The 65,437-nt window shown below is 41.0% G+C and overlaps 5 protein-coding genes and 1 non-coding gene across 8 annotated transcripts; 4 read left to right on the top strand and 2 right to left on the bottom strand.

The window, feature by feature from the left end:
• Positions 1 to 2,088: 2,088 nt before the first annotated feature.
• col1a1b (collagen, type I, alpha 1b) lies at positions 2,089 to 21,465 on the top strand. Its single transcript, XM_075457604.1, has 51 exons — positions 2,089 to 2,337; positions 4,358 to 4,552; positions 5,135 to 5,157; positions 5,317 to 5,352; positions 6,104 to 6,196; positions 6,678 to 6,746; positions 6,849 to 6,893; positions 7,017 to 7,070; positions 7,350 to 7,403; positions 7,648 to 7,701; positions 7,993 to 8,046; positions 8,131 to 8,184; positions 8,296 to 8,340; positions 8,489 to 8,542; positions 8,709 to 8,753; positions 8,884 to 8,937; positions 9,923 to 10,021; positions 10,120 to 10,164; positions 10,250 to 10,348; positions 10,463 to 10,516; positions 10,611 to 10,718; positions 10,989 to 11,042; positions 11,269 to 11,367; positions 11,484 to 11,537; positions 11,642 to 11,740; positions 11,940 to 11,993; positions 12,129 to 12,182; positions 12,306 to 12,359; positions 12,472 to 12,525; positions 12,731 to 12,775; positions 12,890 to 12,988; positions 14,292 to 14,399; positions 14,543 to 14,650; positions 15,066 to 15,119; positions 15,252 to 15,305; positions 15,411 to 15,518; positions 15,762 to 15,815; positions 16,440 to 16,493; positions 16,617 to 16,778; positions 16,879 to 16,986; positions 17,089 to 17,196; positions 17,300 to 17,353; positions 17,519 to 17,626; positions 17,732 to 17,785; positions 17,886 to 17,993; positions 18,291 to 18,344; positions 18,940 to 19,047; positions 19,135 to 19,414; positions 19,499 to 19,689; positions 19,783 to 20,025; positions 20,145 to 21,465. The coding sequence occupies exons 1-51, from the start codon at positions 2,256 to 2,258 to the stop codon at positions 20,289 to 20,291; spliced, it is 4,347 nt and encodes a 1,448-aa protein (XP_075313719.1). The 5' UTR covers positions 2,089 to 2,255; the 3' UTR covers positions 20,292 to 21,465.
• Positions 21,466 to 22,703: 1,238 nt separating this feature from the next.
• On the bottom strand, positions 22,704 to 27,818 carry sgca (sarcoglycan, alpha). 2 transcript variants are annotated; one of them, XM_075457605.1, is made up of 11 exons: positions 27,741 to 27,818; positions 27,374 to 27,496; positions 27,105 to 27,265; positions 26,173 to 26,239; positions 25,867 to 26,065; positions 25,620 to 25,788; positions 25,018 to 25,226; positions 24,827 to 24,853; positions 23,838 to 24,011; positions 22,991 to 23,017; positions 22,704 to 22,913 (listed from the first exon to the last, which is right to left on the bottom strand). In XM_075457605.1, the coding sequence occupies exons 1-11, from the start codon at positions 27,775 to 27,777 to the stop codon at positions 22,907 to 22,909; spliced, it is 1,200 nt and encodes a 399-aa protein (XP_075313720.1). In that variant the 5' UTR covers positions 27,778 to 27,818; the 3' UTR covers positions 22,704 to 22,906. The 2 variants fall into 2 exon arrangements, with proteins under 2 accessions (XP_075313720.1, XP_075313721.1); XM_075457606.1 differs by having other exon boundaries at positions 27,105 to 27,256; positions 27,741 to 27,817.
• A 2,376-nt stretch (positions 27,819 to 30,194) lies between these two features.
• ppp1r9bb (protein phosphatase 1, regulatory subunit 9Bb) lies at positions 30,195 to 49,568 on the top strand. Of its 2 annotated transcripts, XM_075456972.1 has the most exons (11): positions 30,195 to 30,296; positions 30,548 to 32,045; positions 42,168 to 42,300; positions 43,460 to 43,580; positions 44,128 to 44,232; positions 45,704 to 45,836; positions 47,003 to 47,155; positions 47,270 to 47,323; positions 47,478 to 47,707; positions 47,790 to 47,895; positions 48,151 to 49,568. In XM_075456972.1, the coding sequence occupies exons 2-11, from the start codon at positions 30,663 to 30,665 to the stop codon at positions 48,199 to 48,201; spliced, it is 2,469 nt and encodes an 822-aa protein (XP_075313087.1). In that variant the 5' UTR covers positions 30,195 to 30,296; positions 30,548 to 30,662; the 3' UTR covers positions 48,202 to 49,568. The 2 variants fall into 2 exon arrangements, with proteins under 2 accessions (XP_075313087.1, XP_075313088.1); XM_075456973.1 differs by having other exon boundaries at positions 30,222 to 32,045; positions 47,790 to 47,886.
• A 22-nt stretch (positions 49,569 to 49,590) lies between these two features.
• Positions 49,591 to 55,225, bottom strand: prdm9 (PR domain containing 9). Its single transcript, XM_075456971.1, has 7 exons — positions 55,129 to 55,225; positions 54,652 to 54,756; positions 54,471 to 54,563; positions 52,634 to 52,911; positions 52,456 to 52,523; positions 51,925 to 52,115; positions 49,591 to 51,831 (listed from the first exon to the last, which is right to left on the bottom strand). The coding sequence occupies exons 2-7, from the start codon at positions 54,743 to 54,745 to the stop codon at positions 49,874 to 49,876; spliced, it is 2,682 nt and encodes an 893-aa protein (XP_075313086.1). The 5' UTR covers positions 54,746 to 54,756; positions 55,129 to 55,225; the 3' UTR covers positions 49,591 to 49,873.
• Positions 55,226 to 55,475: 250 nt separating this feature from the next.
• trnag-ccc (transfer RNA glycine (anticodon CCC)) lies at positions 55,476 to 55,546 on the top strand. The gene has a single exon. It is a non-coding gene; the product is annotated as a tRNA-Gly (tRNA).
• Positions 55,547 to 56,152: 606 nt separating this feature from the next.
• On the top strand, positions 56,153 to 63,714 carry fbxw10 (F-box and WD repeat domain containing 10). The gene is made up of 12 exons (XM_075457344.1): positions 56,153 to 56,673; positions 57,003 to 57,152; positions 57,384 to 57,514; positions 57,726 to 57,833; positions 57,926 to 58,032; positions 58,135 to 58,338; positions 58,516 to 58,637; positions 60,364 to 60,518; positions 60,659 to 60,801; positions 60,903 to 61,061; positions 62,530 to 62,789; positions 62,875 to 63,714. The coding sequence occupies exons 1-12, from the start codon at positions 56,169 to 56,171 to the stop codon at positions 63,579 to 63,581; spliced, it is 2,751 nt and encodes a 916-aa protein (XP_075313459.1). The 5' UTR covers positions 56,153 to 56,168; the 3' UTR covers positions 63,582 to 63,714.
• Positions 63,715 to 65,437: the final 1,723 nt, after the last annotated feature.

Genomic DNA, 65,437 nt, shown 5'->3' with positions numbered 1-65,437 from the left:
TTGGGAAACAGGCCATCCAGTAATAGGCAAATGACTTAAAAATCAGAGTGTAGATTGAAAATTGAATGTCAGGATATTGTAAGTTATCATTTGAAGGATAAACACACAATGAATAAATGATTGAACGGGAAATTACAATTCTACGTGTTGATTTGATTTTTTTTCACAATAGCCAATCTGTTATTAACATGTCATGGAGTGTGTAAGTACAATCGTTGTTCTTTTTGTATGATTTTGCTTTTTTGTTTGTTATATTCTGGTAAATAGTCTTGTTTTTAACTTATAACCCCTTTTCCTATTTATTTATATATTCATTTATCCATCTATTTTTATTTCTCACTTATTCAAATCAAAATATATTCATTGTGCATATTTGCAGTGCAGGAGACCATGATATATCATCCCAGGAGCTATGTAATTTTCTAATAAACTCTTAATTTTTGCTTTTTAAAAAATGGTTTTGAGTAAGTACTTTTTTTCCTGCACTAGGAATGCAAAGACATGACCTGCCCTAGCTTTACCTTTTGGGTTAACTGAATATGGCAGAGTACTCTTTCATGTCTCTGTTTATATCAAATCCCTTGCTGGACAGGCTGCTTGAATAAAAATCAGGGCATAAATCACAAATAGGCTAAAAGCCACTTGTCCAAGTGCCACTACACCACTGAATAATCACCTCTAAGAATAAAAATAACAACCCTACATAAAGCTGATACAGAATAACTTGAGCATCATATGATTAGAACATCAGTTGTAGACCATCATAAACACTTTTGGCCAAGAAAATGTTAAAATTTGTTTTCTAAGCAAGATATTCTAATTTACTTTTCTGTTCAGCTAATAAAACATGGAACTGAGATATCTCATAGCATCCTTTATTTTTAGGCACTTGTGAAGACTGGGCAGCTTCTTTGGTTCAGTATCTAAAAAGAAGAAAAAAGACAGGGGCAAGGAGTAAATGAGGTCAGATTGGAGCTGCACTGTAGTTGTAGAAGCTGCAACGTGTCCACAGTGTAACCAGACTGCTTTGTGGATCTGCCAAATTTTCTTCTCTCTCCCTCCCACTCTGTCTCTAACATCACGGGATGGCCATTTCTCTACTGGAAAAGGTGGATTTGAACACAGCTAGCTGTACATGTTCCTAAACTCATTCATGTTGCTTCCTGACCACTGTTTTCTTTTAGTTGACCAGCAAAAATGGAAGCACTGTTACTTGTTGGAGTGACAGCTGCAAATAAAGGTCCAAACAATGAGGGGAACCATGGGCATGCTATGGAGTAGGTTAGCATTGAATGCTTGCTGTTACTTTCCTTAAAGTTGCAACTGGATTGAGTGTATGTGCACAGTTTTATTTCTAAATGAATACATTTGTGTTGTGGATGCAGTCTGCTGGTGCTCATTTTCAGTTCCTTGCAGATAATCGGCGCAAAGAACAGCAACAAAGGGCAATAACATGGCAAGATTTCCTCTTGAGGAGGCAGAATCACTTAATTGACTGATCATAATATAGAATGTTAGTTAGTCTGGAATATTTTAGAGACGACGAATGATCTCCACCAGTTTTTTTCTCTCTGTGCGTAAATTACGCACACTCGACTTCAGCTGAAATATCCGTAGCCAGCTCTTTGAGCAGTTCCATCCTTTTTCCGTCCACAAATTTTTGAGAGATAGATTAAATAAAAACATTTTAATAAAGTAACTTCCCGCACAGCAGGCATAACACAGACCCTAGATCCTCATATGTTTAATTAACAGGGATTTAAGGAAGCTGCCAATCAGTTCTGTTAGTAAAATCCAAATCAGATCAAGTCAGCTCAGGGACGCGACGTCTCGCTTTGGCTGCCGAAAAGACTAAACAACACAGGTCTCAATTAAGAAAATCCACAGAAAGTAAGTTGGTGACAAAAGACGTCTGCGCGGCGGAGAGCCGGTGCGTAAATGGTGACTCTCCTCATCATCCACGTTCGAGCTGAGGCGTGAACTTGTTTGACATGTTTTAAGACGGCCCCTCTCTCTGATGAAGGAGGGACTCTATGCAAAGAACATACACAAGTTATCTGGTGCGCCCAGGACCTCCCCAAAAGTTTTGGCATATAAAAGCCAAGCTAAGTCATTTGTTTAGGCAGTAGGGAGTTTCTGCTAGGGTCTGGATTGGAGATACACACAGACCGGACCCTACCGTGTATGAGTGGAGTCTGAGGAGAAAAACAGGATCCCCCCTTTCTACAAAGAATCTACATGTCTAACATTTAGACATGTTCAGCTTTGTGGATATTCGGTTAGCGCTTTTGCTCAGCGCAACAGTGCTTTTGGCGAGAGGTCAAGGCGAGGATGATAGTAAGTATCACTTTCAAACATTGATTTGAGTTGTTTTTGGGACGGTGGCACTCTCAAGATGAGGAAAGCCCAAAAGGATGCTGAACAGTTTCCTGGAACTGATCGTCCTCTGCGGGATACCTGACTCCAATAGGCAGAGATGGTGAAAGTTGTTGCACTGTGGGGCGTTTTAATGATTTTTTTTATTTTCTTTGGAGATCTGGAGGAGAATAGGAATTTATAGACTGGATTTTTCCATATGGTTTGCTCCTCCACTGACGTGCAGATACATGCTCAGTGTGCGTCCTGTTGCATTGCGAACCTGGAGGGAGCAGCTGCATTATCTCTGATGCGCAGTGGCAGGACATTGGGTTCAAAGGGAGTTGAATCGCAAGCATACAGAGATTTATGAGAGGCATTTAATTCAATTAAATCAAATCTGCTTAGACTGGACTTCGTATTCCGTAGTTTTAGGAAAGTTGGACCCCAAGTAGTCTCAACCGTTTTAACCAAAAATGCATTAATGGAGAGCAGACAGAAGTTTACTGGCTTTAAAAAACATAATGATGGGGAATATTTAAACTTGTTAAACTTTTGCAATGATGCTCTGAAGGATAGTAAGTCTGAATTAAAAGTTTCAAAAGGACTTGGTTTGCTGAAAAAAAACGACAACGGAAAAATTGTTGAAGTCTGACGTCGACAATGAAAAAGGCTCGTCTAGACGTCAATTAATCACCATCCCTGTATAGGGTGCGGGAGGCCTCCTTTTACGGGGCAACAGCGTCACCTTGCGGCAGGTACCGGAGCTGTACATCCATCCTTCAAACCTCGTCCCGTTTTAGGCCCAACCCCACACTCGCCAGCCCGAGATGTGAAGCGCACCGTAATTCCCCATTAATAGATTGTGAATGAAAACGTTTGACTTAGACACGAGCATGAATATTGGACAGAAATTTCAACACCTTTTTTTCTCCCTGTCAGGACTGACATAAAACAGACCCAAGTTACTTGTGGCTCTTGCAGACTTGCACTTATATTAGACTTTATCATAAGCTCATTTTTTTGTGCCAATAAATCAGTCACCAACCACCAGTTTTTGAAACAATAGATCACTGACAACCTTTTTGCTTGACTTGGTCACATCTTGCAGTTGCCCCAATTTTCTCTATAATTAGGTCACTGAACTGTGTCTGTGTAACTAAGCCAAGGGCTGGTCCAGGACTAAAGTCTGTGGTGACCTTTTTTTGAAGTTTTTGCTTTGTGGAACTGAGATTCTCCAGCAGTTGTTCCGATACAAATGTTTATTTAGGACTGCAGCCGCATACAAACCCAAACACAGATTTAGTGTCAATTCAGAGATTTCATATTGATAAAAGATTACAGGCTATAAACTGCATCTGCTTTTAAAACTAAATTGCAAAAAAAAAAAAAAAAAAAAATGCTTCAGATGTATTTCTGTTTTTAAATTGAAGCATTTAGGTTTAGCTGTGGATTTATTTGAAACCCTAACAGACTGTAGAAATGACAAAAAGACTGTCTCACGAGTTTCATCAACTTGGTAACCATTCCAGATTTATTGTGCATCAAACTTTTACATAAACAAGTTTATCATGAGTCCTCAGGATGTATTTTGACATGGCAACCATGCATGCGTACGTAAATGATAAGATTTAGTAACTAAAAACATTAACTATAAGGCCTTTGGCATCTTGATAGGAAGAAAATAAAATGGATGGTAAATTATTTTCAGTGATCTAAGCCTCAGCCTGGTCACGCCTATAATGGCCCGGCTCTACTGCTGCATCCCCCATTGAGGTTCATGAATAGTATGCTTTTCTGCAAGCAGAAGTCCCATCTATTCTAATGTACTATAATACAAACCAATAGTGTGCAGCTGCAGAAAAGGTCAAACAAAGCTGTACATGCTTACTTTACACCTAAACTAATTGTTTATTTAAGTCGGCATTTACATGATGCCCTCACTCTCCTCTTATCTACCCTCAGTTTAACCAAACTCATGATGATTTGTTTTCCTTTCCAGGCACATATGGCAGCTGCAATTTAGACGGACAGTTGTACAACGACAAGGATGTATGGAAACCAGAGCCATGCCAAATGTGCGTGTGCGACAGTGGGAATGTCATTTGCGACGATGTGATGTGTGAGGATACATCCGACTGCGAAGATCCATACATCCCAGATGGAGAGTGCTGCCCTATCTGCCCCGACACCGATGGTATTACCAACTAATTCTGTGGTTTCATTAGCCTTATGGTGCCACCTAGTTTCCTCTCATCCACCTCTGACCATCCCTGGTTCTCTGGCCACAAATGGACGTGATGCCTTCAGCCCTATTGCCTGCCTGCCTGTTTGCTTGCTTGAGGATTTCTTTCAGAAAATAATCACTTTGGATTATATCTTTTTGGTTCAATTTCATGAGAATATAAATTCTTTTAACGGTGGATTATGTTCCCTCTTTGGTGGAATTTGGCAATAAATGTGCAATTTCCCAACATGGCTGCCTGTGCACCATCAATGCAGAGTTAAACATGTCACATGTACCAAAAACATTTTAATCTTTTGATTTTTCTTCTTCTTCCCTATTTGATTATTTGGTAATAAGGCTCCATGTTGCTTTTGATTCAGTGATCCTTTCACATACCGTATTTCCTGCTTGAATCTCCCATCCTGCTGTAGATGACGTTGACTTGTGGCTTTATGCTAGCTTCACCTATCACTTTCAAGTGTAGAATACTTTGAATGTAAATTAATTTGTGTTCAAGAGGTGTTGACATTCCTTTTTTTGTTGATTCTTTAGGAACCCCGTATCCAGACTCTGAGGTATTTTGCCCTTTTCTCTTTGATTCATGTGGAAAACAATATTAGAAGTCCAAACTCTAAACTTCATATACTAGCTTAAATTATAGGGGATAGTCTTGGCTTTACATTGTGGGGAAACATGGCAGCATAGCTTAATTCAGTATTTCTATCTATCTCTAGATACCAAAGGGACCCACTGGGCCCGATGGAGACCAGGTAGGTTCCACTTTCCTTTTTACATTTTTACATTTTCCACACAATTCAAGGGACATTTCTTGAATGCCATCTGTAATTTAATTTTGAAGTTGTATGTGTAAGGATAAGCAGAGAATTTAGATATTTAAAACACCTTCATATTTTTAGAGATTCTTAAATATGATTGTTTTCTGTCAGAGACAAATAATATGAGTTAGTCAAAGCAATGGCTCATTAGTGTGTCTCCTTGTTGAGTGGCTTCCATAGGAAATATTACTGCCTTGTGCAGCCTTTCACATTCAGCGCAAATCACACCGATTAGCATATTTTCTGCTTCACATTTGGTTTCTTCCTGATTGTTTTTAGGATATCGAAACATAATTGTCTTTGCTTTATTGTGCGTGTCACCAGTTAGTGGTTAAAACTGTAATATATACACAGCACCACTGTGTATTTGGAGAGAGAAACGCTAGAAAGTGACGCGCATGGTGATGAAGCTGCTGTGACGTCACAGATACCATTTGGTAAATAGGTCGAAAGGTCAATGAGAGTTCAATAGTCCCAAAGTCAAAAAGTAAAGTGCTATCAAGAAGCTAATTCCATCATTTAAAAAAAAACAAAACTTTGTTTTACAGAACACTTTGCACTTTCTGTATGTTATTCAACTTAGTGAAGTTATTAAAGTTGGGGTTTCATGGAAAGTGATTGACATAATTGAAATATTAATGATGAATATTGTTAACTGACAGTGTCTGAATGACTTTTTCCTCAGGGTCCTCCCGGTGTTCCTGGCAATGATGGATTGCCTGGACAGCCTGGCCTCCCTGGCCCTCCTGGCCCCCCTGGCCCCCCTGGCCTTGGCGGAGTAAGTGCTACCACACCAAGGCATCTATAAAGTCACATGACTCACGTCTGCATAAAAGAGAGTTGTCTTAGAAACTTAAAATTCCCTCTTTATACTGTGATTCAGAATGGAATATCTCTGTAGTTCTTTTCCTGACACAGACAGAAGCTCAGGACGCAGGACTTAAATAAGAAATTTCCTCCATGTGTGTTTCGGCACTGTTACTGGAGACAGCTCCCCTCTACTCGGGTTTAGGTTAGGTTTAGGTTCACTCATAAGAGCAGTTAACATCATAATGTCAAAGTTGAAACGAATTCATTCATGATGAGAAGTTTTGATTATTCTCCTGGAGCCGAGGAATTTATACAGCTGATGGCATCATTACAATATAATTTTGAGGGGAAAAAAAGGCACAGATTTGAGGTTTTTGTGTTGGGGTGGGACTTTAATGTGTTGTTTATCTAAAACTCAGTGACTAATTTCGCATCTTCTCCTTTCACAGAACTTCTCTCCTCAAATGAGCTACGTTGACCACTCCAAATCCAGTGGCCCACCAGTTCCTGGCCCAGTCGTATGAAGGCTTTTCTTTCTTTCTCTCGAAATACTGCCATTTGCAAAATGTTTAAAAGATTTGAAGAGAACTTAATGGCTTTTTTCTCACCTTCATCAATAGGGTCCTTCAGGTCCCCGTGGTCCTCCTGGACCCCCTGGCTACAATGTAAGTATCCCCTTATGAACAACAGTTCAGTTATCCCTTTAATCTATTTTCCTGCATCAGGTATCTAAAACAGATGCCTTGAAGATGACTTTGTGTTAATCTGTTTCTCTTGTTGTCCATTAGGGTCCTGTAGGTAACCCTGGACCCGCAGGAGAGCCTGGTGAGCCTGGAGCTTCTGTAAGTATACATGAACTATAATCTTGTTTTATCTTTGATATAAGCTAGGAGGGAAAACCTCAACTTCATAGACAACGAAGCACAGCTCTTCAACTTCAAAGGCTGTTGTAAACATCATAAGATGCTAATTAAAACTGGATAGAGACCTGCGCTCCACTTCCTGTTTTAATTGTTGACCCACTAACACACATTTGCATGCACACATTTTTTCCTCTCACTCTTTCTTCTTTACCAATGAATATTCAGAGTACCAATCATGTTATCTGTTGCTGTTTTTAGGGTCCCATGGGTTCTCGTGGTGCTTCTGGTCCCCCTGGAAAGAATGGTGACGATGTAAGTGATTTATTGTTGATTTTATTCCTTTTCTCTCTGTGTTTGATGAGGTCAGACTTTAATCCATTAACTAAAAAAAGGGCCTTCGTAGATGTATTAGATGTCAGTTCATCCTTGTGTTGCATTCTTATGTCCTGCTTAAGGAACTTATTGTCTGGCCTCTTTTTAGTTTATACACAGTCCAAATGAAACATACTGCTGTCAGTGATTGTTGAAGTTAATTGTTTTCTCTGTGTTTCAAAAGGGTGAGCCTGGCAAACCTGGACGCCCTGGTGAGCGTGGATCTGCTGGCCCTCAGGTGAGCAATTCCCATTGAGAGCAAAGATCAGGAAGTGCCAGATAGAATAAATCCCATGTCGACATTTATGTAAAGACTGATATACACAAGGCCACACAAGTCGATTTTGATTATCTTTAAAGATGCTCCCCATTTTTAGAATTATAAGACTATATTTATTTTTTAAATCATTCACAGTTTGTTCAGATGTTCTAGTTTTGATCTCCAGTCCCTCCCCATCTGCATCAGGGATTTGCAAGCTTTTAAAACACACGTTGAAAAATGTATATGTGTGTATTTTTTCTCATGCAGGGTGCTCGTGGATTCCCCGGAACTGCTGGACTCCCCGGCATCAAGGGACACAGAGTGAGTTTTAGTGATTGTTTCTCATTGCTCTGGCATTATTAAAGTTGTCGTGATCTGAATGATGCTCACTGATCTTGCCTACAGGGTTTCAGCGGTCTCGATGGAGCCAAGGGAGACGGTGGACCTGCTGGCCCCAAGGTAAGACGACAGGATGAGTTATTGCTCAGGAGAGAGTCTCATCATTAGATTTGGATTCAGCTCAGCTATTACAGAGCTAATCCTTTCCCTTCTCTCTGTTTTCGTCTGCAGGGAGAGCCTGGTGCCTCTGGTGAGAACGGTGTCCCTGGTGCTATGGTACGTTTAGAAATAAACACATATCCTGTCTTATTGATATAGATTGGCTATAACCTTCCATCTGATTTGCATAAACACAAAAAAAGTTTATTTAAAATATCCCAGTGCCATCAAGCTAACATTGTTCTCCTTTCTTTGTTTCTTCTAGGGTGCTCGTGGTCTTCCTGGCGAGAGAGGCCGCCCTGGAGCTCCAGGCCCATCTGTAAGTCCTGACCTCCCTCTCTTTGCAATCTCATCCACTGAAACAACTGCTGGTGGAAGGGATGCACAAAAACTTGCCTCTCATTCTTTATATTTACAATATTATGTCACTTACTGAGGTTTAGAGCTCTATGTGTTTGATGTAATTTCCCCGTCCTCTTCTGCAGGGTGCTCGTGGTAATGATGGCAACACCGGTCCTGCTGGTCCTCCCGTAAGTACTTCAAACTATTAAATCAGCACAAACTGCAATAGTAGGAGATTCTATTCACTGTTGTTTTTAATGCAACTGATGTTATGCTGTAAATTAAATGTCTGATAACATTATCTGTCTTGATATTTAGGGACCTACTGGACCTGCTGGTGCCCCTGGATTCCCTGGTGGTGCTGGTGCTAAGGTAAACCACACAATATTCTGGAAATTTAATGCCAAAACGGGCCGTTGGGTTTTTCTAGATCCAGTTTAGGTGCTGCACCTCTGCTGCGCCTTCCTGTCTCATGTCTAACTTCGAATAAGAGTTGCTTTTGTAACCAGGGACAACATAGGAGGGACGTTATTTGAACTTGTTAGCCATACTCCGAACATTCAGTCTCATAATCTCTTATTAGTAGAAAAACTATCTGTACAGATTAAGCCGTGTTCTGGGACGCCTTAGAATTTGCAGGATAAGCCCTGATTTCTATAAATTAATTAGCCATTAAGGACCGTGCTATGAAACTAAAAACTGTCAATTTGGCATGATACTGTACAGTCCAGATTAACCCTCAAGCCACTAGATGGCATCATTGGACCTCTGATGGCACCTTTCTTCTGCTGCCCCCCCCCCTCCCCGATCTGATCTGCATCATTGAGACTTTTCTCTGCTTCAGTACACCTGGCTCAAACTTTCTGCCAAACTTGATTACAAGCGGTGGCCAGTTCATTTGAATGAGGTACATTTGAGCACGGAAGCATCTTAAAAATGAAAGGCAGTTGGTCCAGATCATCAGAACTGGGAAACACCGCTTAAGTAAATCTATTTTAACGCCTGCAGTCACACAGATCTGTGGTTTTTGTGGGATCCAGAGAAGAGGGGAGGAGAAGAAGCTGACATCATTCAGTTGCTGTTGACAGAAAAATTAAAATCCACACTTTTAAAAACAATTTTAGGCCATTACCAGGACTATTTATCCTTTTTACACTTAGAATGTATTTTATTTTTCACAAGTGTAAAAAACTTACGTAGTTTTTTTATAGGTTTTTAACCCCTCTTTTAATTTCTTTATGCATACTTTATAAGCTATCATTCTGCCTTACAGACAATGAGCTTTTGATTTGTCACCTCACTCAATATGGTATTAAAAATGCAGATTTTCAGAGCTATGGTTTATATTGCTCCACAGGGTGAGACTGGTCCTCAGGGAGGCCGTGGAAATGAGGGAGCTCAGGGAGCCCGTGGTGAGCCCGGTAACCCAGGAGCCGTTGGACCTGCTGGAGCTGCTGTGAGTAGATCTTGATTTTTATCATACTGTTACATCTTTTTCACATGTTTTACAGAGTAGAACGTTTTTTGAAAACTGCCTTGTTACTCTTCTGGCAGGGTGCTCCTGGATCTGATGGTTCCGCTGGTGCTAAGGGTGCTACTGTAAGTATTCTTCACATAGATCATGTTTACCCCACTCGGATCCTGCACATGAATTGTTCTTACACCTCAGCTCTCTTTCACCTAGGGTTCTGCTGGTATCGCTGGTGCTCCTGGTTTCCCTGGTTCTCGTGGTCCCGCTGGAGCTCAGGGAGCTATTGGTGCTCCTGGTCCCAAGGGTAACAACGTGAGTGGGCTACTTATTGTGTGAATTTTGAGTTTTGGTGTCAAGTTTGACAGTGTTACAGAGATTCTGGATCACCTGACAGCCTCAATAAGATATGTCTGGATCTGCCAACAGGGTGACCCTGGTCCCTCTGGTCCTAAGGGAGAGCCTGGTGCCAAGGGTGAATCTGTAAGTCTCACATTGCATTGTTTGTATTTTGCGATTCTTTTATCACTTTTTGGGATATAAGGAAATAAGATGGTTGCTTTCCTTTCTTTTATAGGGCCCCGCTGGAATTCAGGGACTTGCTGGCCCCTCTGGTGAGGAGGGAAAGAGAGGAGGACGTGGAGAGCCCGGCGGTGCTGGAGCCCGTGGACCCCCTGGCGAGCGTGTATGTTATTGTCCTTCTTCTTTTACTTTATCAGCTTTATCAGATTTCTCTCAGCTACTTGTGCTCTCATTCTACGTGCTTGCGATATAGCAAAAGATATCATCATTTCTTATGTGTTAAGGGTTCTAGGTCAAAGCCATCTAAAGCATGTTTGTGCAATTTTGCTTTTCATTTGCAGTATGTTAAATTCCCAGGGGGATTCACCCCTGCATTGTGAGTTATTCAGCTGTAAAATCCAGTTAGTGACATGGCTGGTGTCTCTGTTTTTAGGGTTCCCCTGGCGCTCGTGGTTTCCCTGGTGCTGATGGACCTGCTGGTGGAAAGGTGAGTTAGTTAATTCCTCAGTCAGATCAGGATCACATTTGAAAAACATTGGTTCCAGCTCATCAGCTGTCCTACCGTATTCAAACCTATCAGATGGTCATTGTGACCACTGAAGAGCAACAGAAAGCCATAACTGCATCTCTCAGATATATGAGAGTTGTCAAACCACTCTCCACTATCATAGCCTGTGGAGATTTATCCCGACTCTTTTTCACCTGCGTTTCAGGGTGCCCCTGGTGAGCGTGGTGCCCCCGGAGCAATGGGAGTTCAAGGAGCCACCGGTGAGTCTGGAAGCTCTGGTGCTCCTGGCGCTCCCGGATCCAAGGTAAATTATAGCTGCTGCAACAATTCTTAAGAAAGACACAAAGCAGACAAACCTGAAACCAAAACATGTTGGCAAAGGTCTTTGAGTGAATCTCAAATGTGACATTTTCCCTTTAGGGTGTGACTGGTAGCCCTGGAAGCCCTGGCCCTGATGGCAAAGCTGGACCTGCTGTAAGTTCTGTTTCTGATATGACTTGATATGGCAAAGAACAGGAGCTGGAATGAGTTAACTAAAACTTGACACATTTTCATTCTCTTCTGCCTGTAATCTTTAGGGTGCTCCTGGACAAGATGGCCGTGGTGGAGCTTCTGGCCCCGCTGGAGCCAGAGGACAGCCCGGTGTTATGGGTTTCCCAGGACCCAAGGGAGTAGCTGTGAGTCGACAGAAATTCTCCTCTCATTTTCTTTATGAATTTAAAAATAGAACTCTTGAAAGATCAAGAATGGGGTCATTATTTAAATTAAATTACATTTACTCTTGTAGACCAGAGCATTCGATAATAAAAGATACTGATTATGGTACAAAATCCCTTCAACAGTGGCTGTAAGTGTGGACTTCTGTCTATTTAACAGGGTGAAGGTGGTAAGCCTGGTGAGCGAGGTCCCGCTGGTGCTCTTGGCGCTGTTGTAAGTACTGTAATAATGTTAAAACTATACATAACAGGCTTTATTACCTTTAGTGCTCCAATATATCAAAATAAAAGACAAAAAAAGGACCAGAGAACCTTTTGGTGATATATCAAATATTATTTGTGTTCTCAGGGTGCTCCTGGCAAAGATGGTGATGTTGGTGCTCCTGGACCTTCTGGCCCTGCTGTATGTATCTCACCTCATTTATCTAAAATAACTAATGTAACTAACGTAACATCAGAGGAGATTAGTTCTATATTTCATAGGGAGACTTGTTTTTCATTGTTTACTTCTCTTGTCTCTGTTCAGGGACCTGCTGGAGAGAAGGGAGAGCAAGGATCAGCTGGTGCTCCCGGATTCCAGGTGAGTTTTAGAGTATCCCGACGGCCTTAAAGCCGTCGTAAGTTCTCTAACATATTTCTATGTTGCAGTACGACTCTGCTTGTTAAACTTGCCACCTTTTGTCTTTGTACAGGGTCTCCCTGGACCCCAAGGTGCTACTGGTGAGACTGGCAAGCCTGGTGATCAGGTATGATTCACAAGAAATTGTTAACACACAAATCTATTACATCCTAAATTTGACTCGTCTCTAAGTTAGGATTTAGTGTGTAGTGTTAAATGTAGTCGTTATTGAGATATTTCAAACACAGACAGATTTAGAGCAAAAGACAACTGATGTAAATGTAAATGCTGTAATGCGGACATAAGGATGATCTTCTTCCTTCTTTGTTCAGGGTGCTCCTGGTGAGACTGGACCCGGTGGCGCAACTGGACCCAGAGTGAGTATCTCCTGCGTTTAAGAAACAAACCTTTTTCAGAGCATGTGATACACCCTGCTCCTCCAATCACTGGAGAAAAAAAGCTGTGACTGATGCGTTCCTTCTTTCCTTCAGGGGGACAGAGGCTTCCCTGGTGAGCGCGGTGGTAACGGCATTTCTGGTCCAACTGGACCACGTGGGGCTCCCGGCCCTGCTGGTAACGATGGAGCTAAGGTGTGTTTGAAAAAAGACGAGGAGCTTCTGAAAGACCGAGGCTGCGGTTGAGATGGGTTTTTGTTGAATATCAAACTCGACATGTCAGTCCAGTCTTTGAAATGACACAGAACGAAAGAAAAACCGCTCTCTGATGTCAACAAATAGCATAAAAAGCATTTACCACTGCACATGTTTTACCCATTCCAAAAAGAGGCAGCTTTCTTGTAAAATGGGAAAAAGGGAGCGAAGGTCAGGAAAGTAAAATAATCTGCAATTTGTTCCTTTATAGTATTGAATATACACACAAAAACCCACTATGTAGTTTGAAGAAATGAAAATGTTTCAGGAAAGCCAGTATAAACAAGTGTTTATTCCAAGTTCAATATAATCTTAAGATTGCTTTGATTAGATAACACTTTCCCCTATGTGTGAATTGGCTTCATCCTGTATTCTGTGTATGCTGCATGTATCACCTTGCAAAGCATATATGCCTTTAGGAATCACACTGTGTACACTTCTGATATTCATTTAGAATCGAGGTGGTCAGAATACATTCTGAACCAAAAAGGAGCAAATTCATCAAAAAACATGACAGCAGTTGCAGTGATTTGCTCAATGTTCTTTTCACTGATGTTTGTCATCTGCATCCACGCTTCTCATTCTGTGCTTGTTTGTGTTTAAAATATCAGTATTTACTGCCTTGTGTTTGTTTGTGAGGCTCATAAGCCCATTCAAACCATGATGAAACTTTAAAACTCTCTAAAAACAAGACAAACAATCCCTCATTTCACTTTCTACTATGGCTGTTGATAAGAAAGCGAAGAAATAGCTATAACGATGCAGAATATACATTTGAGTAGCCTAAAAAACCACTCGTGAAAAAATGTGCAAGCACATCTGTCAGTTGTTTCTCCTGAACTTGGGTCCCTGTGTGCAAATATGCTGCCACACATATCTGGGTGAAAAGGCCCCCCCCCCCCCCCGGTTACTCATGTGTGACAAGCATTATTTACACTGAAACAAGCTTTATTATCTTTATAATAACAAAGTTTCCAGTATCACACCCCATATGCACAATGTTACCATGGTAAAGTTTAAATCGGCTTCATTTTGTGCTTTTATGTGACACCTTTAGAGAGCAACATTTTTACAAAGCTCCTCAGAGTGCTTCTCATTCACCTGCTGCCGTGTAAATTTGTGGTTTCATTGTCTTTGACGATGATAGACACCGTTAGCTCCACTACTTGATCCTCACTTTTCCCAGTGCATCCCATCAGCTCATAATAATGTGAATATTTGTTTCTTTTGTGTGTGTGCTCAGGGAGAGCCTGGTTTAGGTGGTGCCCCCGGTGGTGTTGGAGGCCCCGGTATGCAGGGAATGCCTGGTGAGCGAGGAGCTGGCGGTCTCCCCGGTGCTAAGGGCGAGAGAGTAAGTATAACAACGGAACAGCTCAGTAAGGAGCAATTTGGAAGTTCTCCTAATAGATCATCCAAATTTAAAGTAGCAACATGGCTCTACTCTTTTTACAACACCATCAAAAGTGGCTTTTTACAGCATTTCTCTCTGTTTAGGGTGACGGTGGTGCTAAGGGAGCTGATGGTGCCGCTGGCAAAGATGGCGGGCGCGGTATGACAGGTGCTATTGGAGTCCCTGGACCTCCTGGTGCTCAGGGTGAGAAGGTGAGTGTCAAGAACATATTTGCTTTAACCCACAGCTATCATCCATCCAGATTCAAGATTTAGCTGTAAATCTCTGCTGTATCCTGCTAATTTTACTGCTTTACTTATTTACTCGTATCGTAAAATAGCTAATATTCTCTTTTCTTTTAAAGTGTCTTTGAGCAATCATGTGACTTTTTTCTTTTTAGATGATTGAAGATGAATAAGAAAATGTGTGCAAATGTTACATATTGTTAATATAGATATGTAGTATTTTAATATGGACTTCAGCTTCATTAAAATAGATGTTCAATGCTTGGCTCAATGCATTTCTTCTGCACTTAGGTGATGTGTGAGGCTGATTTATCGGTTGATCAGGTTATTGTGATGAACAACCAGCTTGTCGGCTGACCTTTTGGTTTTTCTCTGGTTTTAGGGTGAGGGTGGTCCCGCTGGAGTCTCCGGACCCACTGGTCCTCGTGGTTCCCCTGTAAGTTCCTCCACAAACTCTGTTTAAAGCTCTGAAAACTAACAAGAAATGAAAATTCTAGCGAGCTGGCAGCTGATGCCATACGCAGAATGTCAGGATGTGTTGTAATGGCCTTATTTATGACTCTGACAGGGTGAGCGTGGAGAGACTGGACCTTCTGGACCTGCTGGATTTGCTGGACCTCCTGTGAGTTGATATTTTTTCTAAAAACACTGTGTAAGCATGCTGACCTAAGATCAGAGCTTGGACAAGAAATATTCATCAATGTTTCCTCATGTACTCTTACCTCAGGGTGCTGATGGTCAGCCTGGTGCCAAGGGAGAGACTGGTGACTCTGGAACCAAGGGAGATGCTGGTGCTCCTGGACCTGCTGGAGTTGTTGGAGCTGCTGGTCCTCAGGTGGGTTAGCCAAAAATGTAACATAAACAACCTTTGATAGGCTATATTGTGTAGCATAATCATGGAAAAACAGAATCACAGCTTGTGTAAGGAGGAAAGTGTATGATTTTTATACATGAATAAGTCATTTTGTTTTTATCATCGACACCAGAGAGTTTTAACATTGAGTTTTAGCAAATGGAAATCCTTTGACAGGATGATATTTACCTGACTTTATTTTTTTTTAATTGTTTCTGTCAACAGGGACCCGCTGGCCCATCTGGACCTAAAGGTGCTCGCGGTGGTGCTGGACCCCCTGTAAGTACTCATTAACAATCTGAGATTTTCTAGCATGAGATGACGCTCTTAAAGCAAGGTCATATCAGATGAAATATCATCGTTCAGACGAGTGGGGAAAAAATATCGAACTTTTAAAATACATGTTGTGTTTGATAGATGTTATCTACTGGACAATTGTACATGTTTGATTAGATACAGCCTATGTAAACATAACACTAGAGATTTTTATTTTCTACCTTTTTTGAGTGGTTTTCCATAAGAATATATATACAATTTGGCAAATTGAAATTTCTAATTTAGCACTTGCATAACCAAACTTTCCCGTTTTATTCCTACCTATATTCTGAGGGTTTTTAAAAAAGGTTTAACTTATACGTTAAGCATACTCATACATGATTCATGCCCCTAAACATTGCTGAAGTTGAGTTTTTTTTGCCTTAAAATGTTTTTTTTTATTTATGGAGTGAAATAACAAAAAATTTTAACCTGGCTGTATCCAGTGGTCACATTGATGGCTACTTTTTTATTACCTTCAAGTGACATTAACTCATGTAGATTTTAAAATATACTACTTCAGAATACTCAAATAATGTAAGAAATCAACTTCTTTTTGTCATTTCATTTGTGTGCATTTGTGTGTAGGGTCCTACTGGTTTCCCTGGACCCGCAGGCAGAGTTGGACCCCCTGGCCCCTCTGTGAGTTTCATCATGAACACAAAATCCTCTGAAATGTGCTCTTTGAGGTGACAGCCGTGATCACCAATGGACAATCTTGTCCTCAGAGATCTTTGGCTTACCATGACTTTTAAATGTCTTTAGGGAGCTGCCGGACCACCTGGACCTGTCGGACCCCTTGGAAAAGATGGTCCAAGAGGAGCTCGTGGTGAGACTGGCCCAGCTGGTCGCCCTGGTGAGGCTGGTGCTGTTGGAGCTTCAGGACCTGGTGGAGAGAGGGGATCTCCTGGTGCTGATGGAGCTCCTGTGAGTGCTTTATGTTCTTTTGAAAGCCAAAAAAAAGCATTACAGGTCTTGATTTTAAATCGTGCGCTCACTAAATGACTGCTGTGTACTTTTGTGACAGGGTGCTTCTGGTATCTCTGGACCTCAAGGTATTTCTGGACCCCGTGGTATTGTAGGTCTCCCTGGACAGCGTGGAGAACGTGGTTTCTCTGGTCTGCCTGGACCATCTGTGAGTATTCTTTGAGTGCATTCTTTGTGGCAAAATTGTTTTTTAACCCTTCTCTGAGTATCCTTCTGCCTCCAGAGAACTGACCTCCTCTGTTTTCCTCAGGGTGAGCCTGGAAAGCAGGGACCCTCTGGACCTGTTGGTGAGCGAGGACTCCCCGGACCTTCTGGACCCGCTGGACTGTCTGGTGCTCCTGGAGAGGCTGGTCGTGAGGTATGAAGCTTTGATTTGCTGTATATCTTGTTTACTTTTTTAGTAGAATAGTCTCACACACATCAGTACTTACTGGCAAACATTGATAATTGTTATTCCACAGGGATCCACTGGTCACGATGGTGCTCCTGGTCGTGATGGAGCTCCTGGCCCCAAGGTAATCCTGTTCTACTGGTCTAATCTTATTGTCATTAGGGCCCAAATTCATGTCTTCGAATTAAAACTTCTTTTTGGTTGCAAAATAAATATTTTGGCCTTTATATCTCTGTAAAATTAGCCTTTAGCAGCCTAGTATTGTCTCACTGGAAATGTGCTCTCATAGGGAGACCGTGGAGAGGGTGGCATGGCTGGACCCCCTGGACCTCCTGGTGGTCCTGGAGCCCCCGGTGGTGTTGGCCCCTCTGGCAAGACTGGTGATCGTGGAGAGTCTGTAAGCCCCCATTGCTACTTTTTCTGATTACCTTTGGAGCAAGAAACAGATCTGTGCATCTTGTGTGCATTCTAACCAAATTCTCACACCCTCCCTGTCCTTTAGGGTCCCGCTGGTCCTGCCGGTCCTTCTGGCCCTGCTGGTGCCCGTGGTGCTGCTGTATGTTCTTTATTACATTGTATAAATCAATAATTTATACACAAGTTTTTAAGAATTTCCTTATATCTCAACATGTGGTGGTATCTTTGTGTTTATTCAGGGCCCCGCTGGTGGTAAGGGAGACAGAGGAGAGGCTGGTGAGGCTGGAGACAGAGGCCACAAGGGACACAGAGGATTGACTGGCATGCACGGCCCACCTGGACCTGGTGTGAGTAACTTTTTCCACTTTAAAACTTTGGAAGGCATCAAACTTGTTCCCTGACAAAACTATTTGGTGTATCCATCACTTTACTCATGGCTGACTATGCACTTAAATTTTTAATAAGAAATATATACATTTCTTTTAGATAGATCCTACTTCCATGCAAAAGTAGATATATTCATTGCTTGTAGAACACATAATTACACGATCAAAACTTACTTGACTTTGTGGAAGGAAATTTTTTTGTTTTTCTCATGTGAATAATATTCTATCTGTAATCTTTGCACCTTCACTTGCTTTTAGGGATCTGCTGGAGAGAGAGGACCTGCTGGTGCCTCTGGACCTGCTGGACCCCGCGTAAGTAAATTGTTTTTCTACATTAAGTTACATCACATAGTTATTTAAACACACACATAGGCACTCAACATTTCTACAAATGAAGAGTTTGTAGTTTTTTCCTTGGAATTTCTCCATTGTGTCCAGATGAAAAGCTTAAATTCAGTTGCCTTGTAATAACACAAGAAGACAGAAAAATAAACTGATAAAATCGTTGCACTTTACTAGCATGACTTTACATACCTTCCACCAATTGGGCCAGACACGAGCCAGGCTTCGGGTTGGCAGTGGTTGTATGTGCCAGATGTGGCCCAAATGTTATAAGCTGGCTTTCACATGGGTTACGGCAAGTGTTGTGAGGACCAGACTTGGACCAAAGACCCATAGAAAATTATCCTTATCTGTTGGATATGTAGCTGAGTTTAGGCACCCACACTTAATCTGAGTCAACCCTACAGTCTTGGATTATTTTTTAGATTGGGGAAAAAAGAGTCAACAGAGTGTTGGGGCTCAATTCACTAAAATAGCACCATTCTTACTCTCAATCACACCGTATCACCAGAAGAACCATCTGAGCTAATGTTTCTCACCGGTGATCATTTGGTTTTGTTTACAGGGACCCTCTGGAAGCAGCGGCTCCCCTGGTAAGGATGGCATGAACGGTATGCCTGGACCCATCGGACCCCCTGGACCTCGCGGTCGCAATGGAGAGATGGGACCTGCTGTAAGTTTCTCAACTATCTTTATTTTGCTCATAATCCGCCTCTTCGTGTGTGTAAGCAGTTTGTAAAATCCTGGTGTTTAACAACAGGGTGCTGCTGGACCTCCTGGACCCCCTGGACCTCCTGGGCCTCCCGGCAGTGGAATTGAGTTTATCAGCCAACCTATTCAGGAGAAGGCCCCCGATCCCATGCGTGGTGGGTACCGTGCTGATGATCCCAACATGATGCGCGATCGCGATAACGAGGTCGACACCACCCTCAAGACCCTCAGTCAGAGAGTCGAGAAGATCCGCAGCCCTGATGGTACCCAGAAGAGCCCCGCACGTATGTGCCGTGATCTGAGGATGTGCCACCCCGAGTGGAAGAGCGGTGAGTGCTGATCGGTGCTGCTACAGAAAAAGGTGAACATAAATATGAGCTCAAGTTTAATTTCTTTTATGTCCCACATTACAGGCATGTACTGGGTTGATCCCAACCAGGGCTCTTCCCTTGATGCCATCAAGGTCCACTGCAACATGGAGACTGGAGAGACTTGCATCTACCCCAGCGAGTCCAGCATCCCCATGAAGAACTGGTACCGCAGCAAGAACATCAGAGAGAAGAAGCACGTCTGGTTCAGCGAGTCCATGACTGGTGGATTCCAGGTGAGAAGGCATTCCAAAAAGCAATAGACTGTATTCAGACTGTACTATCAAACCAATGACACCATTCATGGTTTGCTTCCCTTCATCTTGCAGTTCCAGTATGGCAGCAGTGAAGCTGATTCTGAGGATGTCAGCATCCAGATTGCCTTCATGCGCCTGATGTCCAACCAGGCCTCTCAGAACATCACATACCACTGCAAGAACAGCATTGCTTACATGGATTCTGCCACCGGCAACCTGAAGAAGGCCCTGCTTCTCCAGGGCTCCAACGACGTCGAGGTCAGAGCCGAGGGCAACAGCCGCTTCACATACAGCGTCAGCGAGGATGGCTGCACGGTGAGTTTTCTTTCTGTTTGTCATAGTTTGTGTTTACAGACTTACATTTAAGGACGTGTAAATTTTTTTTTACTCTGGGGCAGTTTTTAATGTATTCTCCTTTGTGTTTCTCCCCACAGTCACACACTGGCACATGGGGCAAGACAGTCATTGACTACAAGACATCAAAAACATCCCGCCTGCCCATCATTGACATTGCTCCTATGGATGTTGGTGCACCTGATCAGGAATTTGGCGTCGAAGTTGGCCCCGTTTGCTTCTTGTAAAAATGAAAGAAACATGGACATGACGTTGTTGTTTTTTTTCTAGCGGTCATCTCTAAATCCTTTTTTCTATGCAATCAAAACTCATTCGGCTGCCATTGGTCCACATGCTTTAAAACCACTCTGCTGAAGACGGTGTTTGTGTTTTTCCAATCATGAGAAATTTTTGGGACTGCTACTTCAACTGAAACCAACCACGAGGACACTTTAAAAAGAATCTTTTGTTTCCACTGGCAACAAGAAAATAATATATACTTGTGTAAAATTTCCCCATGGAAATTGAGAAAAACAAAGGTTGACACACACAATGAAACACAGGTGACTTTTGCCATTTTCTACCACTGCAGAAGGACATTGAAAACAACAAATGATATGTACCATTTTTCTGGTGTTAAATAAATTGTAAAAAGTGTGATGTGTCTCCTTGATCTCAAATCATGAAAGAAAAAACACCTGAACCTTGGTAAAAAATTAAGCAAAATGCAAAAAAAAAGCAAGACAGAGAAACTTACCATCATTGCAATATGTAGTTGGCTACCTCATAACAAGAAGTACCCCCCGATTTTTCTTAAATGAAAATTGTATAGAATATTGACAACAAGTCTTTGGGGGAAAATTAAACATTTAATGGTGCTATTACCACTTCAATGAGGTCCAGTTATTGGTATTTGATGGTGAAACTCTCACTATCATACTGTAATCATTGCCACTAATGCCTGCAGAACTTTGGTGCTACTAAATTGAGTCATTGTCTTGTTGTCGATGTAGTGCAATTTTTTCTTCTCAAGTGTTGGTTTGATAACAGAGACCCTCTGAAAAAGGTCATCATTGCAGATGTAATGCATGCAATCATGTATTTGTAGATAAAAGCAAGTGACTTCTGGTTCAATAACATTGCCCTGCCCATGTGTACAGTGTACATCCTTCTGTTTGTTTGCCCCTGTGGAAAACTCCTCTTCATTATAAACAAAAAAAAACAGCACACATCTCCCACCCTGTTGTTTATGTTGTTTGTTGATGTCTTTTTCGCGAAGGGTTTCTTAAAAAAAAATTGAAGCAGACCCACTTTCATGGTTTAAAAGAGAGATTCTGTACTTATTTTGTACATGTATAATAAATCAAGATGTTTTTAATTATTTTGGGTGCTGAAATAAAGCATGTGAAGTGGTCTACTCAGTGCCAGAGTTTTCACTGTTCTGTTTGGCAACTGTTGTGAAACTGACATTTAGGAACTCAGGAAATACAAGCTGTGTGTCATATTTTTACAAAGCAAGGCCTTTGGCGAAAAGATAATTGAACACTTATGTATATGTTTGGAAAACAACTGTTCCACAACAGTTGCACTGAATACAGATTTGTTAAGCAGCAGTGAAAACAAGGCCAATATTCCAGCCTGACTTTTAGATTCATTGTCTGGCCACACAAGATTGACTCAACAGTCTCCCAGTTGAGTCCCTTTAGAAATTAGACCTAAAACATGAAGTTTATCTCTTATAGCCGTCACATTCAAAAAGAAGCAACTGGATTTGCATGAGAAGACAGTTCATCCTCCAATCTTTAAAGATAAAACTCCGTAAAATGATTAAGGCACAGAAGCGACTCCTTGTGGATATCGAGTGCAACAACAGCTGCTTCCAAGAAGGCACAACTGAACGAATGAATCCTTCATATTTCAGAGTCGACTTTATGGCAGCGATTAATACAGAGTATTGGAAATTCAAAGTGGGTAAAATAATATTTCTGTGGGAGTAAACTGTTCTCCTTGTTAAGAAGCACCACAATCCCAAATTCATGTGATTATAAATATGATTAATTACATACAGTTAATGAATAACACAATCTTTCTGGATTTTGGTTCCACATTTTGCAAAGATACAGTGAGAGTGGCTACTTTTAAAGTTTTCCTCATGCTGAAGAAGTGCACTTGCTGATACTCTGCAGCAAACTTTAGTTGATATGGTTAAAAATTCTGGACTTTCTAGGCTGAGCAGATTTGACTAAAGCAAACCTTCGCTTTAATGTCTAATGTCTTTAATGACTTATAAAACACGCTCAAACAAATGGGACACTCTATAGAAGTGAAAGTGTTAATGCTTCTTATTTACTTCAATTAGCACTTTGAAATGTCTGTGAAAAGGTTCAAAGAAAAGGTTTACAATTTATCCAAGTCTGACTTAACAGTTCATCGTACATACAAAGTAATTTTTCTCCTTTTTATTTAGCAAAAACAGGGTTGTGGTGTAAGATATGCATTTGATCTGACTAGTTCGGACAGTTGTACACTGTAAGGGCATTAAGGGAGGATATTTTGACAACTAGCATGAAAATGAGAAATGTGTCTAGAAAGCAAAACCCTGCCTCAGTTTTCATAAAGGTGAATGATTACAACTTTAAGCCTCGAACTGGACACAACACTGTGTTGCATTATGTTTAATAGTAAAGGATGTTTAAAGGGCAAATTTCAAACTGCAAACAAACAATTTGATAAACAGCACACTATCAATTTATTCTAGTGGAAATAAAAGAAGCAGAAAATATAACATCCCACTGCAAATATAGAACCATGCACAGCTGCAATATGAACAGACTCATCAAAGAGATTTCATCCATCGTTGTAGTCACTTCCTGTAAATATAGACAATATCAGGAGGATTGGGGTCATTTATAATATTGACAAGAGTGATCGCAATGCAGTGGTTTACCTGGGCAGCGTGTCACTGTAGGGATCACTAGAAGAAAGAAAAAAAAAAGGATGAATGTATTTTCCAGAAGTCACATGAAAAAAGATAATATCAGAAACATGAAGAAAGATACAGTATTTGACAGTTTATTTGGTAGTTTTGAGCAAAACTTGAATAAACACACAATAAATCCTACTGTCAGAGATATTATTATTAGAGGAGGAACAGTTAAATGATTTAATTATTTTGTTGACTGGTGAAAATGAAATGGCCACTTAAGCGTAAACAAAATGTGCAAATTAGCAATGAAAGAAGACAGGGGTAATAGATCCTACCTTGACCCTATCAAATAAATTGAAAATAATATGTGGATATTTATCTTTTTCATAAAAAAATTTCATAAGTTAAAAGATAAAATTAGTGGTTCATATAAGATAACAAAGAAATTATTTTGGGGTTATGGACTTGTGTTTTTTTTTTAAAAAACACGTATTAGTGTATATTAACTTCCGTTTTTTAAAATTGTTACAGGCGTTTTCTGAGATTAACACAGTTGTTAACTGGTTGCTAAGTAATCCAGAGATGTGAATATTAAGTCATATATATATATTAACTGCAAACACACTATCAACAATATTATTTTGACAGTATAATTAACAGTATTATGGAATTTCTTAGGGGGATGAGTAATAAAAAAAAGCTGATTAAATAAAATAAGATGACTTATATGATATTCAAAAAGAAATCACAAAGGACTTACTGCAGGGCTGTTACTGTACGTTCTGGAAGTCTTAATTTAGTTCCAGATTGTGAACCTGACAGACTGGCAACTGTACAAAAGTTAAGAATGAGAGGTTAAGGTGCTTACTGCTGGGCCATAATGAGAGGGATGCTGTCAGACGGCAGCGGTGAAGCCCTCTCCCCCGTTCGGCTGTTGAACATGGGCAGTGTTGACAGAGGTGGAGAGACACCTCGGTTTCCAGCCATGATCCTCAGCTCATCGGTGTTCCCGTGAACGGTGTGGTGGTGGTACATTTGAATTCTGCAGTACACAGAGCATCGCGCTTATTGTTTGTCTAAAGCCTCTCCACAAGTTTATAAAGTCATGACAGAAAATCAAACAGTTGAGTGAATGACAGACCTCCTTTAATTAAGCACTATACTGTACATGCCACACCATACTTTTAATGCTTCATATTTCTGAAAAATTTAAATAGTTTCACACTTTTTACACCACAAATGATTTTGATAAATTATATTACTAGCTTATTTTCAGACAAAAGAGACGTTATCAGTAAAACACAATGCAGTGCATTTATAGAGATTATGCTAATGTTAAATTTCTGAACTTGTTATCCCTGAAACAAAATGATTTTGTATGCATTTCCTGGATTGTACAAAAAGAGTTTTAGTCCCTCTTCCTCACTACTCTACTGACAGACTCTTAATATTGTTGTGATCAACTTTTGCATGAGTCAAAACTCACAAACATAATGCACAATCTTTATTAAAACTAGCAGTAGCATTGATATATCCGACCATTTGATAATATGATAAACACAAAGGATACCGTTAATTTCTTACTTTAAGTAAATATAAACTATCTATTAATACCTCTGTAGTAAGACTAAACTTCAATGGTACTCTGATAGAGTTTGGTAGAAAGTGGTGGTTGCTTGCATCAGATCATAGATTTGTTTCTAAATACACTGAAAACACTGAAAATAATTCATTTTTACTTGTGTAATTCCCATAAATAAACGAATGGGGGTTGTACTTAGATACACTCCATCACTGATTATGTTAAATCTGGTAACAGCATCAGTTAGAAAATAGTGAACACCACAGTTAACTTACTGGTTTGTTCTCGCATTCCTTTTCGCACTAAAAGAAATAAAATAAAACAGTTTAATGTCAGAAATTACTTATAAGAATCAAAAGCCTACAAACCAACTTTCCTCCTCTGGGTAAGTAAGACAACTGGCCTGTATATGACAGCTCTGTTGTGGATAATTTTTTCATTTAGGAGACTCAAAATAGATACATACACTCCCTCTCGCCTGCCAAACATGATGTAGGCCAGCAGCAGACACAGGATGATGGCGAGGACCAGGGGCACAATCACTGTCACAATGTAGTCTGGGAAATAGTCTCTGCTCGGGGGAGATTCTGGAGGGTTGAACTCACCTCCAGACTCCAAAATCCCTGAGCCCATTGTGGGAGCAGGTGGCTCCGGCTCCGCCTTGGTCAAGTCAAACTGCAGGGAGAGACAGCAGAGACATCGACTGTGAGGCACAGATATGAACAGATGGCAGGATTGTTCTTAAAGTCAATTTAAATACACAGTTTGCCATCTCAAATACACTTACAGCTAATGCTTACTTAGAAAATACTTTGATCTTCTGTTCATTATTATTTTAAGTCTTTTATCAAATAAATTACAGACAAAAACAAGTATAGGCCAATACAACACCAAAAGAAAGTAAAACATCAGCGTCTTCACATAGCTTGCTTTAACCTATAAACCAATAAAACAAAGCAATAAAAATAATAAACTTAGTTTATAAGAAGACAGAGCGGAGAAACAAGGATATCTGCTGAAAGAATTAGTTGATGAAGGATCGAGATTTTTGTTTTTCTCAGGTCTCACCAGCGCCGTCTTGCACCAGGTGATGCAATTACTGGGAATGCTGCAGAAGTTGCATCCTCCAGGTACCTTAACTCTGGCCCCTGCTGTGCACTGCCTTTGGTGCTCCGATGTCAGCACCCTTTGGAGACACTTTGAGAAATACCTCTCCGACCCCACCTTCACATACACGCTGACACAAATCAGATTTTAATAAACACTAATAGACACTTACTGCACTGCAAAGTTTAGAACAAATGGCTCTGTTTACCCTTCAAAGTGTCCTGCAATAGGGAGGGGAACTCTGCCTCCACGGTCGAGGGCATTCGTAATGTTGACAATTTCCAAGGCCTCTGTGTTCCACAACTTCTGCAAATCCTGTTTAATCTCATTCTGAACAGAAGAGGGCAGCACCTTTTCAATCTCCCTCAGCTTGATGAAGAACTCAGCTTGATAGGGCAGCATCTTCTCTGCGAGTGACATCAGTGATATCTGACACACCATTTCTTCACTTCTTCTTCCAACTATCAGCCTCATTTGTTATTACCATTACTGTACAGTTAAAAAAACGACTTACCTGGAATCACTCTGATTACGAGAGTATGTCTGAAAGTGTCGTAGCTTTGTTTGTTGATTACATTGATCTGAAAGAGAAAGACAGCCAGTTTATCACCATCAAATTTGCATTTATAACCACTTTATAATATTACATTATAGTTTCTGATGCTCAGTGCATTCAACAATTTATTAGGCCTTTGGTGAGGAGTAACTCCTCGTCTACCTTTGCTTTAATTGGTTATTTCCTACATCTCCAAGGATGCCTTAACTCTCTGGAGTCTGTTATGTTTCAACATTGGCTTTTAAAGAAAACAGTTGAAAACAGTTGAAAAATAATTTATTTATTCCATTCTTTGCAGCATTTCTGTGTAATACTATTTATATACTATATTTTGAGCAATAATTCCAAAGATTAGAAAATGTTTATGGGCTTTGGGTGTCAGCTTTATATTCAAGAAATAACCAAAGTAAGGTATGTTTGTCCTGAAATTGGCAATAATGTACCAATTGTACCTAGTTGATCATTTTTATGTACAAGAAAATTGGGCATAGTTTGTTAAAATGGAGATTGTTTTAGAGAGAAGATTTGGCTTTAATCATTGGTTTCACTCAAAATGTAAAAATTTTCACCACACATCATAACATTCAGTTTGATTGAATCTTCAGTGATGCTCCAGAAATTAAACTTATCATCTTCATAGGTATTTTACTCGCTGAATCTTTAATGCTGGATCAAAATAGCTCCAGTGATCTGAGATCAGGTTCCCACATTTACCTCCCACAATGTTTCTGACGCTGGCAAATTTTTCAGATTTGTCTCCACTGCAGCTGTGCTGGAATGTCATCTATGTTTGACCCACAAAATAAACCCAGTGACTCAGTGTGCAGCATACAGAGAGTAGGAAGCGTTTTCAGCTCGTGTCATTGTTGGTAGAAGTAAAAACCTCAAACCTCAATTATACTTTTTCCTGGTGAAGTTGGTGTGCCATAAAGGAAGCCGTTATCGAAAGGGTGCCGTTGGGTGAAGCGCAGCCACTCTGGGAGGTCTGGGAAATTCTGCATGTTGCACTTAAAAATGATGGGGACATCGTACCAGCGCCCCGCTGTATACCATACAAAACACAAGTAGGGGGGAGAACTCAATAAGAAAATGTGGATTTCTGATTTTTTTTATCTTTACCCTATCATTTTTTGGGGGAGAAATATTACTTAAACCTTACTGTAAAGTCTTGTCGAAGATTCAAAGTCATTCCGGAAAGTCTCTCTCATTAGCTCATGAGTAAATACCTTCCCCACAGGAATGATTATCTCTGCATTGGCCCCAAACAGGCTGACAGCAAAGACTGTGTGGAAGTGTAAAACAAAAAGCAAGGAATTTACCTGAAACGCAAAACTGTTTCACAAGTCCTTGAAAAACTGACATCAGAGTTTGACAACACACAGCCCTTCATGTTGTAATCTTGTCTATCTAAGACGATATCATGGACATGTATTTGGTCTAAATAACTCAGGCCTGAAACTAAAACAGAAAGGCCGACTGGGGTTTTCAAATCAACTGAAGCTTAATCATTTCAGGGATAAACTTGCCTGTTAAAAAGAAGAGCCAACTCCCGCAGCCTGCCATCTTGTTTTGGCCTTTGATTGACAGAGCCAAGTGGAGAGGGGGCTTGGTCCCAGCAGAACACATGTCAGAGCTATTTTTGCCTCACTCACCTAATAACATCCGGAGGGGTGTCAGTCTGTCTGGCCGTAAACTGAGAGCCTTATTATTCCCTCTTTTTATATGAAATCATATACTTAAGAGTATGAATTTTTTTCATGTGCCTTAAGCGAATTAGCACACCTATTCAAGTTTTAAATAACACATTTGAGCTCTTTACTTGTGCATTTCCTTTTCTGCTGCATTTTTCTTTTACAACTTCAGTTGGGTTGGTTTTACCTTGGACCTCAGTCGGAAAACTACTAATATCCCATTGGGTCCAAGAAAAGAATGATCATTAAATATATATACATATAAATATATATTTTTAAACTCACCATATTGCTGTGTAAGTGGCCATTCTGCCTCTTGAGGTATATGTTAATGAAAATACTTCTGCACTTCTGAGTTTATGTAACTTACACTTACATAAACTCAGCAATATGTGCATTCTGTGCCATGATCATCACCCAATTTTGCAATTTTAATGGAAGTGATCTGGATCAAAATTTAATGGGTTCTTCCTTTGCTCATGTTTAATCTCACCACCGAGTTTCTTACAATTCAGCTGGGAATTTTCCATGCTAAATTGCTTAAAAAGAGAACAGAAAATGCACTTCTACTTTGGCTTCCAAGAGGAGGAAAAAGTGTGTGATTGCCAAAACTGACAGTTATTAACACTTGTACCTTCTTATCAACATGTCTTTTCTCATACATATATAATATATCAAAATAAACTATACAAATATTTCTAAAATAATGTAGAGAAATTAAAACAATATTCTATTCTTATAAAGTCAAATTATAAGGTTTAACGTTGCGGCAAAAAATTGCCTTAAGGGGCCATGTCATGTGTACACTTGCTGTTCTTAGACCTTCAATTCTGATGAGAGAAAAACGCTCAAAGAACTTACAATTCTTGCATTTAAAATAAAAGGCCACAGAAGAGCAACAGAGGACTGACTCACATATGCAGTAGCTGTTGCATGTGCAGAGTAGATCAACAGAATCTCAAGAATCAAGATGATAAAATGCTAAAGATGTACATGTACACAGTGTGGATCCAGCCTGTAAATCTGGAAAGATGAAAGACTCCACTGACGCACCAGAGACGAGTCTCAAGCACACATTCTTCATCATAAGCAAATGACAGATGCAGAGTGTAGTCATTTTTGGTTGAGTGCAGACTTATTTTCAACTTTTAAGCTGTTGTGGATGTATTTTTGCTTTAACTAATTATATTTATATAAAATGTCAAGAACAAAGTGCATTCGGATTCAAGGTAAGTGACAAGCGAAAAGCGCACTTGAGGAAATGTTGGGTGAGGTGTCTTCTGTCTTCACAGAGCACACAGCAGCATAAATATTCATTTTAACTTTGTGTATTGAGGGAATGTTTTTAGACTTCAATAATTTAATAGAAAAAGCTGATAAAAAACTGTTTAAGCTAGTGATTTACTGATTCAAGGCTAGGGCCATTATTTGCTATCTCAAGGCACTTAAATTGTAATACAAGCTCGATGGCACTACTGCCTTCTTGAAAATTGACAGCAGCTTAGTATTTTCAGGTATTTTTCTTTATCTGCGGATGCCCTTCCGAATCTGTTTCCCACTACTTTAAAATACTACAAATTAAAAAAAAAGTAAATGGATAAAGAAGTGGTATTTACACAAAAGCGCAAATAATTTTGTTGCTCCTTTCTATAGGAAACAGCTGTACGAATATGCTGGCCTTGCAATTAACCCGCCCCCCCCCTAAAAACTGAAGAAAACCGAGACAGTGTGGGTAGGATCAGAACCTAAAAATAAGAAGAATTCTTTGTCTACTGTCAGAAACAGTTTTTACAGAGTCTGTCAGCGCAGATGCAGAATGCAGGAAGCAACAATGTGGCCTGCATATACCGGACGTGTTATTGGCCAAGTAGGTTTGACGTGAGTGAAGTTTCGTTGGGTCCTAACGCTGCTCTCTTTATCTCACAGTTCACTCCAGTTTGACTGCCCAGGGGTACCAGCTTTTAAATGTGGACTGGAAATTGAATAGTCATCATTTTTCTGTAACTTATTTTTCTTATTGTTTATTATTTGGTGTGATATAGGTGTGGTGTGGGAAGGCAAAGCAGTAAAACCTCTCTGCTGGACTGTGTGACTGTGATTGACATGAGGAACTTGCACATATTTCTTTCGGTTGTTTGACAAAACTGTTTGAATTTTAATCATTTCTGTCGGATGTAACCCCGACAATCATGATCAGTGATGATTTGTGCATTTTTCTGGGAATCTCTTCCAGCTGACAGTAAATGTCCTTACAGCGCGTGGAGGCGGACACTATGACCCAGGCGCTTTGTGCTCCATGCAGCAGCAGTCTGCCGCTACTAGAGGACCAGAAATCTGCGGCTCACAGAATGAACAGATCAAAATGATGCTGTCTATAAAAAGGGATTAAACGTAAGCAATCTGTCGTCAGTTGCGGTAAATCCGACGCATATCACTGTTCTCTCTTTCTGTGCATTTTTTTCCTCCCAATTACTAATGCAATTATCGAGGAAGGTTGGGTTTGCATTGGTGTGACTGCAAGGGAGCTAATGACAGATGCATCGTGCTCACTTTCTCTGTTGCACTGGAGGAGAATTGCAGTGGATGCAAGCAGGCCTTTAATGCGATCTGTTGTTTTTGTTTCTCACCCTCTGCCGGTCTAGTCGGGGCGCCACCTCCCTTGGATCGGCTGCTGGTGGATAATACAGATTTTGCCAGTGGGAGTTGGGAAAGGGAGACATGCCGTCGTTGAGCATCCGTTGCGACGCTTGACTGACCATGATGAAGACGGAATCCACATCCAAGAGCACCGGCTCTGGCTCCACGCTCAGGAGCCCATCTCCGCACAGAAACGCGTACGAGGCGGGGATGCAGGCCCTGAAGCCAGTCAAAGACAATGCTCCGAATGGGGACATGCAGGACGGTCCCCGAGGGCGCAGGTACGGCTCCAACGTGCACCGTATTAAAAACATGTTCCAGCAGATGCAGACCACATCTCCAGCCGATGCCGAGGGAGAGGACTGCTGCAGGAGCGCGGACAAGTCGGTGCGCCTATCCCTCCCCAGAGCCGGCAGCCTGAACGAGAACGTGGACCACAGCGCGCTGCTGAAGCTCGGATCCACCGTGTCCGAGCGCGTCAGCAAGTTCGACACCAAATCGGAAAATGGGCACCCACGGGCTTCGTCGCCCAGCTACTCCAAGCTGCAGGAGACCCGCCGCATCTTCGAGCAGCAGCAAGAGAAGCAGCAGCAGGAGAAGCTGGCCACCACCAGGGTCCTGCTGAAGACAGATAAGGCCTCGGGTTTCCAGGATGGCAGGTTGGACGTGGTGGCCCGCTTTAATGGTAGCACAGAGTCTCTGGACAGCTTGGACACCAGTGACGCTGTGTCCCCCACAGTCAGCCAGCTCAGTGCTGTGTTTGAGCGGGCAGCCGAGCTCCGAAACAATCTCCACCGCCTCTCTTCTACACCACCGCTACCTTCCCGGGGGGTCAGCACCAAGGTGGGAGTGTTGAACTCAAAGATAATCACAAAGAGGGTCAGTGCCTTTGCATCAGGCAACCAAGAGGAGGAGATACACAATCAGAGGGGCAGAGAGGCATCTCCAAAGGGCCCCAGAGGAAGGGTAACGCCCCCATCTGACAGCATTAATGGGGGCCAGATTGTTGGCCAGTGCATCCCAGCTATTGAACTTTCAACTAATGCAGGGGAGCCAAATGAATACAGAGAAAAGACTGTTTCAAATGCTGGTGTTCAGGCCAAAGCTGAGCTCAAACCTGAGGAGCGCTCTGGGGCCAAGGAGCCTAATAGCACAACACTGCAAGGTGACATTCACATTTCTGTGGAGAATGGAGAAATTTCAAGTGAGAGGCAAAGTTACCCTAAGAGTGGTGAGATCCTCCGGCAGGGAGAGGGGGACAAGGATGCTATGGAGGAGGAAGACAGGACTCTCAGAGATGACCAGTCAGGCCGTGACTCTGTGGATATCAGTACCTACAGTGCGGTGGGGGAAGACTTTGAAGGAAGCCAGAAGGATGAGGAAGAAGACGAGATAGATGACCGCTATGAGCCCGAGTCCAGCTGTGTGGAGATTGCTGGACTGGCTATGGAAGAGGATCCGCCCCCTTCAAGGAAGATTCGCTTCAGCACAGAGCTTATCAAGGTGAGGATGTATGCAGCGGTAAAACACATCAACTTAGTAGAAATAATTGCACATAAAATATGATGATGCTGTCTTTCACATAATAACCCTTGGGGCATATTTAATCAGGCTTATGTACTCATTTCTAAAGTGTTATTATGTCTACAGGATATTTTGTGTGGGATTTGTTTGTTTAGAGGTCTGTTGAATTTGACCTTAGAGCTTATCTGCTGTGCTACAGTCATAGCTAGCGCTTTTGTCAGCTGTTTTAATGAACTCACTCAGCTTCTTTCACTGTCAGACAGATGCTGACATTTTGATTTTACCCTGTTTCAACACAGGGCTTTGCACACTACTAACACCCTCCCTCTACAGTAGCTTGCTGCTAATGGATGGTTCTGCATTCCTACTGTGCAGCTGACATGAGCCCTAAACAAGCTGTGATGTAGATCATTATCTTAAATGCAGGAGCTGCTACAGTAAATAATTTCTGGGGTAGGAATAACAAAATGGCCTGGAGAGTTACCCTTGTATTTAGAGAAGTGGTCACAATGCAGTGGAAGATAAAAGTTCAGTGTATGGGAAGCTTGGTGAAAAATGGAGGGCTTTTGGGTGTGTGAGAAGGACAGGGACAGTGATGGAAAACCAGTGAGATGAGAGAATAGGACAGGACAGAAAAGCAGGAGGAGGAAGAGTTGATTCCTGTGTTTGGCAGTGGTGTAATGACCCAGAGAGGAGCATCAGATTTTCCCCAGCTCAGTCTTGCTGCTCTGCTCTGCCTCGAGCTCTGAGCCATGCAGAGATTGTGCCAGCCAAAGTGGGCCCTGACACTGTACATCACACTCATTTCCTCTTGCAGTAGGCCATTTCTTTTCAGTGACTAAGTGCTCCTGTCCCTTATCATGACCGCTCAAGTCAAGAGTTGGCCTTTGTTATTTTGTCATGGCTGCATGTTGCCCAGTAGCGTTTAGTTACTGATGGCCTTATATTTTCATATGAAACAACAGAGAATGATAAAGTCTGATGTTAGATAAAGACTTTTAGCAATAGCCTTGGGAACATTACACTTTAAAGGGATAGTTTAACATTTTGAGGACTATGATTAAAATTTTTCTATAGAATAATGAAACCCTACTTTCCACAGCTGCCTGTAATGTTGGAACTATTCCATTAATGCTGTGACTATAGTCACTAAGTTGGAAGTAATGTAGCATTTCACCAGTGAAAGGCAAAGGAAAATATAAGTAAATGATATAAATAGGGCTGCACAATATTTGGATAACACGCGATATGCAATATCTTGTTGATATTGTTATCAAGTTCACATTGCCTGACGTTACAGAGCCATGTGCATGACCTCTGATGATGCCATTCATGTAGCATGGTTCGCCACTACAGTACTGTGCACTTGTATTTTAGCCTAGTTCAATACAGCTTCAACAGAGGCGGTGTGAGGTGTCATCTCAATTATCATTTCAAACAGCATACTGGCATCACGAAATATAGGAAATTGAAATTGCACAAGAAAAGAAGACTTTTAAACACATTATTTTATCCCTATGAGATCAACGGTGCATACCAGGAGGCACCATTATATATGGGGTGATAAAAAGGTCCTAGCTTATCAGCTTTGATAGAAAGCTGAAAATGGCTGGGACTGCAGCCGCCTCTGGAGAATAACCTCCTATTGAGTCCTTTCATACTGTATCAGTGTGGCCTTTGTTATGGAGATTGATGCAAGGGCAGATGAGAGTAAAAGGGAGGGTGTGAGGTCAAATGGGAGGGGCCTTATTATGCAGCTCAAATGTCATGCCACTGTATAACTGCCAGCTCTTCAGTCACACTGTCACTCGGTTTCTCCTCAAAACAGGAAGTGCCCGTTTTTAGTGCATATTTCCCGTCTGTGCAATTATTCAGCTTTCGGCCACAGAGCAGTCTTGTGGTGGTGAACGCAGTTTAACGGGTTCACCAATGTCTTTCTTTAATGTCTTTCTTTGTCCCTGTTCGACGCTGAACACTCCTCTGTGTCTGTCTGTCTGCATCTGTCTTCTCAAACTGGCAAAAATAGCAGTTCTGCTTCGGGTAGAGTTCACACTAGGCTCCTCCTGACACTCTTTCTTTCGCTCCTTCGTTTTTTTCCCCCTTTCGCTCTTTGTCACCAGGCTGCTACTGTTTGTAAAAATAGCAGCATTGTTATCGGCAGAGACTCGCCTCGCTTTTGACGGCCGCCTCCTTGTTGAACACAGGAAGCTGCCTCTCATGTCTTATTCATTTTGTTTGCTTGTTTCTTTTGGCTTAATTCTGTATCACTCAACAACAAAATACTTTTTGTTTTGGATGTAATCTTCTGGCAAGTTTGGATTTTTAATTATTTATTCTACTGTGCCGGGAGAGCTTTTTGTTTAAAAAGAAGATAATCTCTATTGGATTTGCGCTGTGCCCCCTCCAAAACAGAAATAATCTGATTTATTTTTCATACACCAGAATCCCCTTGCTCACTCATCACCTAGCTTGCTCTTATATTTTTCATGCCTTCTGCCACCATCAAACACACATTTACACACACAAATGCATACCCTTTCCTGTGGGTTTCTGCTGCCAACACAACTCTGAACAGCAGTCCTGCGAGTCTGTGCATATAACACCTTTGAATTCTTTCACACTGTATTAATTACAGAAAAATAACAGTTATTGTGTTTTAGCAATCTGACAGAATTTAATTATGTCAAACATATCGGGACGAATTGCAGTTTTAAAGGTTGCTACCACAAACTGCAAAATACAGAAAACACCAAATGCAACTTTTGGTAGTTTGTGTTAGCGACACAGATCAGTTAGCGAGGGAATGGGCAATACATCACCACATGTCACCGTATCCTCAAACTGTCTATTACTTTAGACTCTGTGCGGCTTGCAGCATCTCATACAGGACATTACTCATAGCCAGGAGGGGTGGGAGACCAGACAGATTATCAGCAAGGTCATGCTGTCCCACTTCTCAGTCCTGCAGTGGTGGGTTGCAAGCATTTGTGTGCTGTATGCACTTGCTCAGGTTACTGCGACAAGCCATGTTATGCAATACCTCACTCCCAATGTCTGCTGCTCTGTCTTGTCCATCCTGTCATCACATTGACAGAGAAATTGCAGATGCCGCTTACAGTCATATGTAAGGCATTGACTGAACTGTACGAAGTGGTGAAAGTTACTGGTTCTGAATTTTAAAATTACTCTTAATATTGACTAAGGGATCAGGCTGATTTTTTTATTTTTCTGATTTTAGAAATTCAACTGAATAAATGACTAAAGTCAAAGTCTTTTAAGACATTTTTCAACCTCCAACGGGTTAGCTTGATAAGACTGCTGCTATAAATTGCAAAACAACAATGGATATAAAAGTGCACGTATTCCCGTCATATATTTGTTTCAATTAGGTTAGAATTTGTGCAGCGGATGGATATTGTGGGATGGAAACCCATGCAAATTAAAATGGCCCTCATGATAATTGGGGCCAAAAGAATTCATAACAACAATGTACCGGTTGCATTATCTGTTGAAAAATATCTCTAAATTCAATCAGTAAAAATGTTTAGCTTTGTTTATTGTATGTCTTGTTTCTTTTTGGCAAATATATTTCCAAAAAAAAAATCAAATTGTGGGGAGAAAGAGAGTCTGTAACTGTACAAAAGTGTGCCAAAAAACAATTACACCCAATGAACAGTGGAAAAGCATAAATAATTGATATTCTTACTGAATAACAGCATAACCCCCTGAAAAGACATCATATAGTTATCTAGTATAGTTGCTGTATCAGTTCATGTAGTGAAGGGATGTTTAGTTCTCTGCGGTGACCTTGTTTTAATGCTGCTGTGCTCTCCCCAGGGTCAGAGCTTATCCCAAACCTGACCGCTGACCAAAGGGTGTCTTGCCAAAATACATGGGCTTTGATGCCATGCAGCCGTAGCTATGATGAACCTTTCATATCCATTTTATTGTCAGGCGAGGATTGGCCCAACATAATGGCAACCAGGGCCATCCTTATTTTCTGTCAGTGCGTTGCTCGTCTGGAATCTGGATTGACACAACAGTTTTTGGAGGATTTAGAAGCTATTACCTGCCAATTGTTTGACCAATGCTTGTGCTATTACATTTTAAAGGGAAAAAGTTCAAACATACATTCTGACCCTATAATACTGGACTAGTTACAGCATATGTAAAGATAAACATGTGGCATGCAAAGTATGAACAGCCATTTTACATATCTTACCTTATACATGGTTATTAATCACTTTGATTCTCTGGCATCTAAGCTAGAAATGGAGAATAACAGTGAATTTACTTGCCAAATTAAAAAAGTTGGGGAAAAAAACAAAAAAGCAAATAATGGAAAGTTGGTTGCTGCAGAGTGCAGAGAGAGTGGAAAACACCATTTCTGTTGTAAAACAGCACCACCTCCACACACACATCCTATTGGCAAAATCCAAAATTAGATCTGTTTTTGAGTCCACAGGGAAAGAAACACAGCAGTTGACATGCAGCTGTGGGTAGTGGGAATCGGGGGTGGGGGTTGCGGTCTTGCTTGTTAACACCAGTGTGTGTTACCCAGTTGCAGCCAGAGGGCCATCACGATGGAACCCCACTGTATCGGAGCAGAGGCTTACAGGGCAGCTCTATCATTTAGCCATCTTCTTCTCACGACAACTGCATTGCAAAATAGTGGCTGTCACTTACTGCCTGCTTTTAATACCCTTTCCAGTTCCAAGTGTGTGCTCTTTATAGTCACAAACACAATCTGTTAGTTGGTGAGTGGCTCTAGCTAGCTGCCCACTGAGCTTTTGTAGGACATCCCAGACTGCTGGTAGCAGAGGGAGGGAGGAAGGGAGTTTCCTGGCCATCTGTTAGCTCCTCTGACCTACTATCTGCCACAACTGGAACAGTGTCCTTCTCCAGTCTTACCCACCCACCCCCCTCCAGCACACTGCCTTTAATCCCAATGTTTGTCTTCCAAAGGCATCCACCTCACGATTGGAGGGCTTCATGTACTGGCCTATGTGCTTAAGTTAGGCTGGGTCAGAGGTTACATCATGCAGGATCACAATTAGACTGTCTGGCCTGTGTTGGATATATAAGAAGAAAATAAAAACCTCCTACTGGAAGTGAAACTGTTAATTTTGAGGCAGTGAAGGCACGATTCTTTCCTGGCCTGCACCGTGGCACCTGTTCCAAACTTTCCCATGGCCACAACACACAATTCATCCCGGCTGTTTACTTACAGTGCCACATTTAATGCTGGAGAGCCTCCTTGTTGTTTAATCTTTTGCAGCATAGTGGGCGTAAATTGAGGGCGCTACCAGCTGTGGCCTGTTGACTTTTAAACTCGAGGAGCGAAGTAGTGCCACGTAAGCAGAGACCATGCAGGCTTGGAGTGCACTGTTGTTGTTTTATGATCTGCTACATATGATTGAAACAGTGTATTTTGTGTCTTTAATCCATATTCTGTTAATCTGTCAAAATACAAAGGTAACCTAAATCAAAAGCCATTAGACTTCAGCGTTGCTCGCATGATGTCATGCAGTGGGCTCAGTTGAGTTCTAAAAGCAAACAGCTGTTCAAGCATAAGTACTATTGCAGTAACTAATTAAAATCCTATTAATTCAGTCTGTTGCTTTTTAAAAAAATGTTTTATTGCTCAGCTAGTAGTTGAATGTCTATTTAGAGAGGAAATTTCCACTTTTTCATATAGTTTGTTTTGACTGACAAACAGGTGAACACCCAAATTGTTGCAACTATGGATAAATCCATTTTTATTCGTAAAAGAAGACATCAGGATTTTAGAATTTATGCTCATTTGCACACCTGTTGAGAGTTAGATGAGAAAAGTTTCACCTCCCTCAAACCTCCTGAGTAAATACGGGGTTGTGGCCAAGAGATGATTAGCTTTGCTTAGCAAAAGGACTGGAAACAGTGGGAATCTGCAAGCTGGGGTAACTTCATTGTGATGTCAAGACTCCAGGAAATTCCTGTTAATGTCAAAGAAATAATCAGTTTTTGATGATTTCTGTCCTTATTTATTGTCACAAATTAGGCTCAAAAAGCTTGAGATGGCAACATATGTGTAGGTTGTTGCTGTGTTGAGGAGCTATGGAAATTACATATCCACGATGACGATGCATGAACGTTAAAACATTTGAGCACTAATCATATATACTTTTCTGATCCTGAACATGTACTTTAACTCCCAACCCATTTCACCATTTGGAGATGATAGGAATGTAGAAAAGTGAGGAATCGCGAATAAGAGTGAAATACAGGGGTGAAAGGACTGTTGGATTAGTTCTGATCCTGTGGTCTCTTGTGAAGTTCTTCATCACCAACAGGATTATCCAGGTATTAATAATACCTGGACCTCTATTAATAAGATTAAGAAGACCTCTCTCTATAAAGATGTATATCACACTAAAGGAGTCTCTTCTTTTTGGGCCAAAATATAATGACAAAAATCAATTTGTTTGTATAGAAACTGTTCTTTTAAAAGTTAGTAACATCTTTTTCCATTTTTACTCTCATCTCTATGGTTCTATCCGTAAACTCAGCTACTCTGCTTGTTAGAAAGCAGATTGGTAAAAAGAGTTAGGACTACAGTTAGGCTCAGGTTGAACTATTAAAGCAGCAACTTTATGCTCATACTTCCACAGTAAGATCTGAAACTGTAAGCACTGCTGAATATGTTTAATAACCTTGTTAATCTTGCACAGCAGATATGCCTGTTCTTTCCTGCAGCCACTCACAAATAAAACATATCCATGCATACTGACAATTTCACTTATAATGCCTTGGGCCCCAAATTGTAGAAATTTCTGAGTCATGCACACCTTTTCAAACGCTACCACACTAGCATGTTACCTTAATCATCCCTCATCTGATCGGCCTCAAAATAAGTTGGTAACTGAACTCTATCCAAACTTGCATGTCTGCTTTCTATGGAAACTCCTGATAAATAAGAGACAACATTTTGCTGTTCTCCTGATTGTAGCGGACCCAGAGGAACTGTCTCTGCAGCCATTTCCTTTGTCATTCCTTTGACTTTCAGTTCAATTTTAGTAACTTATTTATTCATTATCTTATTTGTTTATTTATTTATCTATTCATTTATTTATTTATTGACACAAAGTTGGTCAAACGTATGTGGTTAGTTGAACATTTTAATCCAAAATCAGCTGGTTGCTTGTGCTGTGTGTTTGAGATCGTAAATCCCACAGTATAAGATCAACAGAGTCTGATTGGTTCACAAATCATGAACGCTGTCAGTAGTTGGTAGAATGTGTCAGCACAAAGCATTGTGAATGGCTATTGTCTAGAATGGATAAAATCCATTCAGCATAATGGATATAGCCAAAGGGCATGTTGGGTGTGCTTAGTGTCTGCAGGTTCTCAGGCAGATCCACTCCGTTTCAAAACGGAAGCCCCCCAAAAAATGGAGGGTGTCACAGCGGCGAAGTCCATCTGCTAAAAATTCTGCAATATTTCACAAAAATATTAATATCTTGTCCGTGAACTAATTCAATTACTTGTCATTTTTGCATAAAAAACCCAGATACATAGATTTTAATTGTATAGTTTGAAGTTTACAGAACTTTAAAGCAAATAGTGATGTTAAAATTTCTGAAAAACTTGGATTCTTTATCTCATGTAAGAACAGACAGGGACAGCACTAATTTGGTTAAAGAAGAAACTTTCCAAACTCTTTTCTTATGGGTAAGGAAAGCTAAAACGTAAAGGCAAAAGCTTGTCAAGGATGCATGAAAATAAAGATATATATTATAAATATTATACGTATTATAAAATAATATTATATATATGTACATTTTGAAAGCAGGGGCTGGTTACATTTCAAAAGGAGCAGTCAAAAGGCTCTATACTGTGGGGTTGCCAGGGAAACGGGGGGCCCATACTGTATGACTGAAGCGCATCAATAAAGCCTCAAGATTGTCATTTTTAACTCAATTATTGACATGTTAGAGGAAGAAAAGCAAAGAGAGGCTACAAGAAAAAAAAAGTGTGAATGTGTTGTAGGTGAGGGGACAAAGCTTGTGGAGAGAAAAGTTGAGAAAATGTCTTCAAACAAAACAAAGAATGTCTGAGAGAAGGGGTTCCAGCATTGAATTAGTGTAGCTAGTGGAGAGTGCAAGGTGCTGCATACATAATTACCCTGGAAGACTGAAAGTGAGGCTTTGAAAGATTCAGCTTACTGTGTGTGTGTGGCCTGTGAGCAGCAGCTGCAGAAGGCCTCCATTAGCATGCTGGAAGAGGTTATGTAAACTGTCATGCTGTTAGACCAGAGTGAATGTGGGAAGTTGAGCCTTGAAAACAGAGGTCTCTGTCTTCATGAGAGCAACTTTAGTGGCTGCGACTGATTTTCCCCTGTGTGTTTTTCATTACTACTGTGAAATAATACAGTTCGGAGGCCTGGAGGAAATGCTGCGGCTATCTCTGTTGAAATGGTCAATAAAATTGAATTGCATTATGTCTGCATTAACAGTGGTGGTCAGCTATTATCAAACCATGAATCTAGTTATGAGTCTCAGGTGCATACATCTCTACAACCTCTCAACGTTTGGTAATAGGATAGCATGAAGGTCTTAAGTCTGTTAAGTTCAGTGTCAGTCCCTCTCTGTTCTGTTGATAGTGGAACTGAGTGGAGCAACTTCTTCATCAAAGACAAATTGCATTGCTGTCTTTTTTTTGTAAGCTTAAGCAGATACATTTTACACCAATAAAAGAGAAATACTGGATTTAAAACACCAATGATGTATGCCCCCTATATTCCAAAGCATTCTGTGTTTGGGGCATTTGGAAACATCATGCTTAGCTTTAGAAAACATTGTGTGAGAAACAGTCCCATTTTCCAATTTGCCTTCCCCGTCTTTCTGTATATGAAGGATGCTTGTAATCTTTTCCATGGAGTGTATATAATAGACAGTTTCTGACGCAGTCAATAGTTTGACACATGTGAGAACTTGATTACCTGCAGGCATGTCACAATCTGCATACTTTGTCACTCTGCACCTAATTTGGCGGTGATGTAACTCGATGAAGCACTGAAACATGCAGTGAATCTGTCTTCACCAGTGCACAGGAAGTGAATAATTTTTTTCATTCACTTAAGTTAAGTGACTTTATTTATACCCAAAGGATGATTTGGTCCTCCGCTTTTAACCCATCCAGGTTGGCACCTGTTGACACACACGCACAGGGTCACACACTCAGAGACAGATGCCAACCTGGAGCGGTGGGCAGCCATGAAAGCGCCCAGGGAGCATGGGGGTACGGTGCCTTGCTCAAGGGCGCCTCAGCTGTGACAAGGAGGTGGACTGACACCCCTCCAGCTATCAGTTCCACCAAGCGAGAGTGGGAATCAAACTGCCAACCTTCTGGTTATTGGACGACTGACTCTAACCACTGAGCCACAGCCGCCCATAACCAAATATAGTAACATCACTTGAGGTAAAAAGAGAAGGGGTCCGAGGCACTCTGAAGTCCTTAAAAGTCCTTTATTAAATGATGGACATCCATCATTTAATAAAGGACTTTTAAGGACTTCAGAGTGCCTCGGACCCCTTCTCTTTTTACCTCAAGTATGCTACTTTGGATACCGATGAGCACCTGAAGATTTTTATTGCCCCACAGACGCAACTTATTCTCTTTCTCTCTCTACATAGTAACATCACTGTTACTATATTTGGAGTAAATGTGAGATCTGAGACAAGAACATAATAACTCACCGCAGCTGCGGAGGGAAGAAAGGGACACCTTCACAAATACAGTTATTAAAAGAGAGCGAGAAGGAATATTATTCATCTTTACCCATACTGCAGAGGCTTGCTGCTCCCCTCCGAGATTATTTAAGCCATTCAGACGTGAGATGTCCTCGGGAACTACAATACCCTTATGTTGCATCAATATCATAGTTGACTAAAATATTAGAAAGGGGGTTACATATAAATATAACATAGACAACAATGCCAGCACCCAAGATATCCCCGAAGAGTGCACCGTCACAGTGTTGTGGCTGTCTGGGATACAGACTTACCCAATAAAGTTTAAGTGTGATTGTCAGTCTAATGCAGTCTTCAATTCCTCCTGTAGGTCTTTGCCACTTATCCCAACGAGGACTACGACAGACGTAATGAAGATGTCGATCCCATGGCAGCATCAGCTGAGTATGAGCTGGAAAAGAGGGTGGAGAGGCTGGACCTGTTCCCTGTTGAGCTGGAGAAAGGTACTGAACATTAGAAAGTTAAACACAATTCACAGCCCACTTTTGTATGAAGTCTTCCTGCGAGAGCTGGAGCCTCGGGTTTGGCCATGCAAACATTCACGGTATTTTGACCAGCTTGCTGGTTTGCAGTATAATAGGAAACGGAATACAAATATTCTATTCATGAAAAGGATTCATTTGTTATTACTTATGTAAAAAAAGGGCCCGGAGTCCTTCCATCTGCCTTCTGCTAGCCGTCCGGCTTTCCTGAAGGCAGCGTAAATGCAATGGTGCCCGTCTTTCCTTCCATTTCTCCTTCGTGAGCCACAATGCCAACATTCTTTTAACATTATGGTGCATTAATCATGTATAGAAGTCTATTTTTGGCAGTGTACAGGGTGAGTTACATGGGATACCATATGTGACAGTGAGGTGCTGCTGTGTGCCCTATGCATTTGTAAAATAGAGCACACAGCTCTACTCCTACTACATTACTCCTCAGGCAGGAAATCTCGGTGTTATTCTGATACTGATCTAACTTTCAAACAGTAACTAAAATAGTGTTTCAAGACAACATGAGGGTTGATCATGTTTGGCCTTGAGATACATAGAATTTTGTGCTTTCGTGCTTTTATTACAGCTATAAATCAATTACAGCTTGCACAGAATGCTGATGTCAGGTCTACAAAGAAAAATAAAAATCTTAAGGCAGAACTGTGGATCAAAATTGGATGAGAAAGAATTTTGCTCCGGTTTATGCATACAATTAAAATGAATAATTTTTTTTAATTTGCATCATTTCTGCATTTAAAAAGTTTGATATGCATTCATTTCCTGCCATGTCTTTTTAAATGCCTTTCTTTTTTACATTTAAAGTACTTTTGTTTGCAATTACATAACACTTAAAACCAGTTCATCTACTATGAAGTTTAGCTCTAAAAGATAAATATATTAGATTGCATGATGATTAATCATGATGGGGTTTCATCTGTGGTAAAGAGCTTTGTGTAGTCTGTATCAGCACAACTGTTAGCAAGCACATGACCTGCTTTTCAGCCTAAAAAAATTCCAAAACTCCATGCTTGAACAACTAACCAATCAAACTTACAAAGAGCTGTTAAACATGGATAACTGTAGCAGTTTGGTAATAGCTGGTCTGCTCCTCCCCGCACCCTTTAAGATGGCGATGGTCTGGGCATCAGTATCATCGGGATGGGTGCTGGAGCTGACATGGGTCTGGAGAAACTGGGCATCTTCGTCAAGACTGTCACAGATGGAGGAGCAGCACACAGGGATGAAAGGTTAGTTCCCAAAGTCTTTTTACACCAAGCTGACAGTCGGCTGTCACTAAACATCTTGTGTCGATCGTCTTTTCAGTGTGTGATGCACCCCCTGCTCACTCTATCGGAGTTTAAAAAAAAAAAAATCTACTTTGTCTTCTGGTTTCTTTGTTGAATAGCTTAACTAGACTACAGCTTCCCTCTGCACTGGGGAGTTATGCTCTATTGCACAGGCGTAGATGGTATGTCCTAACTGGCTACTGAATGTGGTCTTTGCCCTGATGCTGGAAACACATGGTGACCCAGCAGGAAACTTTTCATCATCACTAGTTCTTTATGTCTGTTTGGTGTACGAGAGCCAATATCTAAATCTGATACCTGTCCTGTACAGTCTGTATTCAAATATATTGGGTCAAATTGTCAGTTAAACTGAAAAGGCCTTTGCTTTTAGGGCCTTGCTGCCTAGATCTAGGACTTGATAAATGGAGTTTGGTTCGTGTGGATATAACGAGGATGAACAAAGACCACAATCGAGCTATTTCTGTAAAACTCTAAACCGTCTCTGCAGGATCCAGGTGAACGATCTGATTGTGGAGGTGGACGGGACCAGTTTGGTGGGAGTCACCCAAAGCTTTGCTGCCTCCGTGCTCAGGAACACCGCAGGAACTGTCAAGTAAGGGGTCACTTTGAATAGTCACATTTGTATTGCAACTGCTTTGACTTGCTTTTACATCAAGAAGCACAATCAGCCGGTGTGATGCCTGTTAGCCTTCCCAGGAAAAGAGACGTTGGCTTGGTTGGTTCATAACGAAATATTTCAGCAACTGCATGGTCATGAATTTTTGAAAGATTAATTCTTGTTGCTTTGGTGATGCTCTAGCACCACATTACCTTCATCTAGCAGCTTCATGAGGTCAAACTTACTGTTACATTTCAATTCTGACAAACTTTGATTAAAAATACACATTACATGCTAAGCATCAACATGTTGGTACTGTCATTGTGTACATGTTGTTTTGTGGTTTTCAAAGTGCTTTAACTGTCACTAGGACTTTGTTTTACAGCTTGATATGACATCCAGCATTCTTCCTTAAATAGATGGTTTCCTTTTGATATATACCCTCAGTCAGGCTTACACACAGGACTGACTTCTACCACATCCTGCCCATTCACTTAACCAGACTGAAGATTTATATCGCAAGGCTCACAGGGTCATGATTATACCCTTCTGCTTTTAAGAGCTCCTTTTTAGAGACTGTCTGAATGAGGTCCAAAGACTCCACTTGGGAGCCACAGAAAACACAGTTATCAGTGACAAATCAAGTTGGCATCACAAGTATCATTTTAAAATGCCAGACAGCTATTCGCAGCTTTGCTCTTTGACTGTTTCTGTGAGCTCCTTTTTTTGTAATTTAAGCTCATTTATAATTCAGGGTTTAGTGGTCAGTACTGTTGGGGTAAATTGTTAGTGTTGTGAGACCTGTGAAGATCAGAGACCTCCATAGATAGCTCATACATTATGGATGTGCTGCAGCGACAACCGAGTTCAGACCTATTCATGAAAATCGCCAGACAAATAGGCCGAGACAGGAAGTGTGTTTGCGGACATTTAATTACCCGTTAACGCTGCAGAAATTTAATGGTGGCGGTGGCTGGCTTAATAACTGTCTGCTGCTTTGTCATGACTCAATGTAATTTTCCCTGTTTGCTATTTGCTTTAATATGACAGAGATTTGTGAGCCTCACAGTCAGCAGACATAGCCTCTATAACAACCAGCACAATGAGCTAAAAGAGATGCAGACTCGAGGGTTTGATTTTAAGAGTTAAAGAGAGTAGCTCCTCCAGCTCAGTTCAGCTGATTACAGGAAACCATTTTCTGTTATCAGATTACATTAATACATTTAACTACAACAACTCAGGAAGGTTGTAAGCTGTTTCTTATACAAGATAAAACGCTCTCAGTCCTTAAAAGCCAGTGTTCATGCTCCTCAGTGATGAGGACAAAGAGAGGCCAACATGTACTACTTAGCATGCACAAACAGCATTATCTTACATCAGATAATGGGTATATTCGGAGCAGACTGCCTCTCTGGACATAGTGTGAGTTGAACTTTCTTTCTAACGGATAAATGTATAAATGCAGGTTTGTGATCGGGCGAGAGAAGCCAGGTGAACAGAGTGAAGTGGCCCAGCTCATCCAGCAGACGCTGGAGCAAGAGCGCTGGCAGAGGGAGATGATGGAGCAGCGCTACAACCAATACATGGATGAACAAGAGGTTAGTCTCAAAATCTACCGAGGGACTACCGGTGTAGGATCTAGCATGAATCAGTGATGGTGCACTATCTGAGCGGTGGAGAAATGAGGCTGCAATGCTCACTAATCCAGTATCCTCCCATATTCCCCTCCCCCCTCCGATTTCAAGCACAAAGTCCTCTAATCACATTCACAGATTTTCAGAAATGATGTCAAATAAGATTAAATGTTCTTTAGTAGGTGCAGCTGAAACATATTCCTACACAAAGCTTATCTAAAACAAATGAATCACTGTAACCTTCACAGCCTATTCAGACAAAAACTATTACTTTAAAATGAATTACAGAGTTTGTTTTTGCTGTCCTCAGTTTACTCTTTATGTCCTTGGTTTCCCATATGGAATTTAGAAATGTATCTCACTGCCATGATAAACAGTAAAAAGCATCCAGCGTGTATTATCAGCATGATCAGACAATAAGCTCAGCTCAGAAATGGGGACAAATCAGGATGACTCGGATTTTGTGCCCTTGTGAGACTATTCGTTTGTTTTTTCAGAGCTCAGATTTCCTCCATTTTTGTTGAGACGTGCAGCACTTTCACTCAAAATGCCTTTAATTTGCTTGTAATAACAGAGAGCAAGTTGCCCCATGCACGGACAGCGTGAGAGTGGGTGGTTCTTGAAAAGCAGGGGGTTGTATAATGGGAATGTCAGTGCGCTCGTTTGAGTTTTTTACCATCTAGTGCCCATTTGGTGTCAATGCACACAAGTAAGACCATTGAATTACTGTCACTTTGTCTTTTTGTTTTTATCCAGACATTTAACTTAAGAATTTTATATATATATATATATATATATATATATATATATACATTAGGAATCACATAGTTCCTTGAAACCAGTGCCCCATGTGTAAAACTAAGAGACTATAGGAAAATTCTAATTCAGTCTTTATTATCTACAGTAAATGCTAATGATTTGCAGTTGTCCTATTTTTTTGGCTCTTTAGGGTTGGTTCAGTTAAAATAAGATGGGGACAAATATATCTACATATATATCTATAGATATATACATATATATATTTACAAGCTCTGTAATTCACATATAGATATAGAGATAGATATGCAGAAACCTTAGAACACTCATCATTTTAACCACGTTTGCTTTCAATGTGTTCCTCATCCCTGCAGGGTGGTGAATATGGTACAGATGAGGAAGAGGATGAGGATGAGGAGGCCAGTCCACCGTATCCCAGTGCCATCGAGGTGTTTGATTTGGCAGAGAACGAGGACATGTCCCCTCTGGAGACAGACCCTGAGAAACTGGCCCATAAATACAAAGAGGTGAGACATAATTCCCTTGATGTGGCACATTTCATCCATAATCACAGCTTATCGCCTCGACTGTATGCAACGTTATTGCAGGTTTTTCACAAGTGTCTCATTTCTTTCTCGAAGCTCCAAATAAAACATGCTGTGACACAGGCTGAGATTCAGCAGCTGAAAAGAAAGGTGAGGTTTTCAGTTTATTTAAAGACTATTCAGATTCTCACCCAATGCAACTCTGTACAAAGATAAAGCAAAGGAGCATTTGCTCTTATTTTAGAATGAAAGGATTTTGTCTGTTCACATCGTCTTGTAACTTAAAATGAATCCGTCTCTTTAGCTGCACCATGCGGAGCAAGAAAAGCAGCGCTGGCGCATGGATAAGGCCCAGCTGGAGCAGACCCTGCAGGAAAACAAGGAGCGCATGGAGAAGCTGGAGGGCTACTGGATGGAGGCTCAGAGCCTCTGCCAGGCAGTTGATGAGCACCTGAAGGAGACGCAGGCCCAATATCAAGCGCTGGAACGCAAATACAGCAAAGCCAAGCGCCTGATAAAGGAATACCAGCAAAAGTAAGAAAGGTTTAACTCCACCTCAAAAAAGCAGACAGTTAAAGTCATAGTGTTTGATACTAATTTCTGATTTCTTTAACAGGGAGATCGAGTACCTCAAGAAGGAAACCCAACGCTGTGCACAAGTTGGAGCGGAAGCCACTCTTCTGAAAGAGGAGTCGGGACAACTTCAAGAACAGGTAGGGGAGGTAATGAAGAATACTTTGTTTATATGTGGGAAATTTTTAACTTTTCAAATGTTTTCATGTCCCACAAACCTTGAAAATGCTCAAAAGTTGCACGTATGCTAAAATATCTGTCCTGAGACTCAGAACTAAGACAGGATCAATGACTGAAACTATCTTTGAAACTGATTAATGCAGCAATTTGAAATCATTGTTAGAAAACCAAAGCAGATCTTGGTTGTCCCAACCTAATTTTCTTTCTTTTTTTTTTTTTCCTAGGTGGCTGACCTGGAGTGCAGGGTGGAGGAGCTGAAATCTGAACCTTTATAAAAGCCTTTTTCCATTTCATATAAAACTTCACCTGTTGAAGGAGTGTTATTGTACTCGCATTGAACTGCAGGGTATCTCGTCACAGACTGTATGTGTCCTCAGGCCTTGTGTTTCAGCCACTTAACCCTTTTAATCGTCTTTTTTCCGTTAACATTTATGGGAACGTGAACTTTTACCATCACAAACACAGACTCTGTTGAGCTCTAGATGTACTGTTACTTCATTTTCAGAGTTCAGTATTTTCTCCTTTAATTTGTAATTTTGTGACAGACCAAGCTGTTGCTTTTAATTGCCAAAACCAAATCCTTTCTTTCTTTCGCCTAGTTTTGTGACCTTTTGTATTTTTCCTCCTCTTCTTTTTTTGTATAGATGTGATACTGTGTGGTTTAACAATCAGTTTGGTTTGTAAAAAAATTTAACGAGTATAACATTTAACACAATATAAACTAATCAGATTTAGGATTGTTGTATATTTTACGTGATGAGGATGACGGTAAAGGGGACGGCGATTGCACTGAAGAAGGCATCGACATGGTGCTTCACTGGGACGGAGGAATAAATGGGAACAAGTGTGACGTGTATTCCAAATTGTACAAACAGTAACCCAACCTTCATAGGGCCCTGTCACAAAACCTTGAGAACCACTTGCTGCCTACCTTTCCGAAGTGTTAGTGTATTTTTTACACATTACAACTGAGAAACAAGCGACCAATCCTCTGGTTTCACCCCTCGCATCTTTCAGAGAAAGGACCACGGAAACAAGCCTCCACAATGGCTGTGCCACAAATGACAACAGATCTTTTTTCCCCTCCAAATGGATGTTGTTAAGGACTTGTGTAACTGCTATTAGTTAGGACTACTGATATATGAAACGTTACCTGACTGGGAATTTAAAGAAGCCGTTACCAGCAGCAAGTTTTAGTCTCAAACCAGCAGCTGCACTTGACACCGCTGTGTGTAGCATAGAGAAAACACTGCCAGGTTTCCACCTGATTCAGTTTACGCACAGTTTAAATAAGTCTGCTTGTGTCACCTGTCATACCAGTATGTTTGTATAGTTCAGGTCAGACTTAAATATTTTCATTTTACTCAATATTTATAATGTAGTCAAGGTGAAAACTATGAGCTAACAAGGACAAAAAAAAAAAAAAAAAAAAAAACTGACAAAAGCAATGCAAAAGGTCATCAAATAGACAAAGTTATACTGTGTCATGTAAAAAGTGGTAGATCTGGATGACTGAAAAGAAAAATCTAGGATTACTTAATTTAAAAAAGCGGCATGGTTATGACTATTTTCATAATATTAAGGCTTGTACAGTGCACACGCTTTGCATTGTATGTTTTGTGGAATAAATGGTCAACAGTGACTTTTTTTTCTTTTCTTCTTTATTTCACAGCAACATAACACCGAGAAAAGAAGCATTCTGTTTACCTTTTGTGTTTTTGCTTGTTCTGTCAGTTGCAAAAAAAAAAAAAAAAAAAAAATCAACTGAATGTATAACATGAATTTATTTTCAAACACAAATTGTTTGGAAGTGAACACACAAACAATGTTAAATACTATTTACAAAACATTCAAAAGTTCTCTGCAACTTGTAAAGAGCATTGAGAGCATCCGGCAACAATTCGAGCTCTTTTACTGTATTCCTATAGTCCTGAGATAGCATCCAGACTACGTGTGCATCTTCTGATGGTGTCTCCTGAGGTGATAGTTTCTGGAAAAGCTCTTCCCGCATTGGCTGCATTTGAACATTCTCTGTCCTAAGTGCAGCATCTGGTGAGCTTTGAGACTCTGCGGGCGGCTGAAGCTCTTGCTGCATTCGGAGCAGCTGTACGGCCTCACGCCGGTGTGCTTCCTTTCGTGTCTCTTCAGGTCTCCCGACTGCCGAAAGCTCTCCCCGCAGTGGGTGCACAGGTAAGGCTTCTCCCCGGTGTGAGTCCTGAGGTGCACATTTAGCTGGCCGACGTATGAGAAGCTCTTACTGCAGTGTGGGCAGCTGTATGGTTTCTCGCCCGTGTGAATACGCTGATGCTGCTTCAGACCGTAGTGGTTTGTGAAGCCCTTTCCGCAGTCGGTGCACAAGTACAAAACCTTTAACTGCCTAAAACAAGTATGAGACTTGAAAGCCTTGGCATTTGCACAGTTCATTCTACAATGCGGACATACGTATTCCCCCTCCTTCTCCTCCAGCGGATCCACGAGGCCGTCGGGATCGCAGTGCGTCAGAAACTCGACAGGGTGGTGCCTTTTGATGTGTTTGATAAGGTAGCTCTTCATGGTGAAGGAAAACTGACAGAAGGAGCATGGGAACAGCTCAGATGAGCAGTGATACTTCACACACGAGTTGCTTTTCTGATGCTGTTTAAGTTTGCCAGATGTGGAGAAATCTTTGCTGCAGCGGTCACAGCTGTAAGGTTTTGCATTTACGTGTGCCACCTCCTCATGACTTTTCAGGGAATCCGGATCATCAAAGGTTTCCTCGCACTGTTCACACTTCAGCTGTTTTGAGGAGCACTTGTGTGCTTTGAGGTCATCTGGATTTCCATATGTTTGTTTGCAGTGATTGCAGCTAAACCATCTGTATTTGACTGACTTTGCATTTTTGACAGGAGGTGCCTCTGGCTCAATGGAGCTCCTCTCAGTCTGAGCAAGAATGGCTGTTTTGCGTTTAGGTGCTATGAGCTTGGTTATGGCAGAAACTTTAGATCTTGCTCTGAGACGCTGAGGCCTGTGAGAAAGATGAGGGTGGACTGAGTCTACACTGGCAACAGCAGGGAGTGAACCGTCCTGTTGATCTTCACCTGAGGTATCCTCTGTGTGCAGCTCATTTATGTGCAGCTGCAGGGAATCCACTGAGGAGAAGGTTACCGAGCATTCAGCACAGCTAAAGGGCATTGTGGCAGAGCCCTCTGGACCCTTATCCATTTTTTCCCTCCTGTCATTCTCCTTTTGATGACTCTGCAGGTGCCTGTTCAGGTCGTGGTACTGGCCAAAGCATTTCTGACACAACGCACAGACGTAAGGACGCAACTTCTCATGGACAGTTGCCTTGTGTTTTTTGAAAGCCGTTTCATTGGCAAAGCTCTTCTTTGCACATGACTTCTTTGAGTCTTGCAGATTCTCAGCGACATTAGTCTCCGCCGTTTCCTCAGATGCGGTCGGTTCTGCAGCTTTTAAAAGTTCTGCCTTTGGACATAAGCTCTCCGTTTCCCGAGGGGTCTTACTTCGGTTCTGAGCTTTAATTATAGCCTGTTTTCTGTGAACAAGCTGGTGTCTGATTAAGCCAGAAGCTTGACCAAAACTTCGCCTGCAATGTGGGCAGCAGTAAGGGCGTTTGTTCGAGTGGACAGACAGTTTGTGCCTCCGAAGGTGAGGGATTTGCTTAAAAACCTTCCCACAATCGTCACATGTTTTGGACTTCAAAGAATCAACAGATAATACCTCCACAGATGTCGCAGAGGGACCTGCGTCAGCACTGGAAGCGGAATTTTCATTACCAGCTTCTTCAGCGACTTCAGGCTGCAGGTGAAAGTATTCTGTATGTCGCTGGAGGAAGACCTCTGTCGTGAAGGAGAGCTGGCAGTGGGAGCACAGGAAGACCGGACATGTTGCAGATATATCGATCTCTGCTGTTTAGAAAAGAAGCAACATAAACCGGTCAGCTCAATGAAAAATAACCACTTCTAAATCACCAGTTTTAAGTAAACTTTGGAAATAAGTACCTGTTACATTCAACTTCAAAACCCACTTCTGGTTCCAGTCTTTGCTGAAATGGGCAAGCATTTTTCTGCCCGGCCACACTGTGAGCTCATCTCCAGTATTTATGGTGCGGCAGCAGTGAAAAAGGATGTTGTCTTTGTACTGAAAAGCCAACAAGTTTGCTTCTTCGTTGTTTCGAGCAAAGTTGACAAACCTGTAGAAGAACAACGTTGCACATGTAAAAAACACACGTGGAGCGCAAAAAAAAAAAATGATTAATAAAAGGGGCCGAGTATAAAGACTGCATATAAAAGACGGATGTAGTCTTCAGGTCTAAAAGGTGTAGCCAGTGCCGAAGTGCCTAAGACCTGTACTCTTTGTCATGGCCTACAGGCATCACATTGGACTATAAAAGGATTAATCAGATTCTATAGAAGTCTATGAGAAAATGTCATTGAGAAGTCATTACCACAAGGGAGTGCACGGTGTTACAGGGCTTAACTAGAAACTAAACTGAACAAACTTAACAGATACATTCATTTAGAAGTCAATACCTCATCCAGTTTGAGGATGAATCTTGGGCAGCATCAATGTACTCATACTGATCTTCTCCTTTGTGAATCTGTAGAAAAATTTAAATATCAATACATTATAAGCTTGGCAAAACAAGAATTATTCTAATTAGGACTCAGTATTGCACTGTTGATTTTAGCTTAACATGTCAAATCTCACCTCCCAGGAGAAGCCACTTTCCAAGGCATTTTCAATTGTTGTCTGTTCCCCCTCATATGGTCCAAAATGCATTCCAGGAGACACTATTGGTCCTTGATTTATCACCCCAACACCTGCACCGGGAATACTAGATCTGCCTATCATCATGCCATACGGTAAAGTAAGGAGGGCCCTCTGTGCGTCACCCATGTTTGTTGGAAAGTCAAGAATGAAAGAGGGGCCATGAATGTTATCAGGATCGCTCTGGTCCTGGAAGAGGGTCAGACATTCCTCACAACCTGGAAAATGAAACAAGAAGGAAAACAGAGGAACACGGTGAAAATGCTATTTTTCTCAAAGTCTCAAAAACAAATTAACGAACACATATATATGGTGTACTGTAACATTTATTAAAGAAAAATGATGAAATGTTACAGATCTGTGAGTTGCAAAAATATGTCAACCCTTAGTTTCTGCATCTCATGGGAGCGCCTGTTCTTATATTTCAAAACCTGAAACTACATGTTTCTGGTATCTCCCGAACAGTTGTACAATTCAGCTTGGATGCCTTTTAGGTAATTCCTCTGTACACTGTGGTATCTAACATTAACTCTGGGATGCTATGAGGGTTGTGAACACTGCACATACACCTTAATGGAAGAGTGTTGGAAAGACGGGAGAGGCGCAGAGTCGGTGTCTCTGCAAAAACTGCCTTCCAATACAAAGAAAGAAGAGCTCCACCGTCTAGTAAGTGCTGTTCAAGGTAAACATGTTGAAGCTAGAGGAGGGGACTTTGACTGAGGACAGTTACAGTTTCTGGTTAATGCAAAGACTCATGGGAATGTTAAATTCAAGTAAAAAAAAAATTGTGATGCAACTGTGGTGGTTTGAACTTCTGGTTTTCCAGGTTTGAATGGCAAATAAAAGTGTTTCATTTAACAAACAATCAACAACCGCCACAAACAATGACTTTGAGTCCTCGTTAAACTGCAAAGATATGACGCGTGCCAAAGTTAACTGTACACAACTAATAGCAGATCAAATCAGAGTGACAGAAAAAGTGTTGCAACCCACAACTAGCAGCTGCTGCGTGTGCTTAATTTCTGCAAATACAGAGAGCTTTCATTCATAAGCAGTATTACAAAATCTGTTGCAACAGACAAGACATGTGAGCTCTTCCCTCTTGGCGTTAACTGACAAAGGTATCAAATGAATCAGTCAGGATGTAGTGAGCGCATTGCTGCAGCGCTTTAGGAAGCCGTCTTTGCTCTGTCCGTTATTCCGGAATGCTGTAAAAATTGACATTACTTCTCTTGACATTAGAAACATTAGAGGCACTGAATCAACATAATTCCTTCTGACAGTTAAACAATTTTTAAAACGGTAACAGTCAAGCAAGACCTTTATGTGTCATAATCTAACTAGAATGCACATAAAGTAATGGTGTGCCCTGCAGTGGGATATTTTAAGGATTATGAAGAAATTGAAACATTGAATGCGTTTCAACATATTTCAGCATGACAAGGTAATTATCAAGATAGTAAGGCCTTTTATTAGTCAGGACTTTTGAAAAGAATATAAAAAATAATACATAAATGCACATGACATACTAATGAGTGCATTTCAAAGTTGGACAAATCCACATACAATTGTACTACTACAATATGGGTGAGTACAATATTGCATGGAATGTGCAATGAAGCAGTTCAACCGTGCAACACATTGTTCAAGTTGAGAGATGTGTGAATAGAAAGGGAAGGTATTTATTTCAGGACTTCAGCAGTTTTAGCTTACTAAATAAATCAAGATTTAACCATTTATTAGGCAAGTAGATGAAGAAGAAAAGTGTTTTGCTTACAAAAGCCATTCTGACCCTCTGGGTTTTCCTCCTGTCCCAAAGTGCCCAGCAACTTCTGGATTGACGTTTGTGCTGGCTCCAAAGCCGGAGCCACTACAGGAACAACAACAACGGGTTTAGAAACGGAGGGGAAGACATTTAATCTGTCTGGTTTAAATACAGAGTGTTTTTTCGTCGTTACCTGGTGGAGAGTTATTTTTAATGGGGAAGCGCTCATCTGCTTCTACAATTTCCTCGGTTGTTTCAACCCACTCCACGTTGCCCCTGTCCGACATGAGTAAATAATCTACAGGCAGTGGATAGAAATCAATATTCTGAGTTATTAATACTCACACACACACGTGCACAAAATCAGAGAAGTGTAGCTAGCGTTACCACGCTAAACTGGCTAAAGTTTTCCCAAAATACATTGCTGGCTAACATTAATCTAATTCTTGTTGCAGATGGTGTTTAGCTGATACGATGCAGTGAGATAGGAGAGGAAAAACGGAAGTTTCGTATAGAGCTATTAAGTCTCTTGTAGCTAATAGCACAACTTTACAACATGTAGCAATCATAACTCAATTAGCATCTAAACGAATAGTGTCATCATGGAAAATTATCCATATTATATACAACCACTAAGAGGAACGACATTAAAATACATAAACTTCTGTACCTATTCGACACACAACGGTAATAAACCTTTGACACTTCTCTGACTAGCGTTCAACTAAGTCATTTTTAGCCTTTAGCACACATGAGAATCAAACCAACTTCCGGCATCCCCGGAAGTAAATATAGCTGACTTTCAGCGTAAGAGCGTTTACACATTTATTTTCTTTTCCAAATAAAAGTGGCAACGTTCAGTCAAACAATACGTTTTGTGCTCCTTTTCTGTCATATCCGTCCAGTACTTCTCAACTACAAATACTGTTGCAAAACCATGTCTAATATCCATATCAAAGCCACAGACCGCGTTTTGTCACTGAGTATATAAACCTTGCATCTTCTCTGTGACACTGAGCGCCGCTGGTGTAGTGGTATCATGCAAGATTCCCATTCTTGCGACCCGGGTTCGATTCCCGGGCGGCGCACGTTTTTTAGTAATCTTTTCTCGTCCTTTGATCTTGTTGTCAATACTATGAGCAATCACTCATACATTCGTAATAAGATTAATGTTATGCATAAACTTAAAACTCAATGCACAATGTACGATCCACAGTGTACGTCATCGGTAAATTTTGCTTCAAACGTATCTATCTGTAGGCTACAGTTCACTAGAAAACGCACTTTGTAAGTATTAGGCATTAAAAATGGACATAAAAACCGATTTACTCTGAATGAGCTTATTTCAGATTTTTATTAAAAGTCAGATTATCCTACGTGTTCCAGATTGAAAAGAAGGGCATGAACTAACATGGTTAGACAGAGGGAGGAGTCTTTTTTTTCCCACGCTTGTATCGCGTGGATATCTAGCAAGTTTTATTAATGACCTAAGAAGTTGTGAACTGCTCGGACCGCACTACTTCACACACAATCTCTTTCAACATCCCATTCGCTGCTGGTGCTTGGAACCTGTTGCCTGGCAACCTGCTGGATTGGGTCTTCTGCCGATATTGTGCTCCAGAGAGAGGACAAACAAAAACATAAACAAAACCGCTGCCTAGCAACAACGTAGCCAATACGAAGTGCAACAAACCACTTTGCAGCATCAACATGAAATCTGTTAAAGCTCGTGAAAACACCCCAGCGAGCGAATTCAACGCTAAGGGATGCCTCAAAATGTGCGGAATGTGTCCTTCTTGCGTCTTTGCACCAAAACCGCCGGGTAACACTCACCGTTTGTGGAAAGCTTCGGATGAATGCAAGAGGAAATTCGCGGTGGCGTTGCTTTTACGATGCAGAGACGTACAACTGCTCGAAAGCATCCAGAGACTGCTGAGTGTTTCGTCAATGACGTGGTTCACGTACGCCAGGTCAAGAAGACCAGCTTCACCGCAGAAATACCCCTCTCGGAGTCCATACCGAGAACTGGATGGAAAGCCACTTGGTATAGATATGGATGGTATCTGGAACTGGTTTAACTGCAGTCCAGTCTGGATGAAATCAAGCTATCTCTGCCGTATTTTTTCCCTGTGTGACATGGAACTTTTACTCATGCTCTCTAACTTAACCAGCGTGCTGTTGGTCAGACAGAAACGAGGGTTTCTGCAGTTTGGTGGTAAGATTAAAGGAAAATAGCAAGTTACTATTATTATCTTTACATAATTCTTTACAATTCGCGTCCCCTTTGAATTTTAGCGTTTTGCATTCGAGGTTCAATGCGTTGAATTCTCACAGTGGGCCACTAGAGGCCGCCACAGGACAAATATACTGTTGGATGTTTTTGGAGATGGCATTTAATCTAAGGAAATATTTCAGGAACAGAAACTCATTTTAGTGATTTTGGCTTTGCACAGTATAATTTTACAATCATTTTACAGTTCAGATTTATTTTTATTTTTTTGCTTTTATTGTTATTACAGGACAATAATCATGTGCTTCTTTCAGTGAGTAACCGTAGTCCCAATCAACATGACCAGGACACAGAAGATCCTGCTCTCATGGTAGTTCCAGGATCTTCAAAGTCTATGTCTGGAGTTAGCCAATATCGAGACTTCATTGGCTGCCTACCTGTTGATCTGTCCAAAAGGATTTTAGGCAAGTCAACACAATGATGTTCTATTGATGTTCACTTAGTCTTGTTTGTTGCTGTGTTGGAACATGCACAGTAGTCATGCTAGACTACTGGGTGGGACCATGAGAATATCTCTTAATTACTAAATAATTATTTTGTCAAATCCATCGCATTCAAGCAAGTCGACCAAGTATGAAAGAGCAACAAAGTCAAAGTGGTTAAAAGACATGCCGTGAACAAGTGTCTTTATCCAGGTCTGTTAGAGGAGCATACTTTGAGACGTTGCAAGCGGGTTTGTCGGTCCTGGACGCACCTTACAGACGAAACCCTGCAGGAGATCAAGTTCAGAAGAATTTTTCAGGATCAAATTAAGGCCATTATGGAGGTTGAGAATTTGAATGACTTCACGATTTATAAATCTTAATATTTGTTGAGACTTTTGATGATGAGAATGAAATGAAATCTTTGATGTTGTGGTAAAATCTGATATTAGCACGGTGTTATCCGCTTGTTATTTTTCTAAAACCATGCAATAATTCCAAATTTAAAAAACAAGAAGCATATCTAATCGACATTATGTATATTTTCTCCTCCAGGGCAGCCGTAGTATTAAAAAAGTCAGTCCTACCTACGCCAACATTGTTGAACTCACAGTACCGGTAAGGTGTGATGAGGAAGAGGATGTTCCTTCTGCCGTGGAGAGGGTCAGCATATGGGGTTTTCAGCTCTACTAACATCATCTTATGCTCCAGAAATAATCAATACAGTGACTGGTTTTTTTTTTATTGTTTCACAGGTCAAGCCATTAGAAGCTACTTGTGCCATAATCAAAACCAAAACAGTTCAGATGGAAGAGCGAAATGTTTATTGTGGTGCATATTTTACCAAAATGCTGCTAGACGAGTTAGTGCATTCCTTTTCCTTTTGGTCTGAAGCAGGAATCTTGTTTGTAAAGAGTGACCATCAAAACCCTGTGTCCTTAAGCTAAGTTTGCGTGTTTGGCAGAGAAGACCCTCACCGGGTGTTGGACTACAGAGGCGGCCCGCTGATGGCCACAGGCTCAAAGGACCGTTTAGTGCATCTGTTTCATGTGACATCTGAGATCAAAACCGTGGCGGTGATGAGAGGACATGTTGGCAGCATTCGGGCGGTGCTGCTCTGTGAGGAGAGAAATCTGCTCATAACTGCAGGCTGCGATGCAAGCATCAGGTGAGGAACCAAATCAAAGCTTTTCCTCAAATTATTCATGTGTGATAGGAATTTCATGAATGGATCGCATCTTAGATTAAGGATGAAATAAGACATAGGATAATAATGACATCCTCAGCTGTGACTGAATTATATTTAACTGGGTTGATGATTTTTGTCATGTCGTCATACATTCAGATGTTGGAATGTGCAGACAAACGAGAGTGAAATGGTACTTTATGGTCACACTGGAACCATCAACTGCCTGGACGTCCATGCCGATAGACTCGTCTCGGGAGCCAGGGATCATACAGTAAAAGGTAAGCAGAACTTGATGGATGCGCAGGATTTCTTACACATATTATTTCATCTTATTAATGAATACTGCCACCCTTTATTAAGTTTTTAATATTTCAACAGTTTTTTCTATTCAGAAATAGTCACACAAGTACTTTTACAAGAAGCAGATCTGTTGTGTTGACATGGTAATTTGTCAACACAACAGATTGTAAATGTGACATTAAGTGAGCTATTCAAATAACCTCTACGAGGTTATCCAGCCTCCTTTGTTCATATCGTCCCAAATTTCAAGTTCAGATGATGCTGCATTCACTGTACCTCAGATGTGGGAAGATTAAACTCTTTTGCTCTCGGTTTTTGCTTTGCTGTCATCAAACATCAGACCTTATCGTTTGTCATTTGGTTCACTCAACTAAAGAAATAAATGAGAAATCTGAGTTCAAATGGCTTTCGATAATTTTCTTCCTGAATGCAGTCAGTACAGCACAGGTACCGTAACTGCTTCACAAAAACAAAGATCTGTGAAAGATTGGCCATTTGAGCCACAGTTCCTAATGTTAGCCTCTAAAAACTTACACAAAACACGGAGTAGTGGAGCAACCGGGAAGTCAGACTTTATGAAGCCAATATGTGACAGAGCAATTACGACGTGAGATTTCAGTGGTGTTGTTAACCGGCTCGTGGCTGTTGTGTTATACAGTGCCTGTTTCAACAACTGACCCATTGAACACATGACACATAACTATATTGTGCCTGAAAGAGGGATCAGTAGCTTACCAGCTGTCCATGGTCCAACTGCAGACGATGAAATTTAAGATATTTGAGAATAAAATGACCAATCGAGTGTTTTTGTTACATGTCAGTGTGCTGTTTGCTCTGTTTGCTCTCATATGTAAAGATCTGCTCCGAGGGTTATCAACTACTCCAGCTCTCAAAAGAGATGGAAAAGTTGAGTTAGTCACTTGATGCCCTAAAATGATCCACTTAGATAGAGATGTAAATTGATTTCTGAAAGATTTCTCTGTTTTATTTTAGCCAAAGCATGTCAACAACATTTCGTTGAGATCTCAGGAAATAGTGGCTGGTTGTGAAAAAGGGGCATAAAATGTGTTCTTTAAATTCAGTTCTCTTTACTTCTCGTTTCACTTTATCAGCTCAGGCTCTGATTGACTGTGGAGACACCTGGTCCACAAGCAAAATTTCAATGAAGCTCTGAAAGATGACAAGCTGCAGACAAAAAGAAATGCAGCTGCTGGTTCATTCTTTGTCCCACGGTGCAAGAATGGCCCACACTGCTGCAATCCAGCCCCAAATAATAGGCTAACACTAGCCTAATTGTATCAGAAAATTAATGTTGGTCTTCCACATAGGACGAAATCCTATATGAAAAAGGGCTTTTCTTCTGTGAACTATCAACATCATTATGTAACACATTTCATAATGCCTGCAAAGTGAGTAGTGTGGCGGACCTCAAATAAAGAATGAACAGCTGCCCTACGTTCTGTCCTTTTTGACTAAACAGAGCACACTGGACCTTAAGGCGGATGGAGCCTTAAAGAGATAGAAGATTACTGTTGTGTAAAATTAAAAAAATGTGTTTTTGGAATATTTAAGCATTTAAAACAATTTTAATGAGGCACCAAAGTAGAAATTATGAAGCTGAAGCATCTGAGTATGATATTGGCTCTTTAAAAGTGTTGATGTCAGTGACATGTTTAAGTAAACTGCGAACCATTGTTTTACCAGTGTGGAGTCTACAGACATGGAGGCAGTTTAAAGGTTTTCATTTCAAGCACCACAGCTCTGTCCACTGTGTAAAGATTGACAAAACAACCATCTACAGCAGCTGTGGTCGAGGCCTGGTCAAAATATGGAGCATGGAGACTGGATCACTGCTCAGGGTGAGACTGTTAGTCGTATTCACGGGGAACAAAATATGCATGTCGGCTTTTAATGAAGTGAATCTAGTTCATTGTGCCATCAACTGCTGATCAAATCTTTTTATTTGTTCACATTTGTGTCATGCACTACTTCTCCAAAGGTGATCGATGCCCATAAGAGCTCAGTGAAGTGTTTGTTTTTCAATGAATGGTACCTCCTATCCGGGGACTCTAATGGCAAAGTCATGGCATGGAGCATCAGCGGTGATGCGAAAGAGTTTCTTAAGACTTTCAATCACCCGGCGTAAGTGAGACATTTTTGGGGTAGACAAGGGGCAGCCCAGAAAGTTAATTCAATATTCTAAAAGTAGTCAGTTAAAAGCATAGTATCTGTTCTTTCTACAGTGAAGTAAAATCTCTGGCCCTCATATACCTCCGTGTTATTACTGGCTGTGTGGATGGAAAGATTCGCATATTCAATTTCCTCACTGGAGATTGTTTGAGAGACATCATGACAGAGTCTGAATCAAGCTGCATACTGTCTCTGCACTTTCATGACAATGGGTGAGTCAGACTTGGATTCAGACCAAAAGCAAAGGTGAACTAAGGGCAGTGTGGTTACATATCAATTCAGTAGAAAGACCAGAATAGCCATGCAAAGTGAGGGGATGTGCAAATGAATAATCTTTCAGTAAATTAGTTGATTCATTCATGAATGAATGAGAGCAATCTAATACGCAATGGAGGACAAACTCAACATAGCTGTCTGCTGGTTCCCGGAGCTCTATGATTATAGGTGTCATCTATCAAAACAGAGCTGAAAAAAAAAATCAGGCAAAGAGCAATGTCAGCAAATCTACAGGACTACCAGTTATGAAAGTTATGAAAATGTATCCACTCCTGGATTTTCGCCATTGGTTGTATTTAACACAGCAACTCGGCACCAGCATCAGCTGCATCAGTCACTGGTTTGTTGGTTTGGTGACAGGTAGCAAGACAAATGTAAACATGATATAATATAATATAATACATTATGATAATAATATAATACAGACCTGTTTAGAGTGTACCCCGCCTCTCTCCTGGTTAGGCTCCAGCCCCCCTGCGACCCGACCGATGGATTAAGCGGGTATAGAGAATGGATGGATGGATGGATAATATAATACAATAAAAACTTTGCCCTCAGCAGAACAAAGCATGCACACATTCTGCTACCTACCTGCTATATATACTCCAAATGCTCTATATATCTCACTACAAGAACATAGAAACTAAGATGAAATTCTAAAACAGGTTGCACAGGTAAGGTCTACAATCTGACTGAACCCTCGTTCCAATTTCTGTCAATTGAATTCAAAGTAAGATCCAATGTAAAATTGCATTAACACAGGTGAACCTCAGATGCCCAAATGCAAGTGAATGCAACATGTAACTGCTCTACTTTGGAACTGGTATCCGTTAGCCACTCTTTGTGATTATCTCACTGAGGAGGTTCAGGCCTATGCAGGACAGCAGAGGAGACAGAGCAGCTCATCTGTAGATGTGCCCCTTAATTTACTTAGAGAACTCCAAATTTTGCTTTTCTTTTTACACAAAAGAGCCACTTTAGTTATCTATTTATCTATTTGTTTTTTAGATTTTGCTGGCCGTTCACATGTGCCACCCATTTTCCAGTCTGTATTCTCGCTTGACTCATCCCTAAAAAATGGATCCTGCCTATTTGAAGATTTGAGATCTATATTCGAGATGCATGTCCAACGAATCTTAAAACCACATTATGTGACCAGTACAAGGCAGCTCATTGTTGACACTGGAAATGATAGTGGCTACATGCATGGTATTGTAACCAAAGACCCACCGGTGAATATTGTGAAATGCTTCAAAAAGCTCTCGCAGCTCACGCAAGTAAAGTGAGGCACATTTTTTGCTTTGCGTTTGGTCTGAACGCATCATTATTTTGTTCTTTGTGTTGTGTTTAAATTGCAATATCATAGTGATGGCAATTCTAGTTGTTCTCTCTCCCCTCTTTTAGTATACTAGTGAACACCACATGCAGTGTGAAGCTCTACCAGTTTGCCAAAGTGTTCTGGGATTACACAGACACAACACATGACGACCGTATCAAGGTGGCAGCTCAGGATGGTTTAATTTCTGAGAGATCTGCAGATTTGCTCAGAAAGTTTTCCACCTCCACTGGGCAAGGTGACATGACTTCAAACAGCCAGAAGATTCAGAAATGGAACAGCATGAAACCAGAGAGAAGGCCTACCACCACTAAATCTCAAACACAAGGTAATAATGCCGAGGTGTTTGGAAAAGTAGAAATATGCTTTAAAACTAGTTGATCTTTGTTCTAAATTAAACTTTTCTTTTGTAGAAAGCATGCGCCGTGACACTGCTAACCAGTCAGTGATGCGGAGTGAGAAGGCGACATGTGAACGAATAAAGAAGAGAGGTCCTCATCATCCTCTGACACGTGACTCCATCCTCCTCAGGGTCGGTGCCATACAGAGGTCGCTATGTATGGATGAAGTCAGTGTCAACATGGAGAGCAATGCAAGGCTACGAGATTCATGGGGTGCTCGCACACCTCCAGATCTACTGCAGTCTGAAAAACAGAATACGCAGACTCAGCTGTGTCCACTACAGCCCACTCATGATCGTCATCACAGGAGGCCTATGACTTGTGCCCCGATTCTGAAGAAAGCTGTCAGTCAAAATATGAAAAACACACCACGAACCAGAGATGTTTCCTCTGCCCCTGACACCACAAGAAGACACCATGAAATTAAAAAAGCACATTCTCACAGTGAAGACACACACGGGCCAAACAAGAGAATAGGTGGATTCAGTAAAAATGCCACTGTGGGGCTGCAGCTACCTAATGCAGAGTGTTGCACTGAAACTAGACCGAGCTTGCCAGCTTTGCTCCCTTTCAGAGGGCGGGGAGGATTCAGGCCGATACCAGTGATGCAGCTTAAAGACTGCATCCAGGCCAAGAGAGAGCTCATACAGAACTCTGAGTTAAAACGGTCTTATAGGAATAAGATGATACTGAGAGGAAGGCCAAATGTGCATCAATAGATGAGTTATTACATGTGTCTTCATGAACTCTGTCACCACTGTACAATCCCTGACTTGAATATCTTAGTTTTTCCAAGGTGCTTGTATTTTTTTTCATTTTCTTTTAAAAAAAAGGTTGTTTCATTAAAATTACACTAGGAGTCAGTATTGAATCATCTTAATGGTAACTAAAAAATGACTCAAGCCTATTGTAGTTCTGCAATATGCTTCAGTTTTTTCTTTGATTGTTTTTATTTTTTCAAGATCTGAAGGTATTCGATTAGGCCTAAAGTGCACTTTAAATCATAAATACTAATATCTGATTTAAAAGTTCATTTATATATCTTACTGAGTTTGCGTTTCCATTCCCATAGACATAGTTTTTATAAGAAGAGTGAAAAGCCCAGTTGAATGCAGAAGTTTTGAGATTATTATCTTATTTAAGTTAGGTTTAATTTGGTTGTGATTTTAATTGCATAAAGTAACATGCAGTTAAAAGTAGTAGTATTTTCATAGTTTTTAAAAATCTTAAACACTGAATATATAGTCTTCAAGGTATGTTTCTTGTGGTTATAATCGTTGCTTCCTACAGATATGCCTGCTGTTTTTTAATAATCTTATGATCATCTACAAATTTTCCTTCACTTCACTAGTGGATGTGGAAAATCTCTCTGCTAATCTCAGCTTCTGTTGTACTTCTGGGTAAAGTCATCGGAGGGAGCAGTGTTTGTCCCATGCAGATACACCTTCCACCCTGCCACCTGCCCTCCAGGCCCTGGTGCCTCAAGGGCATCATTAGGTTGAAGATCAGGGAGTGAAAGTCCTCTGCTTTGACAGCAGCAGCACAACAGGCTAGGCACTCGTGAATAACAAAGGCTCATGATGAGACTTGACTCCACTTTGGAGAATCTTTTTTCACAAGCGTGCGGCAGCTAATTTGATTTGGTCTGCAGAAAACTAGGGAGAATGCGGTCTCTCTTTTTTCTTGTAGTGGTTTGAAATAGGAAGACAATACAATCCTCTCCTGCACCCCCAAGCTCAGTTTAGCTTCATCAGGCAAGCATATCCCCCACTATTGTTTCATCAGGTATAGAGTCTCTTGTCCAGGACCAGCACAGCTGTAGGGGGGATAAAGAGCGTAAAATCAAAGCAAAGTTAGAAAGGGAAAAGTCTTCATGGAGGAATGCTCTTAGACCTTCTGTTCCCTTGTGTAGGCCCAAGGGTTGGCTGGGGAGAGGAGGGTACAGGTTTATTTATGCATGAGGAGAAGTCTGAAAGAAATGACAGTTAACCCCCTCATGGTAAAAGAAGGTCTTAAGAGTTTGTAGGTGGGGGAGAAAGCAACAAAAGACGACCCAGTTTGCCCCAGCTAACCTTCGATCTACACAGATCTCCATCTCCAAAGACTCATATTTGCATCATAGTTCATTTGTCAGATAAATTTTTCAATTTCTGTCATGCTGTGTCAGCAGCAGGTTTAAGCTATCAACTGCATCTGGATTGGTGCCATCTTTCCAGGCCAGGTCAGTCCAGGCCAGTCATGGTATGCAATGTGATTAACCAAATCATGGTCCATGTTGTTTTTGTATTTGCATGTAACTCAGACGGGTGGCTGACTTGCCCTAGAGCCATTCAGATATCACACCGTTACCAGGTCTAACGATGTGAGCATCAGATGCGAAGGCTCAATGAACATGCAAATATGGTGTTCTCACGGGGAACTGAGTCTTAAAAATGGTTACCAAGTGAAAAACACTCAGTAATGCATTCCACGATTACACAGAAACTGCTAGAGAACTAAATCTGTGGTTAAATAGGAATCTTAATAAACAAGTTCAAGGTCCAATAGTGCAGTGACTACACATGGGAACAACAAC

The sequence above is a fragment of the Odontesthes bonariensis genome, chromosome 23 (genome assembly GCF_027942865.1).
Source record: "Odontesthes bonariensis isolate fOdoBon6 chromosome 23, fOdoBon6.hap1, whole genome shotgun sequence".
Lineage (NCBI taxonomy): Eukaryota > Metazoa > Chordata > Actinopteri > Atheriniformes > Atherinopsidae > Odontesthes > Odontesthes bonariensis.
This window is presented reverse-complemented; position numbering and strand designations above follow the sequence as displayed.

What these genes read in the sequence shown, in the direction of transcription:
- fbxw10 (XM_075457344.1), top strand. Translation starts at nt 56,169, where the DNA reads ATGAAATCTGTTAAAGCTCGTGAAAACACCCCAGCGAGCGAATTCAAC. An exon ending in CAGGGATCATACAGTAAAAG is followed by an intron (nt 58,638 to 60,363) that starts GTAAGCAGAACT and finishes TTGTTTTACCAG; the next exon opens with TGTGGAGTCTACAGACATGG. An exon ending in CACTAAATCTCAAACACAAG is followed by an intron (nt 62,790 to 62,874) that starts GTAATAATGCCG and finishes TTTCTTTTGTAG; the next exon opens with AAAGCATGCGCCGTGACACT.
- ppp1r9bb (XM_075456972.1), top strand. Translation starts at nt 30,663, where the DNA reads ATGATGAAGACGGAATCCACATCCAAGAGCACCGGCTCTGGCTCCACG. An exon ending in AACACCGCAGGAACTGTCAA is followed by an intron (nt 44,233 to 45,703) that starts GTAAGGGGTCAC and finishes GTATAAATGCAG; the next exon opens with GTTTGTGATCGGGCGAGAGA. An exon ending in TTCAAGAACAGGTAGGGGAG is followed by an intron (nt 47,896 to 48,150) that starts GTAATGAAGAAT and finishes TTTTTTTCCTAG; the next exon opens with GTGGCTGACCTGGAGTGCAG.
- prdm9 (XM_075456971.1), bottom strand. Translation starts at nt 54,745, where the DNA reads ATGTCGGACAGGGGCAACGTGGAGTGGGTTGAAACAACCGAGGAAATT. An exon ending in AAAGTGGCTTCTCCTGGGAG is followed by an intron (nt 52,524 to 52,633) that starts GTGAGATTTGAC and finishes ATTTTTCTACAG; the next exon opens with ATTCACAAAGGAGAAGATCA. An exon ending in TTTGAAGTTGAATGTAACAG is followed by an intron (nt 51,832 to 51,924) that starts GTACTTATTTCC and finishes TTTTCTAAACAG; the next exon opens with CAGAGATCGATATATCTGCA.
- sgca (XM_075457605.1), bottom strand. Translation starts at nt 27,777, where the DNA reads ATGGCAGGCTGCGGGAGTTGGCTCTTCTTTTTAACAG. An exon ending in TTTGGCAGGCGAGAGGGAGT is followed by an intron (nt 24,854 to 25,017) that starts GTATGTATCTAT and finishes TATTTCTTTTAG; the next exon opens with TGCGAAAAGGAATGCGAGAA. An exon ending in AGGAATGCGAGAACAAACCA is followed by an intron (nt 24,012 to 24,826) that starts GTAAGTTAACTG and finishes TGTGTACTGCAG; the next exon opens with AATTCAAATGTACCACCACC.
- col1a1b (XM_075457604.1), top strand. Translation starts at nt 2,256, where the DNA reads ATGTTCAGCTTTGTGGATATTCGGTTAGCGCTTTTGCTCAGCGCAACA. An exon ending in CCGGCATCAAGGGACACAGA is followed by an intron (nt 8,047 to 8,130) that starts GTGAGTTTTAGT and finishes TCTTGCCTACAG; the next exon opens with GGTTTCAGCGGTCTCGATGG. An exon ending in TCAGCGAGGATGGCTGCACG is followed by an intron (nt 20,026 to 20,144) that starts GTGAGTTTTCTT and finishes TTCTCCCCACAG; the next exon opens with TCACACACTGGCACATGGGG.